The sequence below is a fragment of the Camellia sinensis genome, chromosome 15, assembly GCF_055761805.1.
Source record: "Camellia sinensis isolate YWXY chromosome 15, ASM5576180v1, whole genome shotgun sequence".
Classification (NCBI taxonomy): Eukaryota; Viridiplantae; Streptophyta; class Magnoliopsida; order Ericales; family Theaceae; genus Camellia; species Camellia sinensis.
In genome coordinates, this window is record NC_138975.1 from 61645700 (window position 1) to 61717788 (window position 72089).

Sequence of the window (72089 nt, forward strand, 5' to 3'; positions counted from 1 at the left end):
CGAATAGGTGTTCGAGTGTTCGAACCGTAATGCGCAAGAAATGGTATGTAAACCCCGTATTTACATATCTGCCACTGTGCAGGAGAATCCGTATAGGTGTTCGAGTGTTCGAACCGTAATGCGCAAGAAATGGTACGGAAACCCCGTATTTACATATCTGCCACTGTGCAGGAGAATCCGTATAGGTGTTCGATTGTTCGAACCGTAATGCGCAAGAAATGGTATGTAAACCCCGTATTTACATATCTGCCACTATGCAGGAGAATCCGTATTGGTGTTCGATTGTTCGAACCGTAATGCGCAAGAAATGGTATGTAAACCCCGTATTTACATATCTGCCACTGTGCAGGAGAATCCGTATAGGTGTTCGAGTGTTCGAACCGTAATGCGCAAGAAATGCTATGTAAACCCCATATTTAAATATCCGCCACTATGCAGGAGAATCCGTATAGGTGTTCGAGTGTTCGAACCGTAATGCGCAAGAAATGGTACCGAAACCCCGTATTTACATATCTGCCACTGTGCAGGAGAATCCGAATAGGTGTTCGAGTGTTCGAACCGTAATGCGCAAGAAATGGTACCGAAACCCCGTATTTACATATCTGCCACTTTGTAGGAGAATCCGCATAGGTGTTCGAGTGTTCGAACCGTAATGTGCAACAAATGGTATGGAAACCCCGTATTTACATATCTGCCACTGTGCAGGAGAATCCGTATAGGTGTTCGAGTGTTCGAATCGTAATGCGCAAGAAATGGTACCGAAACCCCGTATTTACATATCTGCCACTGTGCAGGAGAATCCGAATAGGTGTTCGAGTGTTCGAACCGTAATGCGCAAGAAATGGTACGGAAACCCCGTATTTACATATCTGCCACTGTGCAGGAGAATCCGTATAGGTGTTCGAGTGTTCGAACCGTAATGCGCAAGAAATGGTACCGAAACCCCGTATTTACATATCTGCCACTGTGCAGGAGAATCCGAATAGGTGTTCGAGTGTTCGAACCGTAATGCGCAAGAAATGGTACCGAAACCCCGTATTTACATATCTGCCACTTTGTAGGAGAATCCGCATAGGTGTTCGAGGGTTCGAACCGTAATGTGCAAGAAATGGTATGGAAACCCCGTATTTACATATCTGCCACTGTGCAGGAGAATCCGAATAGGTGTTCGAGTGTTCGAACCGTAATGCGCAAGAAATGGTACCGAAACCCCGTATTTACATATCTGCCACTTTGTAGGAGAATCCGCATCGGTGTTCGAGTGTTCGAACCGTAATGTGCAAGAAATGGTATGGAAACCCCGTATTTACATATCTGCCACTGTGCAGGAGAATCCGTATAGGTGTTCGAGTGTTCGAATCGTAATGCGCAAGAAATGGTACCGAAACCCCGTATTTACATATCTGCCACTGTGCAGGAGAATCCGAATAGGTGTTCGAGTGTTCGAACCGTAATGCGCAAGAAATGGTATGTAAACCCCGTATTTACATATCTGCCACTGTGCAGGAGAATCCGTATAGGTGTTCGAGTGTTCGAACCGCAATGCGCAAGAAATGGTACGGAAACCCCGTGTTTACATATCTGCCACTGTGCAGGAGAATCCGTATAGGTGTTCGATTGTTCGAACCGTAATGCGCAAGAAATGGTATGCAAACCCCGTATTTACATATCTGCCACTGTGCAGGAGAATCCGTACAGGTGTTCGAGTGTTCGAACCGTAATGCGCAAGAAATGGTACCGAAACCCCGTATTTACATATCTGCCACTGTGCAGGAGAATCCGAATAGGTGTTCGAGTGTTCGAACCGTAATGCGCAAGAAATGGTACCGAAACCCCGTATTTACATATCTGCCACTTTGTAGGAGAATCCGCATAGGTGTTCGAGTGTTCGAACCGTAATGTGCAAGAAATGGTATGGAAACCCCGTATTTACATATCTGCCACTGTGCAGGAGAATCCGAAAAGGTGTTCGAGTGTTCGAACCGTAATGCGCAAGAAATGGTATGTAAACCCCGTATTTACATATCTGCCACTGTGCAGGAGAATCCGTCTAGGTGTTCGAGTGTTCGAACCGTAATGCGCAAGAAATGGTACCGAAACCCCGTATTTACATATCTGCCACTGTGCAGGAGAATCCGAATAGGTGTTCGAGTGTTCCAACCGTAATGCGCAAGAAATGGTACCGAAACCCCGTATTTACATATCTGCCACTGTGCAGGAGAATCCGTATAGGTGTTCGAGTGTTCGAACCGTAATGCGCAAGAAATGGTACCGAAACCCCGTATTTACATATCTGCCACTGTGCAGGAGAATCCGAATAGGTGTTCGAGTGTTCGAACCGTAATGCGCAAGAAATGGTACCGAAACCCCGTATTTACATATCTGCCACTTTGTAGGAGAATCCGCATAGGTGTTCGAGTGTTCGAACCGTAATGTGCAAGAAATGGTATGGAAACCCCGTATTTACGTATCTGCCACTGTGCAGGAGAATTCGTATAGGTGTTCGAGTGTTCGAATCGTAATGCGCAAGAAATGGTACCGAAACCCCGTATTTACATATCTGCCACTGTGCAGGAGAATCCGAATAGGTGTTCGAGTGTTCGAACCGTAATGCGCAAGAAATGGTATGTAAACCCCGTATTTACATATCTGCCACTGTGCAGGAGAATCCGTATAGGTGTTCGAGTGTTCGAACCGTAATGCGCAAGAAATGGTACGGAAACCCCGTATTTACATATCTGCCACTGTGCAGGAGAATCCGTATAGCTGTTCGATTGTTCGAACCGTAATGCGCAAGAAATGGTATGTAAACCCCGTATTTACATATCTGCCACTATGCAGGAGAATCCGTATTGGTGTTCGATTGTTCGAACCGTAATGCGCAAGAAATGGTATGTAAACCCCGTATTTACATATCTGCCACTGTGCAGGAGAATCCGTATAGGTGTTCGAGTGTTCGAACCGTAATGCGCAAGAAATGCTATGTAAACCCCATATTTAAATATCCGCCACTATGCAGGAGAATCCGTATAGGTGTTCGAGTGTTCGAACCGTAATGCGCAAGAAATGGTACCGAAACCCCGTATTTACATATCTGCCACTGTGCAGGAGAATCCGAATAGGTGTTCGAGTGTTCGAACCGTAATGCGCAAGAAATGGTACCGAAACCCCGTATTTACATATCTGCCACTTTGTAGGAGAATCCGCATAGGTGTTCGAGTGTTCGAACCGTAATGTGCAAGAAATGGTATGGAAACCCCGTATTTACATATCTGCCACTGTGCAGGAGAATCCGTATAGGTGTTCGAGTGTTCGAATCGTAATGCGCAAGAAATGGTATGGAAACCCCGTATTTACATATCTGCCACTGTGCAGGAGAATCCGTATAGGTGTTCGAGTGTTCGAATCGTAATGCGCAAGAAATGGTACCGAAACCCCGTATTTACATATCTGCCACTGTGCAGGAGAATCCGAACAGGTGTTCGAGTGTTCGAACCGTAATGCGCAAGAAATGGTATGTAAACCCCGTATTTACATATCTGCCACTGTGCAGGAGAATCCGTATAGGTGTTCGAGTGTTCGAACCGTAATGCGCAAGAAATGGTACGGAAACCCCGTATTTACATATCTGCCACTGTGCAGGAGAATCCGTATAGGTGTTCGATTGTTCGAACCGTAATGCGCAAGAAATGGTACGGAAACCCCGTATTTACATATCTGCCACTGTGCAGGAGAATCCGTATAGGTGTTCGATTGTTCGAACCGTAATGCGCAAGAAATGGTATGTAAACCCCGTATTTACATATCTGCCACTATGCAGGAGAATCCGTATTGGTGTTCGATTGTTCGAACCGTAATGCGCAAGAAATGGTATGTAAACCCCGTATTTACATATCTGCCACTGTGCAGGAGAATCCGTATAGGTGTTCGAGTGTTCGAACCGTAATGCGCAAGAAATGCTATGTAAACCCCATATTTAAATATCCGCCACTATGCAGGAGAATCCGTATAGGTGTTCGAGTGTTCGAACCGTAATGCGCAAGAAATGGTACCGAAACCCCGTATTTACATATCTGCCACTGTGCAGGAGAATCCGAATAGGTGTTCGAGTGTTCGAACCGTAATGCGCAAGAAATGGTACCGAAACCCCGTATTTACATATCTGCCATTTTGTAGGAGAATCCGCATAGGTGTTCGAGTGTTCGAACCGTAATGTGGAAGAAATGGTATGGAAACCCCGTATTTACATATCTGCCACTGTGCAGGAGAATCCGTATAGGTGTTCGAGTGTTCGAATCGTAATGCGCAAGAAATGGTACCGAAACCCCGTATTTACATATCTGCCACTGTGCAGGAGAATCCGAATAGGTGTTCGAGTGTTCGAACCGTAATGCGCAAGAAATGGTACGGAAACCCCGTATTTACATATCTGCCACTGTGCAGGAGAATCCGTATAGGTGTTCGAGTGTTCGAACCGTAATGCGCAAGAAATGGTACCGAAACCCCGTATTTACATACCTGCCACTGTGCAGGAGAATCCGAATAGGTGTTCGAGTGTTCGAACCGTAATGCGCAAGAAATGGTACCGAAACCCCGTATTTACATATCTGCCACTTTGTAGGAGAATCCGCATCGGTGTTCGAGTGTTCGAACCGTAATGTGCAAGAAATGGTATGGAAACCCCGTATTTACATATCTGCCACTGTGCAGGAGAATCCGTATAGGTGTTCGAGTGTTCGAATCGTAATGCGCAAGAAATGGTACCGAAACCCCGTATTTACATATCTGCCACTGTGCAGGAGAATCCGAATAGGTGTTCGAGTGTTCGAACCGTAATGCGCAAGAAATGGTATGTAAACCCCGTATTTACATATCTGCCACTGTGCAGGAGAATCCGTATAGGTGTTCGAGTGTTCGAACCGCAATGCGCAAGAAATGGTACGGAAACCCCGTGTTTACATATCTGCCACTGTGCAGGAGAATCCGTATAGGTGTTCGATTGTTCGAACCGTAATGCGCAAGAAATGGTATGCAAACCCCGTATTTACATATCTGCCACTGTGCAGGAGAATCCGTACAGGTGTTCGAGTGTTCGAACCGTAATGCGCAAGAAATGGTACCGAAACCCCGTATTTACATATCTGCCACTGTGCAGGAGAATCCGAATAGGTGTTCGAGTGTTCGAACCGTAATGCGCAAGAAATGGTACCGAAACCCCGTATTTACATATCTGCCACTTTGTAGGAGAATCCGCATAGGTGTTCGAGTGTTCGAACCGTAATGTGCAAGAAATGGTATGGAAACCCCGTATTTACATATCTGCCACTGTGCAGGAGAATCCGAAAAGGTGTTCGAGTGTTCGAACCGTAATGCGCAAGAAATGGTATGTAAACCCCGTATTTACATATCTGCCACTGTGCAGGAGAATCCGTCTAGGTGTTCGAGTGTTCGAACCGTAATGCGCAAGAAATGGTACCGAAACCCCGTATTTACATATCTGCCACTGTGCAGGAGAATCCGAATAGGTGTTCGAGTGTTCCAACCGTAATGCGCAAGAAATGGTACCGAAACCCCGTATTTACATATCTGCCACTGTGCAGGAGAATCCGTATAGGTGTTCGTGTGTTCGAACCGTAATGCGCAAGAAATGGTACCGAAACCCCGTATTTACATATCTGCCACTGTGCAGGAGAATCCGAATAGGTGTTCGAGTGTTCGAACCGTAATGCGCAAGAAATGGTACCGAAACCCCGTATTTACATATCTGCCACTTTGTAGGAGAATCCGCATAGGTGTTCGAGTGTTCGAACCGTAATGTGCAAGAAATGGTATGGAAACCCCGTATTTACGTATCTGCCACTGTGCAGGAGAATTCGTATAGGTGTTCGAGTGTTCGAATCGTAATGCGCAAGAAATGGTACCGAAACCCCGTATTTACATATCTGCCACTGTGCAGGAGAATCCGAATAGGTGTTCGAGTGTTCGAACCGTAATGCGCAAGAAATGGTATGTAAACCCCGTATTTACATATCTGCCACTGTGCAGGAGAATCCGTATAGGTGTTCGAGTGTTCGAACCGTAATGCGCAAGAAATGGTACGGAAACCCCGTATTTACATATCTGCCACTGTGCAGGAGAATCCGTATAGCTGTTCGATTGTTCGAACCGTAATGCGCAAGAAATGGTATGTAAACCCCGTATTTACATATCTGCCACTATGCAGGAGAATCCGTATTGGTGTTCGATTGTTCGAACCGTAATGCGCAAGAAATGGTATGTAAACCCCGTATTTACATATCTGCCACTGTGTAGGAGAATCCGTATAGGTGTTCGAGTGTTCGAACCGTAATGCGCAAGAAATGCTATGTAAACCCCATATTTAAATATCCGCCACTATGCAGGAGAATCCGTATAGGTGTTCGAGTGTTCGAACCGTAATGCGCAAGAAATGGTACCGAAACCCCGTATTTACATATCTGCCACTGTGCAGGAGAATCCGAATAGGTGTTCGAGTGTTCGAACCGTAATGCGCAAGAAATGGTACCGAAACCCCGTATTTACATATCTGCCACTTTGTAGGAGAATCCGCATAGGTGTTCGAGTGTTCGAACCGTAATGTGCAAGAAATGGTATGGAAACCCCGTATTTACATATCTGCCACTGTGCAGGAGAATCCGTATAGGTGTTCGAGTGTTCGAATCGTAATGCGCAAGAAATGGTACCGAAACCCCGTATTTACATATCTGCCACTGTGCAGGAGAATCCGAATAGGTGTTCAAGTGTTCGAACCGTAATGCGCAAGAAATGGTACGGAAACCCCGTATTTACATATCTGCCACTGTGCAGGAGAATCCGTATAGGTGTTCGAGTGTTCGAACCGTAATGCGCAAGAAATGGTACCGAAACCCCGTATTTACATATCTGCCACTGTGCAGGAGAATCCGAATAGGTGTTCGAGTGTTCGAACCGTAATGCGCAAGAAATGGTACCGAAACCCCGTATTTACATATCTGCCACTTTGTAGGAGAATCCGCATAGGTGTTCGAGGGTTCGAACCGTAATGTGCAAGAAATGGTATGGAAACCCCGTATTTACATATCTGCCACTGTGCAGGAGAATCCGTATAGGTGTTCGAGTGTTCGAATCGTAATGCGCAAGAAATGGTACCGAAACCCCGTATTTACATATCTGCCACTGTGCAGGAGAATCCGAACAGGTGTTCGAGTGTTCGAACCGTAATGCGCAAGAAATGGTATGTAAACCCCGTATTTACATATCTGCCACTGTGCAGGAGAATCCGTATAGGTGTTCGAGTGTTCGAACCGTAATGCGCAAGAAATGGTACGGAAACCCCGTATTTACATATCTGCCACTGTGCAGGAGAATCCGTATAGGTGTTCGATTGTTCGAACCGTAATGCGCAAGAAATGGTATGTAAACCCCGTATTTACATATCTGCCACTGTGCAGGAGAATCCGTACAGGTGTTCGAGTGTTCGAACCGTAATGCGCAAGAAATGGTACCGAAACCCCGTATTTACATATCTGCCACTGTGCAGGAGAATCCGAATAGGTGTTCGAGTGTTCGAACCGTAATGCGCAAGAAATGGTACCGAAACCCCGTATTTACATATCTGCCACTTTGTAGGAGAATCCGCATAGGTGTTCGAGTGTTCGAACCGTAATGTGCAAGAAATGGTATGGAAACCCCGTATTTACATATCTGCCACTGTGCAGGAGAATCCGAAAAGGTGTTCGAGTGTTCGAACCGTAATGCGCAAGAAATGGTATGTAAACCCCGTATTTACATATCTGCCACTGTGCAGGAGAATCCGTATAGGTGTTCGAGTGTTCGAACCGTAATGCGGAAGAAATGGTACCGAAACCCCGTATTTACATATCTGCCACTGTGCAGGAGAATCCGAATAGGTGTTCGAGTGTTCGAACCGTAATGCGCAAGAAATGGTACCGAAACACCGTATTTACATATCTGCCACTGTGCAGGAGAATCCGTATAGGTGTTCGAGTGTTCGAACCGTAATGCGCAAGAAATGGTACCGAAACCCCGTATTTACATATCTGCCACTTTGTAGGAGAATCCGCATAGGTGTTCGAGTGTTCGAACCGTAATGTGCAAGAAATGGTATGGAAACCCCGTATTTACGTATCTGCCACTGTGCAGGAGAATTCGTATAGGTGTTCGAGTGTTCGAATCGTAATGCGCAAGAAATGGTACCGAAACCCCGTATTTACATATCTGCCACTGTGCAGGAGAATCCGAATAGGTGTTCGAGTGTTCGAACCGTAATGCGCAAGAAATGGTATGTAAACCCCGTATTTACATATCTGCCACTGTGCAGGAGAATCCGTATAGGTGTTCGAGTGTTCGAACCGTAATGCGCAAGAAATGGTACGGAAACCCCGTATTTACATATCTGCCACTGTGCAGGAGAATCCGTATAGGTGTTCGATTGTTCGAACCGTAATGCGCAAGAAATGGTATGTAAACCCCGTATTTACATATCTGCCACTATGCAGGAGAATCCGTATTGGTGTTCGATTGTTCGAACCGTAATGCGCAAGAAATGGTATGTAAACCCCGTATTTACATATCTGCCACTGTGCAGGAGAATCCGTATAGGTGTTCGAGTGTTCGAACCGTAATGCGCAAGAAATGCTATGTAAACCCCATATTTAAATATCCGCCACTGTGCAGGAGAATCCGTATAGGTGTTCGAGTGTTCGAACCGTAATGCGCAAGAAATGGTACCGAAAGCCCGTATTTACATATCTGCCACTGTGCAGGAGAATCCGAATAGGTGTTCGAGTGTTCGAACCGTAATGCGCAAGAAATGGTACCGAAACCCCGTATTTACATATCTGCCACTTTGTAGGAGAATCCGCATAGGTGTTCGAGTGTTCGAACCGTAATGTGCAAGAAATGGTATGGAAACCCCGTATTTACATATCTGCCACTGTGCAGGAGAATCCGTATAGGTGTTCGAGTGTTCGAATCGTAATGCGCAAGAAATGGTACCGAAACCCCGTATTTACATATCTGCCACTGTGTAGGAGAATCCGAATAGGTGTTCGAGTGTTCGAACCGTAATGCGCAAGAAATGGTACGGAAACCCCGTATTTACATATCTGCCACTGTGCAGGATAATCCGTATAGGTGTTCGAGTGTTCGAACCGTAATGCGCAAGAAATGGTACCGAAACCCCGTATTTACATATCTGCCACTGTGCAGGAGAATCCGTATAGGTGTTCGAGTGTTCGAACCGTAATGCGCAAGAAATGGTACCGAAACCCCGTATTTACATATCTGCCACTGTGCAGGAGAATCCGAATAGGTGTTCGAGTGTTCGAACCGTAATGCGCAAGAAATGGTACCGAAACCCCGTATTTACATATCTGCCACTTTGTAGGAGAATTCGCATAGGTGTTCGAGTGTTCGAACCGTAATGTGCAAGAAATGGTATGGAAACCCCGTATTTACATATCTGCCACTGTGCAGGAGAATCCGTATAGGTGTTCGAGTGTTCGAATCGTAATGCGCAAGAAATGGTACCGAAACCCCGTATTTACATATCTGCCACTGTGCAGGAGAATCCGAATAGGTGTTCGAGTGTTCGAACCGTAATGCGCAAGAAATGGTACGGAAACCCCGTATTTACATATCTGCCACTGTGCAGGATAATCCGTATAGGTGTTCGAGTGTTCGAACCGTAATGCGCAAGAAATGGTACCGAAACCCCGTATTTACATATCTGCCACTGTGCAGGAGAATCCGAATAGGTGTTCGAGTGTTCGAACCGTAATGCGCAAGAAATAGTACCGAAACCCCGTATTTACATATCTGCCACTTTGTAGGAGAATCCGCATAGGTGTTCGAGTGTTCGAACCGTAATGTGCAAGAAATGGTATGGAAACCCCGTATTTACATATCTGCCACTGTGCAGGAGAATCCGTATAGGTGTTCGAGTGTTCGAATCGAAATGCGCAAGAAATGGTACCGAAACCCCGTATTTACATATCTGCCACTGTGCAGGAGAATCCGAATAGGTGTTCGAGTGTTCGAACCGTAATGCGCAAGAAATGGTATGTAAACCCCGTATTTACATATCTGCCACTGTGCAGGAGAATCCGTATAGGTGTTCGAGTGTTCGAACCGTAATGCGCAAGAAATGGTACGGAAACCCCGTATTTACATATCTGCCACTGTGCAGGAGAATCCGTATAGGTGTTCGAGTGTTCGAACCGTAATGCGCAAGAAATGGTACCGAAACCCCGTATTTACATATCTGCCACTGTGCAGGAGAATCCGAATAGGTGTTCGAGTGTTCGAACCGTAATGCGCAAGAAATGGTACCGAAACCCCGTATTTACATATCTGCCACTTTGTAGGAGAATCCGCATAGGTGTTCGAGTGTTCGAACTGTAATGTGCAAGAAATGGTATGGAAACCCCGTATTTACATATCTGCCACTGTGCAGGAGAATCCGTATAGGTGTTCGAGTGTTCGAATCGTAATGCGCAAGAAATGGTACCGAAACCCCGTATTTACATATCTGCCACTGTGCAGGAGAATCCGAATAGGTGTTCGAGTGTTCGAACCGTAATGCGCAAGAAATGGTACGGAAACCCCGTATTTACATATCTGCCACTGTGCAGGAGAATCCGTATAGGTGTTCGAGTGTTCGAACCGTAATGCGCAAGAAATGGTACCGAAACCCTGTATTTACATATCTGCCACTGTGCAGGAGAATCCGAATAGGTGTTCGAGTGTTCGAACCGTAATGCGCAAGAAATGGTACCGAAACCCCGTATTTACATATCTGCCACTTTGTAGGAGTATCCGCATAGGTGTTCGAGTGTTCGAACCGTAATGTGCAAGAAATGGTATGGAAACCCCGTATTTACATATCTGCCACTGTGCAGGAGAATCCGTATAGGTGTTCGAGTGTTCGAATCGTAATGCGCAAGAAATGGTACCGAAACCCCGTATTTACATATCTGCCACTGTGCAGGAGAATCCGAATAGGTGTTCGAGTGTTCGAACCGTAATGCGCAGGAAATGGTATGTAAACCCCGTATTTACATATCTGCCACTGTGCAGGAGAATCCGTATAGGTGTTCGAGTGTTCGAACCGTAATGCGCAAGAAATGGTACGGAAACCCCGTATTTACATATCTGCCACTGTGCAGGAGAATCCGTATAGGTGTTCGATTGTTCGAACCGTAATGCGCAAGAAATGGTATGTAAACCCCGTATTTACATATCTGCCACTGTGCAGGAGAATCCGTACAGGTGTTCGAGTGTTCGAACCGTAATGCGCAAGAAATGGTACCGAAACCCCGTATTTACATATCTGCCACTGTGCAGGAGAATCCGAATAGGTGTTCGAGTGTTCGAACCGTAATGCGCAAGAAATGGTACCGAAACCCCGTATTTACATATCTGCCGCTTTGTAGGAGAATCCGCATAGGTGTTCGAGTGTTCGAACCGTAATGTGCAAGAAATGGTATGGAAACCCCGTATTTACATATCTGCCACTGTGCAGGAGAATCCGAATAGGTGTTCGAGTGTTCGAACCGTAATGCGCAAAAAATGGTATGTAAACCCCGTATTTACATATCTGCCACTGTGCAGGAGAATCCGTATAGGTGTTCGAGTGTTCGAACCGTAATGCGCAAGAATTGGAACGGAAACCCCGTATTTACATATCTGCCACTGTGCAGGAGAATCCGTATAGGTGTTCGATTGTTCGAACCGTAATGCGCAAGAAATGGTATGTAAACCCCGTATTTACATATCTGCCACTATGCAGGAGAATCCGTATTGGTGTTCGATTGTTCGAACCGTAATGCGCAAAAAATGGTATGTAAACCCCGTATTTACATATCTGCCACTGTGCAGGAGAATCCGTATAGGTGTTCGAGTGTTCGAACCGTAATGCGCAAGAAATGCTATGTAAACCCCATATTTAAATATCCGCCACTGTGCAGGAGAATCCGTATAGGTGTTCGAGTGTTCGAACCGTAATGCGCAAGAAATGGTACCGAAACCCCGTATTTACATATCTGTCACTGTGCAGGAGAATCCGTATAGGTGTTCGAGTGTTCGAACCGTAATGCGCAAGAAATGGTACGGAAACCCCGTATTTACATATCTGCCACTGTGCAGGAGAATCCGAATAGGTGTTCGAGTGTTCGAACCGTAATGCGCAAGAAATGGTACCGAAACCCCGTATTTACATATCTGCCACTTTGTAGGAGAATCCGCATAGGTGTTCGAGTGTTCGAACCGTAATGTGCAAGAAATGGTATGGAAACCCCGTATTTACATATCTGCCACTATGCAAGAGAATCCGTATAGGTGTTCGAGTGTTCGAATCGTAATGCGCAAGAAATGGTACCGAAACCCCGTATTTACATATCTGCCACTGTGCAGGAGAATCCGTACAGGTGTTCGAGTGTTCGAACCGTAATGCGCAAGAAATGGTACCGAAACCCCGTATTTACATATCTGCCACTGTGCAGGAGAATCCGTATAGGTGTTCGATTGTTCGAACCGTAATGCACAAGAAATGGTATGTAAACCCTGTATTTACATATCTGCCACTGTGCAGGAGAATCCGTATAGGTGTTCGATTGTTCGAACCGTAATGCGCAGGAAATGGTATCTAAACCCCGTATTTACATATCTGCCACTGTGCAGGAGAATCCGTATATGTGTTCGAGTGTTCGAACCGTAATGCGCAAGAAATGCTATGTAAACCCCATATTTAAATATCTGCCACTGTGCAGGAGAATCCGTATAGGTGTTCGAGTGTTCGAACCGTAATGCGCAAGAAATGGTTCCGAAACCCCGTATTTACATATCTGCCACTGTGCAGGAGAATCCGTATAGGTGTTCGAGTGTTCGAACCGTAATGCGCAAGAAATGGTACGGAAACCCCGTATTTACATATCCGCCACTGTGCAGGAGAATCCGAATAGGTGTTCGAGTGTTCGAACCGTAATGCGCAAGAAATGGTACCGAAACCCCGTATTTACATATCTGCCACTTTGTAGAAGAATCCGCATAGGTGTTCGAGTGTTCGAACCGTAATGTGCAAGAAATGGTATGGAAACCCCGTATTTACATATCTGCCACTGTGCAAGAGAATCCGTATAGGTGTTCGAGTGTTCGAATCGTAATGCGCAAGAAATGGTACCGAAACCCCGTATTTACATATCTGCCACTGTGCAGGAGAATCCGAATAGGTGTTCGAGTGTTCGAACCGTAATGCGCAAGAAATGGTATGTAAACCCCGTATTTACATATCTGCCACTGTGCAGGAGAATCCGTATAGGTGTTCGAGTGTTCGAACCTTAATGCGCAAGAAATGGTACGGAAACGCTGTATTTACATATCTGCCACTGTGCAGGAGAATCCGTATAGGTGTTCGAGCGTTCGAACCGTAATGCGCAAGAAATGGTACCGAAACCCCGTATTTACATATCTGCCACTGTACAGGAGAATCCGAATAGGTGTTCGAGTGTTCGAACCGTAATGCGCAAGAAATGGTACCGAAACCCCGTATTTACATATCTGCCACTTTGTAGGAGAATCCGCATAGGTGTTCGAGTGTTCGAACCGTAATGTGCAAGAAATGGTATGGAAACCCCGTATTTACATATCTGCCACTGTGCAGGAGAATCCGTATAGGTGTTCGAGTGTTCGAATCGTAATGCGCAAGAAATGGTACCGAAACCCCGTATTTACATATCTGCCACTGTGCAGGAGAATCCGAATAGGTGTTCGAGTGTTCGAACCGTAATGCGCAAGAAATGGTATGTAAACCCCGTATTTACATATCTGCCACTGTGCAGGAGAATCCGTATAGGTGTTCGAGTGATCGAACCGTAATGCGCAAGAAATCGTACGGAAACCCCGTATTTACATATCTGCCACTGTGCAATAGAATCCATATAGGTGTTCGAGTGTTCGAACCGTAATGCGCAAGAAATGGTACCGAAACCCCGTATTTACATATCTGCCACTGTGCAGGAGAATCCGAATAGGTGTTCGAGTGTTCGAACCGTAATGCGCAAGAAATGGTACCGAAACCCCGTATTTACATATCTGCCACTGTGCAAGAGAATCCGTAGAGGTGTTCGAGTGTTCGAATCGTAATGCGCAAGAAATGGTACCGAAACCCCGTATTTACATATCTGCCACTGTGCAGGAGAATCCGTACAGGTGTTCGAGTGTTCGAACCGTAATGCGCAAGAAATGGTACCGAAACCCCGTATTTACATATCTGCCACTGTACAGGAGAATCCGTATAGGTGTTCGATTGTTCGAACCGTAATGCACAAGAAATGGTATGTAAACCCCGTATTTACATATCTGCCACTGTGCAGGAGAATCCGTATAGGTGTTCGATTGTTCGAACCGTAATGCGCAGGAAATGGTATGTAAACCCCGTATTTACATATCTGCCACTGTGCAGGAGAATCCGTCTAGGTGTTCGAGTGTTCGAACCGTAATGCGCAAGAAATGCTATGTAAACCCCATATTTAAATATCTGCCACTGTGCAGTAGAATCCGTATAGGTGTTCGAGTGTTCGAACCGTAATGTGCAAGAAATGGTACCGAAACGCCGTATTTACATATCTGCCACTGTGCAGGAGAATCCGTATAGGTGTTCGAGTGTTCGAACCGTAATGCGCAAGAAATGGTACGGAAACCCCGTATTTACATATCCGCCACTGTGTAGGAGAATCCGAATAGGTGTTCGACTGTTCGAACCGTAATGCGCAAGAAATATTACCGAAACCCCGTATTCACATATCTGCCACTTTGTAGAAGAATCCGCATAGGTGTTCGCGTGTTCGAACCGTAATGTGCAAGAAATGGTATGGAAACCCCGTATTTACATATCTGCCACTGTGCAAGAGAATCCGTATAGGTGTTCGAGTGTTCGAATCGTAAAGCGCAAGAAATGGTACCGAAACCCCGTATTTACATATCTGCCACTGTGCAGGAGAATCCGAATAGGTGTTCGAGTGTTCGAACCGTAATGCGCAAGAAATGGTATGTAAACCCTGTATTTACATATCTACCACTGTGCAGGAGAATCCGTATAGGTGTTCGAGTGTTCGAACCGTAATGCGGAAGAAATGGTACGGAAACGGTGTATTTACATATCTGCCACTGTGCAGGAGAATCCGTATAGGTGTTCGAGTGTTCGAACCGTAATGCGCAAGAAATGGTACCGAAACCCCGTATTTACATATCTGCCACTGTACAGGAGAATCCGAATAGGTGTTCGAGTGTTCGAACCGTAATGCGCAAGAAATGGTACCGAAACACCGTATTTACATATCTGCCACTTTGTAGGAGAATCCGCATAGGTGTTCGAGTGTTCGAACCGTAATGTGCAAGAAATGGTATGGAAACCCCGTATTTACATATCTGCCACTGTGCAGGAGAATCCGTATAGGTGTTCGAGTGTTCGAATCGTAATGCGCAAGAAATGGTACCGAAACCCCGTATTTACATATCTGCCACTGTGCAGGAGAATCCGAATAGGTGTTCGAGTGTTCGAACCGTAATGCGCAAGAAATGGTATGTAAACCCCGTATTTACATATCTGCCCCTGTGCAGGAGAATCCGTATAGGTGTTCGAGTGATCGAACCGTAATGCGCAAGAAATCGTACGGAAACCCCGTATTTACATATCTGCCACTGTGCAGGAGAATCCGTATAGGTGTTCGAGTGTTCGAACCGTAATGCGCAAGAAATGGTACCGAAACCCCGTATTTACATATCTGCCACTGTGCAGGAGAATCCGAATAGGTGTTCGAGTGTTCGAACCGTAATGCGCAAGAAATGGTACCGAAACCCCGTATTTACATATCTGCCACTTTGTAGGAGAATCCGCATAGGTGTTCGAGTGTTCGAACCGTAATGTGCAAGAAATGGTATGGAAACCCCGTATTTACATATCTGCCACTGTGCAGGAGAATCCGTATAGGTGTTCGAGTGTTCGAATCGTAATGCGCAAGAAATGGTACGGAAACCCCGTATTTACATATCTGCCACTGTGCAGGAGAATCCGAATAGGTGTTCGAGTGTTCGAACCGTAATGCGCAAGAAAGGGTACCGAAACCCCGTATTTACATATCTGCCACTATGTAGGAGAATCCGCATAGGTGTTCGAGTGTTCGAACCGTAATGTGCAAGAAATGGTATGGAAACCCCGTATTTACATATCTGCCACTGTGCAAGAGAATCCGTATAGGTGTTCGAGTGTTCGAATCGTAATGCGCAAGAAATGGTACCGAAACCCCGTATTTACATATCTGCCACTGTGCAGGAGAATCCGAATAGGTGTTCGAGTGTTCGAACCGTAATGCGCAATAAATGGTATGTAAACCCCGTATTTACATATCTGCCACTGTGCAGGAGAATCCGTATAGGTGTTCGAGTGTTCGAACCGTAATGCGCAAGAAATGGTACCGAAACCCCGTATTTACATATCTGCCACTGTGCAGGAGAATCCGAATAGGTGTTCGAGTGTTCGAACTGTAATGCGCAGGAAATGGTACTGAAACCCCGTATTTACATATCTGCCACTTTGTAGGAGAATCCGCATAGGTGTTCGAGTGTTCGAACCGTAATGTGCAAGAAATGGTATGGAAACCCCGTATTTACATATCTGCCACTGTGCACGAGAATCCGTATAGGTGTTCGAGTGTTCGAAGCGTAATGCGCAAGAAATGGTACCGAAACCCCGTATTTACATATCTGCCACTGTACAGGAGAATCCGAATAGGTGTTCGAGTGTTCGAACCGTAATGCGCAAGAAATGGTATGTAAACCCCGTATTTACATATCTGCCACTGTGCAGGAGAATCCGTATAGGTGTTCGAGTGATCGAACCGTAATGCGCAAGAAATGGTACGGAAACCCCGTATTTACATATCTGCCACTGTGCAGGAGAATCCGTATAGGTGTTCGAGTGTTCGAACCGTAATGCGCAAGAAATGGTACCGAAACCCCGTATTTACATATCTGCCACTGTGCAGGAGAATCCGTATAGGTGTTCGATTGTTCGAACCGTAATGCGCAAGAAATGGTACCGAAACACCGTATTTACATATCTGCCACTGTGCAGGAGAATCAGAATAGGTTTTCGAGTGTTCGAACCGTAATGCGCAAGAAATGGTACCGAAACCCCGTATTTACATATCTGCCACTTTGTAGGAGAATCCACATAGGTGTTCGAGTGTTCGAACCGTAATGTGCAAGAAATGGTATGGAAACCCCGTATTTACATATCTGCCACTGTGCAGGAGAATCCGTACAGGTGTTCGAGTGTTCGAATCGTAATGCGCAAGAAATGGTACCGAAACCCCGTATTTACATATCTGCCACTGTGCAGGAGAATCCGAATAGGTGTTCGAGTGTTCGAACCGTAATGCGCAAGAAATGGTACTGAAACCCCGTATTTACATATCTGCCACTGTGCAGGAGAATCCGTATAGGTGTTCGAGTGTTCGAATCGTAATGCGCAAGAAATGGTACCGAAACCCCGTATTTACATATCTTCCACTGTGCAGGAGAATCCGAATAGGTGTTCGAGTGTTCGAACCGTAATGCGCAAGAAATGGTACCGAAACCCCGTATTTACATATCTGCCACTTTGTAAGAGAATCCGCATAGGTGTTCGAGTGTTCGAACCGTAATGTGCAAGAAATGGTATGGAAACCCCGTATTTACATATCTGCCACTGCGCAAGAGAATCCGTGTAGGTGTTCGAGTGTTCGAATCGTAATGCGCAAGAAATGGTACCGAAACCCCGTATTTACATATCTGCCACTGTGCAGGAGAATCCGAATAGGTGTTCGAGTGTTCGAACCGTAATGCGCAAGAAATGGTACGGAAACCCCGTATTTACATATCTGCCACTGTGCAGGAGAATCCGTATAGGTGTTCGAGTGTTCGAATCGTAATGCGCAAGAACTGGTACCGAAACCCCGTATTTACATATCTGCCACTGTGCAGGAGAATCCGAATAGGTGTTCGAGTGTTCGAACCGTAATGCGCAAGAAATGGTATGTAAACCCCGTATTTACATATCTGCCACTGTGCAGGAGAATCCGTATAGGTGTTCGAGTGTTCGAACCGTAATGCGCAAGAAATGGTACAGAAACCCCGTATTTACATATCTGCCACTGTGCAGGAGAATCCGTATAGGTGTTCGATTGTTCGAACCGTAATGCGCAAGAAATGGTATGTAAACCCCGTATTTACATATCTGCCACTGTGCAGGAGAATCCGTATAGGTGTTCGATTGTTCGAACCGTAATGCGCAAGAAATGGTATGTAAACCCCGTATTTACATATCTGCCACTGTGCAGGAGAATCCGTATAGGTGTTCGAGTGTTCGAACCGTAATGTGCAAGAAATGCTATGTAAACCCCATATTTAAATATCCGCCACTGTGCAGGAGAATCCGTATAGGTGTTCGAGTGTTCGAACCGTAATGCGCAAGAAATGGTACCGAAACCCCGTATTTACATATCTGCCACTGTGCAGGAGAATCCGTATAGGTGTTCGAGTGTTCGAACCGTAATGCGCAAGAAATGGTACGGAAACCCCATATTTACATATCTGCCACTGTGCAGGAGAATCCGAATAGGTGTTCGAGTGTTCGAACCGTAATGCGCAAGAAATGGTACTGAAACCCCGTATTTACATATCTGCCACTTTGTACGAGAATCCGCATAGGTGTTCGAGTGTTCGAACCGTAATGTGCAAGAAATGGTATGGAAACCCCGTATTTACATATCTGCCACTGCGCAAGAGAATCCGTGTAGGTGTTCGAGTGTTCGAATCGTAATGCGCAAGAAATGGTACCGAAACCCCGTATTTACATATCTGCCACTGTGCAGGAGAATCCGAATAGGTGTTCGAGTGTTCGAACCGTAATGGGCAAGAAATGGTATGTAAACCCCGTATTTACATATCTGCCACTGTGCAGGAGAATCCGTATAGGTGTTCGAGTGTTCGAACCGTAATGCGCAAGAAATGGTACGGAAACCCCGTATTTACATATCTGCCACTGTGCAGGAGAATCCGTATAGGTGTTCGAGTGTTCGAACCGTAATGCGCAAGAAATGGTACCGAAACCCCGTATTTACATATCTGCCACTGTGCAGGAGAATCCGAATAGGTGTTCGAGTGTTCGAACCGTAATGCGCAAGAAATGGTACCGAAACCCCGTATTTACATATCTGCCACTTTGTAGGAGAATCCGCATAGGTGTTCGAGTGTTCGAACCGTAATGTTCAAGAAATGGTAAGGAAACCCCGTATTTACATATCTGCCACTGTGCAGGAGAATCCGTATAGGTGTTCGAGTGTTCGAACCGTAATGCGCAAGAAATGGTACGGAAACCCCGTATTTACATATCTGCCCCTGTGCAGGAGAATCCGTATAGGTGTTCGATTGTTCGAACAGTAATGCGCAAGAAATGGTATGTAAACCCCGTATTTACATATCTGCCACTGTGCAGGAGAATCCGTATAGGTGTTCGAGTGTTCGAACCGTAATGCGCAAGAAATGGTATGTAAACCCCGTATTTACATATCTGCCACTGTGCAGGAGAATCCGTATAGGTGTTCGAGTGTTCGAACCGTAATGCGCAAGAAATGCTATGTAAACCCCATATTTAAATATCCGCCACTGTGCAGGGGAATCCGTATAGGTGTTCGAGTGTTCGAACCGTGATGCGCAAGAAATGGTACCGAAACCCCGTATTTACATATCTGCCACTGTGTAGGAGAGTCCGTATAGGTGTTCGAGTGTTCGAACCGTAATGCGCAAGAAATGGTGCGGAAACCCCGTATTTACATATCTGCCACTGTGCAGGAGAATCCGAATAGGTGTTCGAGTGTTCGAACCGTAATGCGCAAGAAATGGTACCGAAACCCCGTATTTATATATCTGCCACTTTGTAGGAGAATCCGCATAGGTGTTCGAGTGTTCGAACCGTAATGTGCAAGAAATGGTATGGAAACCCCGTATTTACATATCTGCCACTGTGCAAGAGAATCCGTATAGGTGTTCGAGTGTTCGAATCGTAATGCGCAAGAAATGGTACCGAAATCCCGTATTTACATATCTGCCATTGTGCAGGAGAATCCGAATAGGTGTTCGATTGTTCGAACCGTAATGTGCAAGAAATGGTATGTAAACCCCGTATTTACATATCTGCCACTGTGCAGGAGAATCCGTATAGGTGTTGAGTGTTCGAACCGTAATGCGCAAGAAATGGTACCGAAACCCCGTATTTACATATCTGCCACTGTGCAGGAGAATCCGTATAGGTGTTCGAGTGTTCGAACCGTAATGCGAAGAAATGGTACCGAAACCCCGTATTTACATATCTGCCACTGTGCAGGAGAATCCGAATAGGTGTTCGAGTGTTCGAACCGTAATGCGCAAGAAATGGTACCGAAACCCCGTATTTACATATCTGCCACTTTGTAGGAGAATCCGCATAGGTGTTCGAGTGTTCGAACCGTAATGTGCAAGAAATGGTATGGAAACCCCGTATTTACATATCTGCCACTGTGCAGGAGAATCCGTATAGGTGTTCGAGTGTTCGAATCGTAATGCGCAAGAAATGGTACCGAAACCCCGTATTTACATATCTGCCACTGTGCAGGAGAATCCGAATAGGTGTTCGAGTGTTCGAACCGTAATGCGCAAGAAATGGTACGGAAACCCCGTATTTACATATCTGCCACTGTGCAGGAGAATCCGTATAGGTGTTCGAGTGTTCGAACCGTAATGCGCAAGAAATGGTACCGAAACCCCGTATTTACATATCTTCCACTGTGCAGGAGAATCCGAATAGGTGTTCGAGTGTTCGAACCGTAATGCGCAAGAAACGGTACCGAAACCCCGTATTTACATATCTGCCACTGTGCAGGAGAATCCGTATAGGTGTTCGAGTGTTCGAACCGTAATGCGCAAGAAATGGTACCGAAACCCCGTATTTACATATCTGCCACTGTGCAGGAGAATCCGAATAGGTGTTCGAGTGTTCGAACCGTAATGCGCAAGAAATGGTACCGAAACCCCGTATTTACATATCTGCCACTTTGTAGGAGAATCCGCATAGGTGTTCGAGTGTTCGAACCGTAATGTGCAAGAAATGGTATGGAAACCCCGTATTTACATATCTGCCACTGTGGAGGAGAATCCGTATAGGTGTTCGAGTGTTCGAATCGTAATGCGCAAGAAATGGTACCGAAACCCCGTATTTACATATCTGCCACTGTGCAGGAGAATCCGAATAGGTGTTCGAGTGTTCGAACCGTAATGCGCAAGAAATGGTACGGAAACCCCGTATTTACATATCTGCCACTGTGCAGGAGAATCCGTATAGGTGTTCGAGTGTTCGAACCGTAATGCGCAAGAAATGGTACCGAAACCCCGTATTTACATATCTTCCACTGTGCAGGAGAATCCGAATAGGTGTTCGAGTGTTCGAACCGTAATGCGCAAGAAATGGTACCGAAACCCCGTATTTACATATCTGCCACTTTGTAGGAGAATCCGCATAGGTGTTCGAGTGTTCGAACCGTAATGTGCAAGAAATGGTATGGAAACCCCGTATTTACATATCTGCCACTGTGCAGGAGAATCCGTATAGGTGTTCGAGTGTTCGAATCGTAATGCGCAAGAAATGGTACCGAAACCCCGTATTTACATATCTGCCACTGTGCAGGAGAATCCGAATAGGTGTTCGAGTGTTCGAACCGTAATGCGCAAGAAATGGTATGTAAACCCCGTATTTACATATCTGCCACTGTGCAGGAGAATCCGTATAGGTGTTCGAGTGTTCGAACCGTAATGCGCAAGAAATGGTATGTAAACCCCGTATTTACATATCTGCCACTGTGCAGGAGAATCCGTATAGGTGTTCGAGTGTTCGAACCGTAATGCGCAAGAAATGCTATGTAAACCCCATATTTAAATATCCGCCACTGTGCAGGGGAATCCGTATAGGTGTTCGAGTGTTCGAACCGTGATGCGCAAGAAATGGTACCGAAACCCCGTATTTACATATCTGCCACTGTGCAGGAGAGTCCGTATAGGTGTTCGAGTGTTCGAACCGTAATGCGCAAGAAATGGTGCGGAAACCCCGTATTTACATATCTGCCACTGTGCAGGAGAATCCGAATAGGTGTTCGAGTGTTCGAACCGTAATGCGCAAGAAATGGTACCGAAACCCCGTATTTATATATCTGCCACTTTGTAGGAGAATCCGCATAGGTGTTCGAGTGTTCGAACCGTAATGTGCAAGAAATGGTATGGAAACCCCGTATTTACATATCTGCCACTGTGCAAGAGAATCCGTATAGGTGTTCGAGTGTTCGAATCGTAATGCGCAAGAAATGGTACCGAAATCCCGTATTTACATATCTGCCACTGTGCAGGAGAATCCGAATAGGTGTTCGATTGTTCGAACCGTAATGTGCAAGAAATGGTATGTAAACCCCGTATTTACATATCTGCCACTGTGCAGGAGAATCCGTATAGGTGTTGAATGTTCGAACCGTAATGCGCAAGAAATGGTACCGAAACCCCGTATTTACATATCTGCCACTGTGCAGGAGAATCCGTATAGGTGTTCGAGTGTTCGAACCGTAATGCGAAGAAATGGTACCGAAACCCCGTATTTACATATCTGCCACTGTGCAGGAGAATCCGAATAGGTGTTCGAGTGTTCGAACCGTAATGCGCAAGAAATGGTACCGAAACCCCGTATTTACATATCTGCCACTTTGTAGGAGAATCCGCATAGGTGTTCGAGTGTTCGAACCGTAATGTGCAAGAAATGGTATGGAAACCCCGTATTTACATATCTGCCACTGTGCAGGAGAATCCGTATAGGTGTTCGAGTGTTCGAATCGTAATGCGCAAGAAATGGTACCGAAACCCCGTATTTACATATCTGCCACTGTGCAGGAGAATCCGAATAGGTGTTCGAGTGTTCGAACCGTAATGCGCAAGAAATGGTACGGAAACCCCGTATTTACATATCTGCCACTGTGCAGGAGAATCCGTATAGGTGTTCGAGTGTTCGAACCGTAATGCGCAAGAAATGGTACCGAAACCCCGTATTTACATATCTTCCACTGTGCAGGAGAATACGAATAGGTGTTCGAGTGTTCGAACCGTAATGCGCAAGAAACGGTACCGAAACCCCGTATTTACATATCTGCCACTGTGCAGGAGAATCCGTATAGGTGTTCGAGTGTTCGAACCGTAATGCGCAAGAAATGGTACCGAAACCCCGTATTTACATATCTGCCACTGTGCAGGAGAATCCGAATAGGTGTTCGAGTGTTCGAACCGTAATGCGCAAGAAATGGTACCGAAACCCCGTATTTACATATCTGCCACTTTGTAGGAGAATCCGCATAGGTGTTCGAGTGTTCGAACCGTAATGTGCAAGAAATGGTATGGAAACCCCGTATTTACATATCTGCCACTGTGCAGGAGAATCCGTATAGGTGTTCGAGTGTTCGAATCGTAATGCGCAAGAAATGGTACCGAAACCCCGTATTTACATATCTGCCACTGTGCAGGAGAATCCGAATAGGTGTTCGAGTGTTCGAACCGTAATGCGCAAGAAATGGTACGGAAACCCCGTATTTACATATCTGCCACTGTGCAGGAGAATCCGTATAGGTGTTCGAGTGTTCGAACCGTAATGCGCAAGAAATGGTACCGAAACCCCGTATTTACATATCTTTCACTGTGCAGGAGAATCCGAATAGGTGTTCGAGTGTTCGAACCGTAATGCGCAAGAAATGGTACCGAAACCCCGTATTTACATATCTGCCACTTTGTAGGAGAATCCGCATAGGTGTTCGAGTGTTCGAACCGTAATGTGCAAGAAATGGTATGGAAACCCCGTATTTACATATCTGCCACTGTGCAGGAGAATCCGTATAGGTGTTCGAGTGTTCGAATCGTAATGCGCAAGAAATGGTACCGAAACCCCGTATTTACATATCTGCCACTGTGCAGGAGAATCCGAATAGGTGTTCGAGTGTTCGAACCGTAATGCGCAAGAAATGGTATGTAAACCCCGTATTTACATATCTGCCACTGTGCAGGAGAATCCGTATTGGTGTTCGAGTGTTCGAACCGTAATGCGCAAGAAATGGTACGGAAACCCCGTATTTACATATCTGCCACTGTGCAGGAGAATCCGTATAGGTGTTCGATTGTTCGAACCGTAATGCGCAAGAAATGGTACCGAAACCCCGTATTTACATATCTGCCACTGTGCAGGAGAATCCGTATAGGTGTTCGATTGTTCGAACCGTAATGCGCAAGAAATGGTATGTAAACCCCGTATTTACATATCTGCCACTGTGCAGGAGAATCCGTATAGGTGTTCGAGTGTTCGAACCGTAATGTGCAAGAAATGCTATGTAAACCCCATATTTAAATATCCGCCACTGTGCAGGAGAAGCCGTATAGGTGTTCGAGTGTTCGAACCGTAATGCGCAAGAAATGGTACCGAAACCCCGTATTTACATATCTGCCACTGTGCAGGAGAATCCGTATAGGTGTTCGAGTGTTCGAACCGTAATGCGCAAGAAATGGTACGGAAACCCCATATTTACATATCTGCAACTGTGCAGGAGAATCCGAATAGGTGTTCGAGTGTTCGAACCGTAATGCGCAAGAAATGGTACTGAAACCCCGTATTTACATATCTGCCACTTTGTACGAGAATCCGCATAGGTGTTCGAGTGTTCGAACCGTAATGTGCAAGAAATGGTATGGAAACCCCGTATTTACATATCTGCCACTGCGCAAGAGAATCCGTATAGGTGTTCGAGTGTTCGAATCGTAATGCGCAAGAAATGGTACCGAAACCCCGTATTTACATATCTGCCACTGTGCAGGAGAATCCGAATAGGTGTTCGAGTGTTCGAACCGTAATGGGCAAGAAATGGTATGTAAACCCCGTATTTACATATCTGCCACTGTGCAGGAGAATCCGTATAGGTGTTCGAGTGTTCGAACCGTAATGCGCAAGAAATGGTACGGAAACCCCGTATTTACATATCTGCCACTGTGCAGGAGAATCCGTATAGGTGTTCGAGTGTTCGAACCGTAATGCGCAAGAAATGGTACCGAAACCCCGTATTTACATATCTGCCACTGTGCAGGAGAATCCGAATAGGTGTTCGAGTGTTCGAACCGTAATGCGCAAGAAATGGTACGGATACCCCGTATTTACATATCTGCCACTGTGCAGGAGAATCCGTATAGGTGTTCGAGTGTTCGAACCGTAATGCGCAAGAAATGGTACCGAAACCCCGTATTTACATATCTTCCACTGTGCAGGAGAATCCGAATAGGTGTTCGAGTGTTCGAACCGTAATGCGCAAGAAATGGTACCGAAACCCCGTATTTACATATCTGCCACTTTGTAGGAGAATCCGCATAGGTGTTCGAGTGTTCGAACCGTAATGTTCAAGAAATGGTATGGAAACCCCGTATTTACATATCTGCCACTGTGCAGGAGAATCCGTATAGGTGTTCGAGTGTTCGAACCGTAATGCGCAAGAAATGGTACGGAAACCCCGTATTTACATATCTGCCCCTGTGCAGGAGAATCCGTATAGGTGTTCGATTGTTCGAACAGTAATGCGCAAGAAATGGTATGTAAACCCCGTATTTACATATCTGCCACTGTGCAGGAGAATCCGTATAGGTGTTCGAGTGTTCGAACCGTAATGCGCAAGAAATGGTATGTAAACCCCGTATTTACATATCTGCCACTGTGCAGGAGAATCCGTATAGGTGTTCGAGTGTTCGAACCGTAATGCGCAAGAAATGCTATGTAAACCCCATATTTAAATATCCGCCACTGTGCAGGGGAATCCGTATAGGTGTTCGAGTGTTCGAACCGTAATGCGCAAGAAATGGTACCGAAACCCCGTATTTACATATCTGCCACTGTGCAGGAGAATCCGTATAGGTGTTCGAGTGTTCGAACCGTAATGCGCAAGAAATGGTACGGAAACCCCGTATTTACATATCTGCCACTGTGCAGGAGAATCCGAATAGGTGTTCGAGTGTTCGAACCGTAATGCGCAAGAAATGGTACCGAAACCCCGTATTTACATATCTGCCACTTTGTAGGAGAATCCGCATAGGTGTTCGAGTGTTCGAACCGTAATGTGCAAGAAATGGTATGGAAACCCCGTATTTACATATCTGCCACTGTGCAAGAGAATCCGTATAGGTGTTCGAGTGTTCGAATCGTAATGCGCAAGAAATGGTACCGAAATCCCGTATTTACATATCTGCCACTGTGCAGGAGAATCCGAATAGGTGTTCGATTGTTCGAACCGTAATGTGCAAGAAATGGTATGTAAACCCCGTATTTACATATCTGCCACTGTGCAGGAGAATCCGTATAGGTGTTGAGTGTTCGAACCGTAATGCGCAAGAAATGGTACCGAAACCCCGTATTTACATATCTGCCACTGTGCAGGAGAATCCGTATAGGTGTTCGAGTGTTCGAACCGTAATGCGCAAGAAATGGTACCGAAACCCCGTATTTACATATCTGCCACTGTGCAGGAGAATCCGAATAGGTGTTCGAGTGTTCGAACCGTAATGCGCAAGAAATGGTACCGAAACCCCGTATTTACATATCTGCCACTTTGTAGGAGAATCCGCATAGGTGTTCGAGTGTTTGAACCGTAATGTGCAAGAAATGGTATGTAAACCCCGTATTTACATATCTGCCACTGTGCAGGAGAATCCGTATAGGTGTTCGAGTGTTCGAATCGTAATGCGCAAGAAATGGTACCGAAACCCCGTATTTACATATCTGCCACTGTGCAGGAGAATCCGTATAGGTGTTCGAGTGTTCGAACCGTAATGCGCAAGAAATGGTACCGAAACCCCGTATTTACATATCTGCCACTGTGCAGGAGAATCCGAATAGGTGTTCGAGTGTTCGAACCGTAATGCGCAAGAAATGGTACCGAAACCCCGTATTTACATATCTGCCACTTTGTAGGAGAATCCGCATAGGTGTTCGAGTGTTTGAACCGTAATGTGCAAGAAATGGTATGGAAACCCCGTATTTACATATCTGCCACTGTGCAGGAGAATCCGAATAGGTGTTCGAGTGTTCGAACCGTAATGCGCAAGAAATGGTACCGAAACCCCGTATTTACATATCTGCCACTTTGTAGGAGAATCCGCATAGGTGTTCGAGTGTTCGAACCGTAATGTGCAAGAAATGGTATGGAAACCCCGTATTTACATATCTGCCACTGTGCAGGAGAATCCGTATAGGTGTTCGAGTGTTCGAATCGTAATGCGCAAGAAATGGTACCGAAACCCCGTATTTACATATCTGCCACTGTGCAGGAGAATCCGAATAGGTGTTCGAGTGTTCGAACCGTAATGCGCAAGAAATGGTACGGAAACCCCGTATTTACATATCTGCCACTGTGCAGGAGAATCCGTATAGGTGTTCGAGTGTTCGAACCGTAATGCGCAAGAAATGGTACCGAAACCCCGTATTTACATATCTTTCACTGTGCAGGAGAATCCGAATAGGTGTTCGAGTGTTCGAACCGTAATGCGCAAGAAATGGTACCGAAACCCCGTATTTACATATCTGCCACTTTGTAGGAGAATCCGCATAGGTGTTCGAGTGTTCGAACCGTAATGTGCAAGAAATGGTATGGAAACCCCGTATTTACATATCTGCCACTGTGCAGGAGAATCCGTATAGGTGTTCGAGTGTTCGAATCGTAATGCGCAAGAAATGGTACCGAAACCCCGTATTTACATATCTGCCACTGTGCAGGAGAATCCGAATAGGTGTTCGAGTGTTCGAACCGTAATGCGCAAGAAATGGTATGTAAACCCCGTATTTACATATCTGCCACTGTGCAGGAGAATCCGTATTGGTGTTCGAGTGTTCGAACCGTAATGCGCAAGAAATGGTACGGAAACCCCGTATTTACATATCTGCCACTGTGCAGGAGAATCCGTATAGGTGTTCGATTGTTCGAACCGTAATGCGCAAGAAATGGTACCGAAACCCCGTATTTACATATCTGCCACTGTGCAGGAGAATCCGTATAGGTGTTCGATTGTTCGAACCGTAATGCGCAAGAAATGGTATGTAAACCCCGTATTTACATATCTGCCACTGTGCAGGAGAATCCGTATAGGTGTTCGAGTGTTCGAACCGTAATGTGCAAGAAATGCTATGTAAACCCCATATTTAAATATCCGCCACTGTGCAGGAGAAGCCGTATAGGTGTTCGAGTGTTCGAACCGTAATGCGCAAGAAATGGTACCGAAACCCCGTATTTACATATCTGCCACTGTGCAGGAGAATCCGTATAGGTGTTCGAGTGTTCGAACCGTAATGCGCAAGAAATGGTACGGAAACCCCATATTTACATATCTGCAACTGTGCAGGAGAATCCGAATAGGTGTTCGAGTGTTCGAACCGTAATGCGCAAGAAATGGTACTGAAACCCCGTATTTACATATCTGCCACTTTGTACGAGAATCCGCATAGGTGTTCGAGTGTTCGAACCGTAATGTGCAAGAAATGGTATGGAAACCCCGTATTTACATATCTGCCACTGCGCAAGAGAATCCGTATAGGTGTTCGAGTGTTCGAATCGTAATGCGCAAGAAATGGTACCGAAACCCCGTATTTACATATCTGCCACTGTGCAGGAGAATCCGAATAGGTGTTCGAGTGTTCGAACCGTAATGGGCAAGAAATGGTATGTAAACCCCGTATTTACATATCTGCCACTGTGCAGGAGAATCCGTATAGGTGTTCGAGTGTTCGAACCGTAATGCGCAAGAAATGGTACGGAAACCCCGTATTTACATATCTGCCACTGTGCAGGAGAATCCGTATAGGTGTTCGAGTGTTCGAACCGTAATGCGCAAGAAATGGTACCGAAACCCCGTATTTACATATCTGCCACTGTGCAGGAGAATCCGAATAGGTGTTCGAGTGTTCGAACCGTAATGCGCAAGAAATGGTACGGATACCCCGTATTTACATATCTGCCACTGTGCAGGAGAATCCGTATAGGTGTTCGAGTGTTCGAACCGTAATGCGCAAGAAATGGTACCGAAACCCCGTATTTACATATCTTCCACTGTGCAGGAGAATCCGAATAGGTGTTCGAGTGTTCGAACCGTAATGCGCAAGAAATGGTACCGAAACCCCGTATTTACATATCTGCCACTTTGTAGGAGAATCCGCATAGGTGTTCGAGTGTTCGAACCGTAATGTTCAAGAAATGGTATGGAAACCCCGTATTTACATATCTGCCACTGTGCAGGAGAATCCGTATAGGTGTTCGAGTGTTCGAACCGTAATGCGCAAGAAATGGTACGGAAACCCCGTATTTACATATCTGCCCCTGTGCAGGAGAATCCGTATAGGTGTTCGATTGTTCGAACAGTAATGCGCAAGAAATGGTATGTAAACCCCGTATTTACATATCTGCCACTGTGCAGGAGAATCCGTATAGGTGTTCGAGTGTTCGAACCGTAATGCGCAAGAAATGGTATGTAAACCCCGTATTTACATATCTGCCACTGTGCAGGAGAATCCGTATAGGTGTTCGAGTGTTCGAACCGTAATGCGCAAGAAATGCTATGTAAACCCCATATTTAAATATCCGCCACTGTGCAGGGGAATCCGTATAGGTGTTCGAGTGTTCGAACCGTAATGCGCAAGAAATGGTACCGAAACCCCGTATTTACATATCTGCCACTGTGCAGGAGAATCCGTATAGGTGTTCGAGTGTTCGAACCGTAATGCGCAAGAAATGGTACGGAAACCCCGTATTTACATATCTGCCACTGTGCAGGAGAATCCGAATAGGTGTTCGAGTGTTCGAACCGTAATGCGCAAGAAATGGTACCGAAACCCCGTATTTACATATCTGCCACTTTGTAGGAGAATCCGCATAGGTGTTCGAGTGTTCGAACCGTAATGTGCAAGAAATGGTATGGAAACCCCGTATTTACATATCTGCCACTGTGCAAGAGAATCCGTATAGGTGTTCGAGTGTTCGAATCGTAATGCGCAAGAAATGGTACCGAAATCCCGTATTTACATATCTGCCACTGTGCAGGAGAATCCGAATAGGTGTTCGATTGTTCGAACCGTAATGTGCAAGAAATGGTATGTAAACCCCGTATTTACATATCTGCCACTGTGCAGGAGAATCCGTATAGGTGTTGAGTGTTCGAACCGTAATGCGCAAGAAATGGTACCGAAACCCCGTATTTACATATCTGCCACTGTGCAGGAGAATCCGTATAGGTGTTCGAGTGTTCGAACCGTAATGCGCAAGAAATGGTACCGAAACCCCGTATTTACATATCTGCCACTGTGCAGGAGAATCCGAATAGGTGTTCGAGTGTTCGAACCGTAATGCGCAAGAAATGGTACCGAAACCCCGTATTTACATATCTGCCACTTTGTAGGAGAATCCGCATAGGTGTTCGAGTGTTTGAACCGTAATGTGCAAGAAATGGTATGGAAACCCCGTATTTACATATCTGCCACTGTGCAGGAGAATCCGTATAGGTGTTCGAGTGTTCGAATCGTAATGCGCAAGAAATGGTACCGAAACCCCGTATTTACATATCTGCCACTGTGCAGGAGAATCCGAATAGGTGTTCGAGTGTTCGAACCGTAATGCGCAAGAAATGGTACGGAAACCCCGTATTTACATATCTGCCACTGTGCAGGAGAATCCGTATAGGTGTTCGAGTGTTCGAACCGTAATGCGCAAGAAATGGTACCGAAACCCCGTATTTACATATCTTCCACTGTGCAGGAGAATCCGAATAGGTGTTCGAGTGTTCGAACCGTAATGCGCAAGAAACGGTACCGAAACCCCGTATTTACATATCTGCCACTGTGCAGGAGAATCCGCATAGGTGTTCGAGTGTTCGAACCGTAATGCGCAAGAAATGGTACCGAAACCTCGTATTTACATATCTGCCACTGTGCAGGAGAATCCGAATAGGTGTTCGAGTGTTCGAACCGTAATGCGCAAGAAATGGTACCGAAACCCCGTATTTACATATCTGCCACTTTGTAGGAGAATCCGCATAGGTGTTCGAGTGTTCGAACCGTAATGTTCAAGAAATGGTATGGAAACCCCGTATTTACATATCTGCCACTGTGCAGGAGAATCCGTATAGGTGTTCGAGTGTTCGAACCGTAATGCGCAAGAAATGGTACGGAAACCCCGTATTTACATATCTGCCCCTGTGCAGGAGAATCCGTATAGGTGTTCGATTGTTCGAACAGTAATGCGCAAGAAATGGTATGTAAACCCCGTATTTACATATCTGCCACTGTGCAGGAGAATCCGTATAGGTGTTCGAGTGTTCGAACCGTAATGCGCAAGAAATGGTATGTAAACCCCGTATTTACATATCTGCCACTGTGCAGGAGAATCCGTATAGGTGTTCGAGTGTTCGAACCGTAATGCGCAAGAAATGCTATGTAAACCCCATATTTAAATATCCGCCACTGTGCAGGGGAATCCGTATAGGTGTTCGAGTGTTCGAACCGTAATGCGCAAGAAATGGTACCGAAACCCCGTATTTACATATCTGCCACTGTGCAGGAGAATCCGTATAGGTGTTCGAGTGTTCGAACCGTAATGCGCAAGAAATGGTACGGAAACCCCGTATTTACATATCTGCCACTGTGCAGGAGAATCCGAATAGGTGTTCGAGTGTTCGAACCGTAATGCGCAACAAATGGTACCGAAACCCCGTATTTACATATCTGCCACTTTGTAGGAGAATCCGCATAGGTGTTCGAGTGTTCGAACCGTAATGTGCAAGAAATGGTATGGAAACCCCGTATTTACATATCTGCCACTGTGCAAGAGAATCCGTATAGGTGTTCGAGTGTTCGAATCGTAATGCGCAAGAAATGGTACCGAAATCCCGTATTTACATATCTGCCACTGTGCAGGAGAATCCGAATAGGTGTTCGATTGTTCGAACCGTAATGTGCAAGAAATGGTATGTAAACCCCGTATTTACATATCTGCCACTGTGCAGGAGAATCCATATAGGTGTTGAGTGTTCGAACCGTAATGCGCAAGAAATGGTACCGAAACCCCGTATTTACATATCTGCCACTGTGCAGGAGAATCCGTATAGGTGTTCGAGTGTTCGAACCGTAATGCGCAAGAAATGGTACCGAAACCCCGTATTTACATATCTGCCACTGTGCAGGAGAATCCGAATAGGTGTTCGAGTGTTCGAACCGTAATGCGCAAGAAATGGTACCGAAACCCCGTATTTACATATCTGCCACTTTGTAGGAGAATCCGCATAGGTGTTCGAGTGTTCGAACCGTAATGTGCAAGAAATGGTATGGAAACCCCGTATTTACATATCTGCCACTGTGCAGGAGAATCCGTATAGGTGTTCGAGTGTTCGAATCGTAATGCGCAAGAAATGGTACCGAAACCCCGTATTTACATATCTGCCACTGTGCAGGAGAATCCGAATAGGTGTTCGAGTGTTCGAACCGTAATGCGCAAGAAATGGTACGGAAACCCCGTATTTACATATCTGCCACTGTGCAGGAGAATCCGTATAGGTGTTCGAGTGTTCGAACCGTAATGCGCAAGAAATGGTACCGAAACCCCGTATTTACATATCTTCCACTGTGCAGGAGAATCCGATTAGGTGTTCGAGTGTTCGAACCGTAATGCGCAAGAAACGGTACCGAAACCCCGTATTTACATATCTGCCACTGTGCAGGAGAATCCGTATAGGTGTTCGAGTGTTCGAACCGTAATGCGCAAGAAATGGTACCGAAATCCCGTATTTACATATCTGTCACTGTGCAGGAGAATCCGAATAGGTGTTCGAGTGTTCGAACCGTAATGCGCAAGAAATGGTACCGAAACCCCGTATTTACATATCTGCCACTTTGTAGGAGAATCCGCATAGGTGTTCGAGTGTTCGAACCGTAATGTGCAAGAAATGGTATGGAAACCCCGTATTTACATATCTGCCACTGTGCAGGAGAATCCGTATAGGTGTTCGAGTGTTCGAATCGTAATGCGCAGGAAATGGTACCGAAACCCCGTATTTACATATCTGCCACTGTGCAGGAGAATCCGAATAGTTGTTCGAGTGTTCGAACCGTAATGCGCAAGAAATGGTACGGAAACCCCGTATTTACATATCTGCCACTGTGCAGGAGAATCCGTATAGGTGTTCGAGTGTTCGAACCGTAATGCGCAAGAAATGGTACCGAAACCCCGTATTTACATATCTTCCACTGTGCAGGAGAATCCGAATAGGTGTTCGAGTGTTCGAACCGTAATGCGCAAGAAATGGTACCGAAACCCCGTATTTACATATCTGCCACTTTGTAGGAGAATCCGCATAGGTGTTCGAGTGTTCGAACCGTAATGTGCAAGAAATGGTATGGAAACCCCGTATTTACATATCTGCCACTGTGCAGGAGAATCCGTATAGGTGTTCGAGTGTTCGAATCGTAATGCGCAAGAAATGGTACCGAAACCCCGTATTTACATATCTGCCACTGTGCAGGAGAATCCAAATAGGTGTTCGAGTGTTCGAACCGTAATGCGCAAGAAATGGTATGTAAACCCCGTATTTACATATCTGCCACTGTGCAGGAGAATCCGTATTGGTGTTCGAGTGTTCGAACCGTAATGCGCAAGAAATGGTACGGAAACCCCGTATTTACATATCTGCCACTGTGCAGGAGAATCCGTATAGGTGTTCGATTGTTCGAACCGTAATGCGCAAGAAATGGTATGTAAACCCCGTATTTACATATCTGCCACTGTGCAGGAGAATCCGTATAGGTGTTCGATTGTTCGAACCGTAATGCGCAAGAAATGGTATGTAAACCCCGTATTTACATATCTGCCACTGTGCAGGAGAATCCGTATAGGTGTTCGAGTGTTCGAACCGTAATGCGCAAGAAATGGTATCGAAACCCCGTATTTACATATCTTCCACTGTGCAGGAGAATCCGAATAGGTGTTCGAGTGTTCGAACCGTAATGCGCAAGAAATGGTACCGAAACCCCGTATTTACATATCTGCCACTTTGTAGGAGAATCCGCATAGGTGTTCGAGTGTTCGAACCGTAATGTGCAAGAAATGGTATGGAAACCCCGTATTTACATATCTGCCACTGTGCAGGAGAATCCGTATAGGTGTTCGAGTGTTCGAATCGTAATGCGCAAGAAATGGTACCGAAACCCCGTATTTACATATCTGCCACTGTGCAGGAGAATCCGAATAGGTGTTCGAGTGTTCGAACCGTAATGCGCAAGAAATGGTATGTAAACCCCGTATTTACATATCTGCCACTGTGCAGGAGAATCCGTATAGGTGTTCGAGTGTTCGAACCGTAATGCGCAAGAAATTGTACGGAAACCCCGTATTTACATATCTGCCACTGTGCAGGAGAATCCGTATAGGTGTTCGATTGTTCGAACCGTAATGCGCAAGAAATGGTATGTAAACCCCGTATTTACATATCTGCCACTGTGCAGGAGAATCCGTATAGGTGTTCGATTGTTCGAACCGTAATGCGCAAGAAATGGTATGTAAACCCCGTATTTACATATCTGCCACTGTGCAGGAGAATCCGTATAGGTGTTCGAGTGTTCGAACCGTAATGCGCAAGAAATGCTATGTAAACCCCATATTTAAATATCCGCCACTGTGCAGGAGAATCCGTATAGGTGTTCGAGTGTTCGAACCGTAATGCGCAAGAAATGGTACCGAAACCCCGTATTTACACATCTGCCACTGTGCAGGAGAATCCGTATAGGTGTTCGAGTGTTCGAACCGTAATGCGCAAGAAATGGTACGGAAACCCCATATTTACATATCTGCCACTGTGCAGGAGAATCCGTATAGGTGTTCGAGTGTTCGAATCGTAATGCGCAAGAAATGGTACCGAAACCCCGTATTTACATATCTGCCACTGTGCAGGAGAATCCGAATAGGTGTTCGAGTGTTCGAACCGTAATGCGCAAGAAATGGTATGTAAACCCCGTATTTACATATCTGCCACTGTGCAGGAGAATCCGTATAGGTGTTCGAGTGTTCGAACCGTAATGCGCAAGAAATGGTACGGAAACCCCGTATTTACATATCTGCCACTGTGGAGGAGAATCCGTATAGGTGTTCGATTGTTCGAACCGTAATGCGCAAGAAATGGTATGTAAACCCCGTATTTACATATCTGCCACTGTGCAGGAGAATCCGTATAGGTGTTCGATTGTTCGAACCGTAACGCGCAAGAAATGGTATGTAAACCCCGTATTTACATATCTGCCACTGTGCAGGAGAATCCGTATAGGTGTTCGAGTGTTCGAACCGTAATGCGCAAGAAATGGTACCGAAACCCCGTATTTACATATCTGCCACTGTGCAGGAGAATCCGAATAGGTGTTCGAGTGTTCGAACCGTAATGCGCAAGAAATGGTACCGAAACCCCGTATTTACATATCTGCCACTTTGTAGGAGAATCCGCATAGGTGTTCGAGTGTTCGAACCGTAATGTGCAAGAAATGGTATGGAAACCCCGTATTTACATATCTGCCACTGTGCAGGAGAATTCGTATAGGTGTTCGAGTGTTCGAATCGTAATGCGCAAGAAATGGTACCGAAACCCCGTATTTACATATCTGCCACTGTGCAGGAGAATCCGAATAGGTGTTCGAGTGTTCGAACCGTAATGCGCAAGAAATGGTATGTATACCCCGTATTTACATATCTGCCACTGTGCAGGAGAATCCGTATAGGTGTTCGAGTGTTCGAACCGTAATGCGCAAGAAATGGTACGGAAACCCCGTATTTACATATCTGCCACTGTGCAGGAGAATCCGTATAGGTGTTCGATTGTTCGAACCGTAATGCGCAAGAAATGGTATGTAAACCCCGTATTTACAGATCTGCCACTGTGCAGGAGAATCCGTATAGGTGTTCGATTGTTCGAACCGTAATACGCAAGCAATGGTATGTAAATCCCGTATTTACATATCTGCCACTGTGCAGGAGAATCCGTATAGGTGTTCGAGTGTTCGAACCGTAATGCGCAAGAAATGCTATGTAAACCCCATATTTAAATATCCGCCACTGTGCAGGAGAATCCGTATAGGTGTTCGAGTGTTCGAACCGTAATGCGCAAGAAATGGTACCGAAACCCCGTATTTACATATCTGCCACTGTGCAGGAGAATCCGTATAGGTGTTCGAGTGTTCAAACCGTAATGCGCAAGAAATGGTACGGAAACCCCGTATTTACATATCTGCCACTGTGCAGGAGAATCCGAATAGGTGTTCGAGTGTTCGAACCGTAATGCGCAAGAAATGGTACCGAAACCCCGTATTTACATATCTGCCACTTTGTAGGAGAATCCGCATAGGTGTTCGAGTGTTCGAACCGTAATGTGCAAGAAATGGTATGGAAACCCCGTATTTACATATCTGCCACTGTGCAGGAGAATCCGTATAGGTGTTCGAGTGTTCGAACCGTAATGCGCAAGAAATGGTAGGTAAACCCCGTATTTACATATCTGCCACTTCGCAGAAGAATCCGAATAGGTGTTCGAGTGTTCGAACCGTAATGCGCAAGAAATGGTATGTAAACCCCGTATTTACATATCTGCCACTGTGCAGGAGAATCCGTATAGGTGTTCGAGTGTTCGAACCGTAATGCGCAAGAAATGGTACGGAAACCCCGTATTTACATATCTGCCACTATGCAGGAGAATCCGTATAGGTGTTCGAGTGTTCGAACCGTAATGCGCAAGAAATGGTACCGAAACCCCGTATTTACATATCTGCCACTGTGCAGGAGAATCCGCATAGGTGTTCGAGTGTTCGAACCGTAATGCGCAAGAAATGGTATGTAAACCCCATATTTAAATATCCGCCACTGTGCAGGAGAATCCGTATAGGTGTTCGAGTGTTCGAACCGTAATGCGCAAGAAATGGTACCGAAACCCCGTATTTACACATCTGCCACTGTGCAGGAGAATCCGTATAGGTGTTCGAGTGTTCGAACCGTAATGCACAAGAAATGGTACGGAAACCCCATATTTACATATCTGCCACTGTGCAGGAGAATCCGTATAGGTGTTCGAGTGTTCGAATCGTAATGCGCAAGAAATGGTACCGAAACCCCGTATTTACATATCTGCCACTGTGCAGGAGAATCCGAATAGGTGTTCGAGTGTTCGAACCGTAATGCGCAAGAAATGGTATGTAAACCCCGTATTTACATATCTGCCACTGTGCAGGAGAATCCGTATAGGTGTTCGAGTGTTCGAACCGTAATGCGCAAGAAATGGTACGGAAACCCCGTATTTACATATCTGCCACTGTGGAGGAGAATCCGTATAGGTGTTCGATTGTTCGAACCGTAATGCGCAAGAAATGGTATGTAAACCCCGTATTTACATATTTGCCACTGTGCAGGAGAATCCGTATAGGTGTTCGATTGTTCGAACCGTAACGCGCAAGAAATGGTATGTAAACCCCGTATTTACATATCTGCCACTGTGCAGGAGAATCCGTATAGGTGTTCGAGTGTTCGAACCGTAATGCGCAAGAAATGGTACCGAAACCCCGTATTTACATATCTGCCACTGTGCAGGAGAATCCGAATAGGTGTTCGAGTGTTCGAACCGTAATGCGCAAGAAATGGTACCGAAACCCCGTATTTACATATCTGCCACTTTGTAGGAGAATCCGCATAGGTGTTCGAGTGTTCGAACCGTAATGTGCAAGAAATGGTATGGAAACCCCGTATTTACATATCTGCCACTGTGCAGGAGAATTCGTATAGGTGTTCGAGTGTTCGAATCGTAATGCGCAAGAAATGGTACCGAAACCCCGTATTTACATATCTGCCACTGTGCAGGAGAATCCGAATAGGTGTTCGAGTGTTCGAACCGTAATGCGCAAGAAATGGTATGTATACCCCGTATTTACATATCTGCCACTGTGCAGGAGAATCCGTATAGGTGTTCGAGTGTTCGAACCGTAATGCGCAAGAAATGGTACGGAAACCCCGTATTTACATATCTGCCACTGTGCAGGAGAATCCGTATAGGTGTTCGATTGTTCGAACCGTAATGCGCAAGAAATGGTATGTAAACCCCGTATTTACATATCTGCCACTGTGCAGGAGAATCCGTATAGGTGTTCGATTGTTCGAACCGTAATGCGCAAGCAATGGTATGTAAATCCCGTATTTACATATCTGCCACTGTGCAGGAGAATCCGTATAGGTGTTCGAGTGTTCGAACCGTAATGCGCAAGAAATGCTATGTAAACCCCATATTTAAATATCCGCCACTGTGCAGGAGAATCCGTATAGGTGTTCGAGTGTTCGAACCGTAATGCGCAAGAAATGGTACCGAAACCCCGTATTTACATATCTGCCACTGTGCAGGAGAATCCGTATAGGTGTTCGAGTGTTCGAACCGTAATGCGCAAGAAATGGTACGGAAACCCCGTATTTACATATCTGCCACTGTGCAGGAGAATCCGAATAGGTGTTCGAGTGTTCGAACCGTAATGCGCAAGAAATGGTACCGAAACCCCGTATTTACATATCTGCCACTTTGTAGGAGAATCCGCATAGGTGTTCGAGTGTTCGAACCGTAATGTGCAAGAAATGGTATGGAAACCCCGTATTTACATATCTGCCACTGTGCAGGAGAATCCGTATAGGTGTTCGAGTGTTCGAACCGTAATGCGCAAGAAATGGTAGGTAAACCCCGTATTTACATATCTGCCACTTCGCAGAAGAATCCGAATAGGTGTTCGAGTGTTCGAACCGTAATGCGCAAGAAATGGTATGTAAACCCCGTATTTACATATCTGCCACTGTGCAGGAGAATCCGTATAGGTGTTCGAGTGTTCGAACCGTAATGCGCAAGAAATGGTACGGAAACCCCGTATTTACATATCTGCCACTATGCAGGAGAATCCGTATAGGTGTTCGAGTGTTCGAACCGTAATGCGCAAGAAATGGTACCGAAACCCCGTATTTACATATCTGCCACTGTGCAGGAGAATCCGCATAGGTGTTCGAGTGTTCGAACCGTAATGCGCAAGAAATGGTACCGAAACCCCGTATTTAGATATCTGCCACTGTGCAGGAGAATCCGTATAGGTGTTCGAGTGTTCGAACCGTAATGCGCAAGAAATGGTATGTAAACCCCGTATTTACATATCTGCCACTTTGCAGGAGAATCCGTATAGGTGTTCGAGTGTTCGAACCGTAATGCGCAAGAAATGGTACGGAAACCCCGTATTTACATATCTGCCACTGTGCAGGAGAATCCTTATAGGTGTTCGAGTGTTCGAATCGTAATGCGCAAGAAATGGTACCGAAACCCCGTATTTACATATCTGCCACTGTGCAGGAGAATCCGAATAGGTGTTCGAGTGTTCGAACCGTAATGCGCAAGAAATGGTATGTAAACCCCGTATTTACATATCTGCCACTGTGCAGGAGAATCCGTATAGGTGTTCGAGTGTTCGAACCGTAATGCGCAAGAAATGGTACGGAAACCCCGTATTTACATATCTGCCACTGTGGAGGAGAATCCGTATAGGTGTTCGATTGTTCGAACCGTAATGCGCAAGAAATGGTATGTAAACCCCGTATTTACATATCTGCCACTGTGCAGGAGAATCCGTATAGGTGTTCGATTGTTCGAACCGTAACGCGCAAGAAATGGTATGTAAACCCCGTATTTACATATCTGCCACTGTGCAGGAGAATCCGTATAGGTGTTCGAGTGTTCGAACCGTAATGCGCAAGAAATGGTACCGAAACCCCGTATTTACATATCTGCCACTGTGCAGGAGAATCCGAATAGGTGTTCGAGTGTTCGAACCGTAATGCGCAAGAAATGGTACCGAAACCCCGTATTTACATATCTGCCACTTTGTAGGAGAATCCGCATAGGTGTTCGAGTGTTCGAACCGTAATGTGCAAGAAATGGTATGGAAACCCCGTATTTACATATCTGCCACTGTGCAGGAGAATTCGTATAGGTGTTCGAGTGTTCGAATCGTAATGCGCAAGAAATGGTACCGAAACCCCGTATTTACATATCTGCCACTGTGCAGGAGAATCCGAATAGGTGTTCGAGTGTTCGAACCGTAATGCGCAAGAAATGGTATGTATACCCCGTATTTACATATCTGCCACTGTGCAGGAGAATCCGTATAGGTGTTCGAGTGTTCGAACCGTAATGCGCAAGAAATGGTACGGAAACCCCGTATTTACATATCTGCCACTGTGCAGGAGAATCCGTATAGGTGTTCGATTGTTCGAACCGTAATGCGCAAGAAATGGTATGTAAACCCCGTATTTACATATCTGCCACTGTGCAGGAGAATCCGTATAGGTGTTCGATTGTTCGAACCGTAATGCGCAAGCAATGGTATGTAAATCCCGTATTTACATATCTGCCACTGTGCAGGAGAATCCGTATAGGTGTTCGAGTGTTCGAACCGTAATGCGCAAGAAATGCTATGTAAACCCCATATTTAAATATCCGCCACTGTGCAGGAGAATCCGTATAGGTGTTCGAGTGTTCGAACCGTAATGCGCAAGAAATGGTACCGAAACCCCGTATTTACATATCTGCCACTGTGCAGGAGAATCCGTATAGGTGTTCGAGTGTTCGAACCGTAATGCGCAAGAAATGGTACGGAAACCCCGTATTTACATATCTGCCACTGTGCAGGAGAATCCGAATAGGTGTTCGAGTGTTCGAACCGTAATGCGCAAGAAATGGTACCGAAACCCCGTATTTACATATCTGCCACTTTGTAGGACAATCCGCATAGGTGTTCGAGTGTTCGAACCGTAATGTGCAAGAAATGGTATGGAAACCCCGTATTTACATATCTGCCACTGTGCAGGAGAATCCGTATAGGTGTTCGAGTGTTCGAACCGTAATGCGCAAGAAATGGTAGGTAAACCCCGTATTTACATATCTGCCACTTCGCAGAAGAATCCGAATAGGTGTTCGAGTGTTCGAACCGTAATGCGCAAGAAATGGTATGTAAACCCCGTATTTACATATCTGCCACTGTGCAGGAGAATCCGTATAGGTGTTCGAGTGTTCGAACCGTAATGCGCAAGAAATGGTACGGAAACCCCGTATTTACATATCTGCCACTATGCAGGAGAATCCGTATAGGTGTTCGAGTGTTCGAACCGTAATGCGCAAGAAATGGTACCGAAACCCCGTATTTACATATCTGCCACTGTGCAGGAGAATCCGCATAGGTGTTCGAGTGTTCGAACCGTAATGCGCAAGAAATGGTACCGAAACCCCGTATTTAGATATCTGCCACTGTGCAGGAGAATCCGTATAGGTGTTCGAGTGTTCGAACCGTAATGCGCAAGAAATGGTATGTAAACCCCGTATTTACATATCTGCCACTTTGCAGGAGAATCCGTATAGGTGTTCGAGTGTTCGAACCGTAATGCGCAAGAAATGGTACGGAAACCCCGTATTTACATATCTGCCACTGTGCAGGAGAATCCTTATAGGTGTTCGATTGTTCGAACCGTAATGCGCAAGAAATGGTATGTAAACCCCGTATTTACATATCTGCCACTGTGCAGGAGAATCCGTATAGGTGTTCGATTGTTCGAACCGTAATGCGCAAGAAATGGTATGTAAACCCCGTATTTACATATCTGCCACTGTGCAGGAGAATCCGTATAGGTGTTCGAGTGTTCGAACCGTAATGCGCAAGAAATGCTATGTAAACCCCATATTTAAATATCTGCCACTGTGCAGGATAATCCGTATAGGTGTTCGAGTGTTCGAACCGTAATGCGCAAGAAATGGTACCGAAACCCCGTATTTACATATCTGCCACTGTGCAGGAGAATCCGTATAGGTGTTCGAGTGTTCGAACCGTAATGCGCAAGAAATGGTACCGAAACCCCGTATTTACATATCTGCCACTGTGCAGGAGAATCCGAATAGGTGTTCGAGTGTTCGAACCGTAATGCGCAAGAAATGGTACGGAAACCCCGTATTTACATATCTGCCACTGTGCAGGAGAATCCGTATAGGTGTTCGATTGTTCGAACCGTAATGCGCAAGAAATGGTATGTGAACCCCGTATTTACATATCTAGCACTGTGCAGGAGAATCCGTATAGGTGTTCGATTGTTCGAACCGTAATGCGCAAGAAATGGTAGGTAAACCCCGTATTTACATATCTGCCACTTCGCAGGAGAATCCGAATAGGTGTTCGAGTGTTCGAACCGTAATGCGCAAGAAATGGTATGTAAATCCCGTATTTACATATCTGCCACTGTGCAGGAGAATCCGTATAGGTGTTCGAGTGTTCGAACCGTAATGCGCAAGAAATGGTACGGAAACCCCGTATTTACATATCTGCCACTATGCAGGAGAATCCGTATAGGTGTTCGAGTGTTCGAACCGTAATGCGCAAGAAATGGTACCGAAACCCCGTATTTACATATCTGCCACCGTGCAGGAGAATCCGAATAGGTGTTCGAGTGTTCGAACCGTAATGCACAAGAAATGGTATGTAAACCCCGTATTTACATATCTGCCACTGTGCAGGAGAATCCGTATAGGTGTTCGAGTGTTCGAACCGTAATGCGCAAGAAATGGTACGGAAACCCCGTATTTACATATCTGCCACTGTGCAGGAGAATCCGTATAGGTGTTCGATTGTTCGAACCGTAATGCGCAAGAAATGGTATGTAAACCCCGTATTTACATATCTGCCACTGTGCAGGAGAATCCGTATAGGTGTTCGATTGTTCGAACCGTAATGCGCAAGAAATGGTATGTAAACCCCGTATTTACATATCTGCCACTGTGCAGGAGAATCCGTATAGGTGTTCGAGTGTTCGAACCGTAATGCGCAAGAAATGCTATGTAAACCCCATATTTAAATATCCGCCACTGTGCAGGAGAATCCGTATAGGTGTTCGAGTGTTCGAACCGTAATGCGCAAGAAATGGTACGGAAACCCCGTATTTACATATCTGCCACTGTGCAGGAGAATCCGTATAGGTGTTCGAGTGTTCGAACCGTAATGCGCAAGAAATGGTACGGAAACCCCGTATTTACATATCTGCCACTATGCAGGAGAATCCGAATAGGTGTTCGAGTGTTCGAACCGTAATGCGCAAGAAATGGTATGTAAACCCCGTATTTACATATCTGCCACTGTGCAGGAGAATCCGTATAGGTGTTCGAGTGTTCGAACCGTAATGCGCAAGAAATGGTACCGAAACCCCGTATTTACATATCTTCCACTGTGCAGGAGAATCCGAATAGGTGTTCGAGTGTTCGAACCGTAATGCGCAAGAAATGGTACCGAAACCCCGTATTTACATATCTGCCACTTTGTAGGTGAATCCGCATAGGTGTTCGAGTGTTCGAACCGTAATGTGCAAGAAATGGTATGGAAACCCCGTATTTACATATCTGCCACTGTGCAGGAGAATCCGTATAGGTGTTCGAGTGTTCGAATCGTAATGCGCAAGAAATGGTACCGAAACCCCGTATTTACATATCTGCCACTGTGCAGGAGAATCCGAATAGGTGTTCGAGTGTTCGAACCGTAATGCGCAAGAAATGGTATGTAAACCCCGTATTTACATATCTGCCACTGTGCAGGAGAATCCGTATAGGTGTTCGAGTGTTCGAACCGTAATGCGCAAGAAATTGTACGGAAACCCCGTATTTACATATCTGCCACTGTGCAGGAGAATCCGTATAGGTGTTCGATTGTTCGAACCGTAATGCGCAAGAAATGGTATGTAAACCCCGTATTTACATATCTGCCACTGTGCAGGAGAATCCGTATAGGTGTTCGATTGTTCGAACCGTAATGCGCAAGAAATGGTATGTAAACCCCGTATTTACATATCTGCCACTGTGCAGGAGAATCCGTATAGGTGTTCGAGTGTTCGAACCGTAATGCGCAAGAAATGCTATGTAAACCCCATATTTAAATATCCGCCACTGTGCAGGAGAATCCGTATAGGTGTTCGAGTGTTCGAACCGTAATGCGCAAGAAATGGTACCGAAACCCCGTATTTACACATCTGCCACTGTGCAGGAGAATCCGTATAGGTGTTCGAGTGTTCGAACCGTAATGCGCAAGAAATGGTACGGAAACCCCATATTTACATATCTGCCACTGTGCAGGAGAATCCGTATAGGTGTTCGAGTGTTCGAATCGTAATGCGCAAGAAATGGTACCGAAACCCCGTATTTACATATCTGCCACTGTGCAGGAGAATCCGAATAGGTGTTCGAGTGTTCGAACCGTAATGCGCAAGAAATGGTATGTAAACCCCGTATTTACATATCTGCCACTGTGCAGGAGAATCCGTATAGGTGTTCGAGTGTTCGAACCGTAATGCGCAAGAAATGGTACGGAAACCCCGTATTTACATATCTGCCACTGTGCAGGAGAATCCGTATAGGTGTTCGATTGTTCGAACCGTAATGCGCAAGAAATGGTATGTAAACCCCGTATTTACATATCTGCCACTGTGCAGGAGAATCCGTATAGCTGTTCGATTGTTCGAACCGTAACGCGCAAGAAATGGTATGTAAACCCCGTATGTACATATCTGCCACTGTGCAGGAGAATCCGTATAGGTGTTCGAGTGTTCGAACCGTAATGCGCAAGAAATGGTACGAAACCCCATATTTACATATCTGCCACTGTGCAGGAGAATCCGAATAGGTGTTCGAGTGTTCGAACCGTAATGCGCAAGAAATGGTACCGAAACCCCGTATTTACATATCTGCCACTTTGTAGGAGAATCCGCATAGGTTTTCGAGTGTTCGAACCGTAATGTGCAAGAAATGGTATGGAAACCCCGTATTTACATATCTGCCACTGTGCAAGAGAATCCGTATAGGTGTTCGAGTGTTCGAATCGTAATGCGCAAGAAATGGTACCGAAACCCCGTATTTACATATCTGCCACTGTGCAGGAGAATCCGAATAGGTGTTCGAGTGTTCGAACCGTAATGTGCAAGAAATGGTATGTAAACCCCGTATTTACATATCTGCCACTGTGCAGGAGAATCCGTATAGGTGTTCGAGTGTTCGAACCGTAATGCGCAAGAAATGGTACGGAAACCCCGTATTTACATATCTGCCACTGTGCAGGAGAATCCGTATAGGTGTTCGAGTGTTCGAACCGTAATGCGCAAGAAATGGTACGGAAACCCCGTATTTACATATCTGCCACTGTGCAGGAGAATCCGAATAGGTGTTCGAGTGTTCGAACCGTAATGCGCAAGAAATGGTACCGAAACCCCGTATTTACATATCTGCCACTTTGTAGGAGAATCCGCATAGGTGTTCGAGTGTTCGAACCGTAATGTGCAAGAAATGGTATGGAAACCCCGTATTTACATATCTGCCACTGTGCAGGAGAATTCGTATAGGTGTTCGAGTGTTCGAATCGTAATGCGCAAGAAATGGTACCGAAACCCCGTATTTACATATCTGCCACTGTGCAGGAGAATCCGAATAGGTGTTCGAGTGTTCGAACCGTAATGCGCAAGAAATGGTATGTATACCCCGTATTTACATATCTGCCACTGTGCAGGAGAATCCGTATAGGTGTTCGAGTGTTCGAACCGTAATGCGCAAGAAATGGTACGGAAACCCCGTATTTACATATCTGCCACTGTGCAGGAGAATCCGTATAGGTGTTCGATTGTTCGAACCGTAATGCGCAAGAAATGGTATGTAAACCCCGTATTTACATATCTGCCACTGTGCAGGAGAATCCGTATAGGTGTTCGATTGTTCGAACCGTAATGCGCAAGCAATGGTATGTAAATCCCGTATTTACATATCTGCCACTGTGCAGGAGAATCCGTATAGGTCTTCGAGTGTTCGAACCGTAATGCGCAAGAAATGCTATGTAAACCCCATATTTAAATATCCGCCACTGTGCAGGAGAATCCGTATAGGTGTTCGAGTGTTCGAACCGTAATGCGCAAGAAATGGTACCGAAACCCCGTATTTACATATCTGCCACTGTGCAGGAGAATCCGTATAGGTGTTCGAGTGTTCTAACCGTAATGCGCAAGAAATGGTACGGAAACCCCGTATTTACATATCTGCCACTGTGCAGGAGAATCCGAATAGGTGTTCGAGTGTTCGAACCGTAATGCGCAAGAAATGGTACCGAAACCCCGTATTTACATATCTGCCACTTTGTAGGAGAATCCGCATAGGTGTTCGAGTGTTCGAACCGTAATGTGCAAGAAATGGTATGGAAACCCCGTATTTACATATCTGCCACTGTGCAGGAGAATCCGTATAGGTGTTCGAGTGTTCGAACCGTAATGCGCAAGAAATGGTAGGTAAACCCCGTATTTACATATCTGCCACTTCGCAGAAGAATCCGAATAGGTGTTCGAGTGTTCGAACCGTAATGCGCAAGAAATGGTATGTAAACCCCGTATTTACATATCTGCCACTGTGCAGGAGAATCCGTATAGGTGTTCGAGTGTTCGAACCGTAATGCGCAAGAAATGGTACGGAAACCCCGTATTTACATATCTGCCACTATGCAGGAGAATCCGTATAGGTGTTCGAGTGTTCGAACCGTAATGCGCAAGAAATGGTACCGAAACCCCGTATTTACATATCTGCCACCGTGCAGGAGAATCCGAATAGGTGTTCGAGTGTTCGAACCGTAATGCGCAAGAAATGGTATGTAAACCCCGTATTTACATATCTGCCACTGTGCAGGAGAATCCGCATAGGTGTTCGAGTGTTCGAACCGTAATGCGCAAGAAATGGTACCGAAACCCCGTATTTAGATATCTGCCACTGTGCAGGAGAATCCGTATAGGTGTTCGAGTGTTCGAACCGTAATGCGCAAGAAATGGTATGTAAACCCCGTATTTACATATCTGCCACTTTGTAGGAGAATCCGTATAGGTGTTCGAGTGTTCGAACCGTAATGCGCAAGAAATGGTACGGAAACCCCGTATTTACATATCTGCCACTGTGCAGGAGAATCCTTATAGGTGTTCGATTGTTCGAACCGTAATGCGCAAGAAATGGTATGTAAACCCCGTATTTACATATCTGCCACTGTGCAGGAGAATCCGTATAGGTGTTCGATTGTTCGAACCGTAATGCGCAAGAAATGGTATGTAAACCCCGTATTTACATATCTGCCACTGTGCAGGAGAATCCGTATAGGTGTTCGAGTGTTCGAACCGTAATGCGCAAGAAATGCTATGTAAACCCCATATTTAAATATCTGCCACTGTGCAGGATAATCCGTATAGGTGTTCGAGTGTTCGAACCGTAATGCGCAAGAAATGGTACCGAAACCCCGTATTTACATATCTGCCACTGTGCAGGAGAATCCGTATAGGTGTTCGAGTGTTCGAACCGTAATGCGCAAGAAATGGTACCGAAACCCCGTATTTACATATCTGCCACTGTGCAGGAGAATCCGAATAGGTGTTCGAGTGTTCGAACCGTAATGCGCAAGAAATGGTACGGAAACCCCGTATTTACATATCTGCCACTGTGCAGGAGAATCCGTATAGGTGTTCGATTGTTCGAACCGTAATGCGCAAGAAATGGTATGTGAACCCCGTATTTACATATCTAGCACTGTGCAGGAGAATCCGTATAGGTGTTCGATTGTTCGAACCGTAATGCGCAAGAAATGGTAGGTAAACCCCGTATTTACATATCTGCCACTTCGCAGGAGAATCCGAATAGGTGTTCGAGTGTTCGAACCGTAATGCGCAAGAAATGGTATGTAAATCCCGTATTTACATATCTGCCACTGTGCAGGAGAATCCGTATAGGTGTTCGAGTGTTCGAACCGTAATGCGCAAGAAATGGTACGGAAACCCCGTATTTACATATCTGCCACTATGCAGGAGAATCCGTATAGGTGTTCGAGTGTTCGAACCGTAATGCGCAAGAAATGGTACCGAAACCCCGTATTTACATATCTGCCACCGTGCAGGAGAATCCGAATAGGTGTTCGAGTGTTCGAACCGTAATGCACAAGAAATGGTATGTAAACCCCGTATTTACATATCTGCCACTGTGCAGGAGAATCCGTATAGGTGTTCGAGTGTTCGAACCGTAATGCGCAAGAAATGGTACGGAAACCCCGTATTTACATATCTGCCACTGTGCAGGAGAATCCGTATAGGTGTTCGATTGTTCGAACCGTAATGCGCAAGAAATGGTATGTAAACCCCGTATTTACATATCTGCCACTGTGCAGGAGAATCCGTATAGGTGTTCGATTGTTCGAACCGTAATGCGCAAGAAATGGTATGTAAACCCCGTATTTACATATCTGCCACTGTGCAGGAGAATCCGTATAGGTGTTCGAGTGTTCGAACCGTAATGCGCAAGAAATGCTATGTAAACCCCATATTTAAATATCCGCCACTGTGCAGGAGAATCCGTATAGGTGTTCGAGTGTTCGAACCGTAATGCGCAAGAAATGGTACCGAAACCCCGTATTTACATATCTGCCACTGTGCAGGAGAATCCGTATAGGTGTTCGAGTGTTCGAACCGTAATGCGCAAGAAATGGTACGGAAACCCCGTATTTACATATCTGCCACTGTGCAGGAGAATCCGAATAGGTGTTCGAGTGTTCGAACCGTAATGCGCAAGAAATGGTACCGAAACCCCGTATTTACATATCTGCCACTTTGTAGGAGAATCCGCATAGGTGTTCGAGTGTTCGAACCGTAATGTGCAAGAAATGGTATGGAAACCCCGTATTTACATATCTGCCACTGTGCAGGAGAATTCGTATAGGTGTTCGAGTGTTCGAATCGTAATGCGCAAGAAATGGTACCGAAACCCCGTATTTACATATCTGCCACTGTGCAGGAGAATCCGAATAGGTGTTCGAGTGTTCGAACCGTAATGCGCAAGAAATGGTATGTATACCCCGTATTTACATATCTGCCACTGTGCAGGAGAATCCGTATAGGTGTTCGAGTGTTCGAACCGTAATGCGCAAGAAATGGTACGGAAACCCCGTATTTACATATCTGCCACTGTGCAGGAGAATCCGTATAGGTGTTCGATTGTTCGAACCGTAATGCGCAAGAAATGGTATGTAAACCCCGTATTTACATATCTGCCACTGTGCAGGAGAATCCGTATAGGTGTTCGATTGTTCGAACCGTAATGCGCAAGCAATGGTATGTAAATCCCGTAGTTACATATCTGCCACTGTGCAGGAGAATCCGTATAGGTCTTCGAGTGTTCGAACCGTAATGCGCAAGAAATGCTATGTAAACCCCATATTTAAATATCCGCCACTGTGCAGGAGAATCCGTATAGGTGTTCGAGTGTTCGAACCGTAATGCGCAAGAAATGGTACCGAAACCCCGTATTTACATATCTGCCACTGTGCAGGAGAATCCGTATAGGTGTTCGAGTGTTCGAACCGTAATGCGCAAGAAATGGTACGGAAACCCCGTATTTACATATCTGCCACTGTGCAGGAGAATCCGAATAGGTGTTCGAGTGTTCGAACCGTAATGCGCAAGAAATGGTACCGAAACCCCGTATTTACATATCTGCCACTTTGTAGGAGAATCCGCATAGGTGTTCGAGTGTTCGAACCGTAATGTGCAAGAAATGGTATGGAAACCCCGTATTTACATATCTGCCACTGTGCAGGAGAATCCGTATAGGTGTTCGAGTGTTCGAACCGTAATGCGCAAGAAATGGTAGGTAAACCCCGTATTTACATATCTGCCACTTCGCAGAAGAATCCGAATAGGTGTTCGAGTGTTCGAACCGTAATGCGCAAGAAATGGTATGTAAACCCCGTATTTACATATCTGCCACTGTGCAGGAGAATCCGTATAGGTGTTCGAGTGTTCGAACCGTAATGCGCAAGAAATGGTACGGAAACCCCGTATTTACATATCTGCCACTATGCAGGAGAATCCGTATAGGTGTTCGAGTGTTCGAACCGTAATGCGCAAGAAATGGTACCGAAACCCCGTATTTACATATCTGCCACCGTGCAGGAGAATCCGAATAGGTGTTCGAGTGTTCGAACCGTAATGCGCAAGAAATGGTATGTAAACCCCGTATTTACATATCTGCCACTGTGCAGGAGAATCCGCATAGGTGTTCGAGTGTTCGAACCGTAATGCGCAAGAAATGGTACCGAAACCCCGTATTTAGATATCTGCCACTGTGCAGGAGAATCCGTATAGGTGTTCGAGTGTTCGAACCGTAATGCGCAAGAAATGGTATGTAAACCCCGTATTTACATATCTGCCACTTTGTAGGAGAATCCGTATAGGTGTTCGAGTGTTCGAACCGTAATGCGCAAGAAATGGTACGGAAACCCCGTATTTACATATCTGCCACTGTGCAGGAGAATCCTTATAGGTGTTCGATTGTTCGAACCGTAATGCGCAAGAAATGGTATGTAAACCCCGTATTTACATATCTGCCACTGTGCAGGAGAATCCGTATAGGTGTTCGATTGTTCGAACCGTAATGCGCAAGAAATGGTATGTAAACCCCGTATTTACATATCTGCCACTGTGCAGGAGAATCCGTATAGGTGTTCGAGTGTTCGAACCGTAATGCGCAAGAAATGCTATGTAAACCCCATATTTAAATATCTGCCACTGTGCAGGATAATCCGTATAGGTGTTCGAGTGTTCGAACCGTAATGCGCAAGAAATGGTACCGAAACCCCGTATTTACATATCTGCCACTGTGCAGGAGAATCCGTATAGGTGTTCGAGTGTTCGAACCGTAATGCGCAAGAAATGGTACCGAAACCCCGTATTTACATATCTGCCACTGTGCAGGAGAATCCGAATAGGTGTTCGAGTGTTCGAACCGTAATGCGCAAGAAATGGTACGGAAACCCCGTATTTACATATCTGCCACTGTGCAGGAGAATCCGTATAGGTGTTCGATTGTTCGAACCGTAATGCGCAAGAAATGGTATGTGAACCCCGTATTTACATATCTAGCACTGTGCAGGAGAATCCGTATAGGTGTTCGATTGTTCGAACCGTAATGCGCAAGAAATGGTAGGTAAACCCCGTATTTACATATCTGCCACTTCGCAGGAGAATCCGAATAGGTGTTCGAGTGTTCGAACCGTAATGCGCAAGAAATGGTATGTAAATCCCGTATTTACATATCTGCCACTGTGCAGGAGAATCCGTATAGGTGTTCGAGTGTTCGAACCGTAATGCGCAAGAAATGGTACGGAAACCCCGTATTTACATATCTGCCACTATGCAGGAGAATCCGTATAGGTGTTCGAGTGTTCGAACCGTAATGCGCAAGAAATGGTACCGAAACCCCGTATTTACATATCTGCCACCGTGCAGGAGAATCCGAATAGGTGTTCGAGTGTTCGAACCGTAATGCACAAGAAATGGTATGTAAACCCCGTATTTACATATCTGCCACTGTGCAGGAGAATCCGTATAGGTGTTCGAGTGTTCGAACCGTAATGCGCAAGAAATGGTACGGAAACCCCGTATTTACATATCTGCCACTGTGCAGGAGAATCCGTATAGGTGTTCGATTGTTCGAACCGTAATGCGCAAGAAATGGTATGTAAACCCCGTATTTACATATCTGCCACTGTGCAGGAGAATCCGTATAGGTGTTCGATTGTTCGAACCGTAATGCGCAAGAAATGGTATGTAAACCCCGTATTTACATATCTGCCACTGTGCAGGAGAATCCGTATAGGTGTTCGAGTGTTCGAACCGTAATGCGCAAGAAATGCTATGTAAACCCCATATTTAAATATCCGCCACTGTGCAGGAGAATCCGTATAGGTGTTCGAGTGTTCGAACCGTAATGCGCAAGAAATGGTACCGAAACCCCGTATTTACATATCTGCCACTGTGCAGGAGAATCCGTATAGGTGTTCGAGTGTTCGAACCGTAATGCGCAAGAAATGGTACGGAAACCCCGTATTTACATATCTGCCACTGTGCAGGAGAATCCGAATAGGTGTTCGAGTGTTCGAACCGTAATGCGCAAGAAATGGTACCGAAACCCCGTATTTACATATCTGCCACTTTGTAGGAGAATCCGCATAGGTGTTCGAGTGTTCGAACCGTAATGTGCAAGAAATGGTATGGAAACCCCGTATTTACATATCTGCCACTGTGCAGGAGAATTCGTATAGGTGTTCGAGTGTTCGAATCGTAATGCGCAAGAAATGGTACCGAAACCCCGTATTTACATATCTGCCACTGTGCAGGAGAATCCGAATAGGTGTTCGAGTGTTCGAACCGTAATGCGCAAGAAATGGTATGTATACCCCGTATTTACATATCTGCCACTGTGCAGGAGAATCCGTATAGGTGTTCGAGTGTTCGAACCGTAATGCGCAAGAAATGGTACGGAAACCCCGTATTTACATATCTGCCACTGTGCAGGAGAATCCGTATAGGTGTTCGATTGTTCGAACCGTAATGCGCAAGAAATGGTATGTAAACCCCGTATTTACATATCTGCCACTGTGCAGGAGAATCCGTATAGGTGTTCGATTGTTCGAACCGTAATGCGCAAGCAATGGTATGTAAATCCCGTAGTTACATATCTGCCACTGTGCAGGAGAATCCGTATAGGTGTTCGAGTGTTCGAACCGTAATGCGCAAGAAATGCTATGTAAACCCCATATTTAAATATCCGCCACTGTGCAGGAGAATCCGTATAGGTGTTCGAGTGTTCGAACCGTAATGCGCAAGAAATGGTACCGAAACCCCGTATTTACATATCTGCCACTGTGCAGGAGAATCCGTATAGGTGTTCGAGTGTTCGAACCGTAATGCGCAAAAAATGGTACGGAAACCCCGTATTTACATATCTGCCACTGTGCAGGAGAATCCGAATAGGTGTTCGAGTGTTCGAACCGTAATGCGCAAGAAATGGTACCGAAACCCCGTATTTACATATCTGCCACTTTGTAGGAGAATCCGCATAGGTGTTCGAGTGTTCGAACCGTAATGTGCAAGAAATGGTATGGAAACCCCGTATTTACATATCTGCCACTGTGCAGGAGAATCCGTATAGGTGTTCGAGTGTTCGAACCGTAATGCGCAAGAAATGGTAGGTAAACCCCGTATTTACATATCTGCCACTTCGCAGAAGAATCCGAATAGGTGTTCGAGTGTTCGAACCGTAATGCGCAAGAAATGGTATGTAAACCCCGTATTTACATATCTGCCACTGTGCAGGAGAATCCGTATAGGTGTTCGAGTGTTCGAACCGTAATGCGCAAGAAATGGTACGGAAACCCCGTATTTACATATCTGCCACTATGCAGGAGAATCCGTATAGGTGTTCGAGTGTTCGAACCGTAATGCGCAAGAAATGGTACCGAAACCCCGTATTTACATATCTGCCACCGTGCAGGAGAATCCGAATAGGTGTTCGAGTGTTCGAACCGTAATGCGCAAGAAATGGTATGTAAACCCCGTATTTACATATCTGCCACTGTGCAGGAGAATCCGCATAGGTGTTCGAGTGTTCGAACCGTAATGCGCAAGAAATGGTACCGAAACCCCGTATTTAGATATCTGCCACTGTGCAGGAGAATCCGTATAGGTGTTCGAGTGTTCGAACCGTAATGCGCAAGAAATGGTATGTAAACCCCGTATTTACATATCTGCCACTTTGTAGGAGAATCCGTATAGGTGTTCGAGTGTTCGAACTGTAATGCGCAAGAAATGGTACGGAAACCCCGTATTTACATATCTGCCACTGTGCAGGAGAATCCTTATAGGTGTTCGATTGTTCGAACCGTAATGCGCAAGAAATGGTATGTAAACCCCGTATTTACATATCTGCCACTGTGCAGGAGAATCCGTATAGGTGTTCGATTGTTCGAACCGTAATGCGCAAGAAATGGTATGTAAACCCCGTATTTACATATCTGCCACTGTGCAGGAGAATCCGTATAGGTGTTCGAGTGTTCGAACCGTAATGCGCAAGAAATGCTATGTAAACCCCATATTTAAATATCTGCCACTGTGCAGGATAATCCGTATAGGTGTTCGAGTGTTCGAACCGTAATGCGCAAGAAATGGTACCGAAACCCCGTATTTACATATCTGCCACTGTGCAGGAGAATCCGTATAGGTGTTCGAGTGTTCGAACCGTAATGCGCAAGAAATGGTACCGAAACCCCGTATTTACATATCTGCCACTGTGCAGGAGAATCCGAATAGGTGTTCGAGTGTTCGAACCGTAATGCGCAAGAAATGGTACGGAAACCCCGTATTTACATATCTGCCACTGTGCAGGAGAATCCGTATAGGTGTTCGATTGTTCGAACCGTAATGCGCAAGAAATGGTATGTGAACCCCGTATTTACATATCTAGCACTGTGCAGGAGAATCCGTATAGGTGTTCGATTGTTCGAACCGTAATGCGCAAGAAATGGTAGGTAAACCCCGTATTTACATATCTGCCACTTCGCAGGAGAATCCGAATAGGTGTTCGAGTGTTCGAACCGTAATGCGCAAGAAATGGTATGTAAATCCCGTATTTACATATCTGCCACTGTGCAGGAGAATCCGTATAGGTGTTCGAGTGTTCGAACCGTAATGCGCAAGAAATGGTACGGAAACCCCGTATTTACATATCTGCCACTATGCAGGAGAATCCGTATAGGTGTTCGAGTGTTCGAACCGTAATGCGCAAGAAATGGTACCGAAACCCCGTATTTACATATCTGCCACCGTGCAGGAGAATCCGAATAGGTGTTCGAGTGTTCGAACCGTAATGCACAAGAAATGGTATGTAAACCCCGTATTTACATATCTGCCACTGTGCAGGAGAATCCGTATAGGTGTTCGAGTGTTCGAACCGTAATGCGCAAGAAATGGTACGGAAACCCCGTATTTACATATCTGCCACTGTGCAGGAGAATCCGTATAGGTGTTCGATTGTTCGAACCGTAATGCGCAAGAAATGGTATGTAAACCCCGTATTTACATATCTGCCACTGTGCAGGAGAATCCGTATAGGTGTTCGATTGTTCGAACCGTAATGCGCAAGAAATGGTATGTAAACCCCGTATTTACATATCTGCCACTGTGCAGGAGAATCCGTATAGGTGTTCGAGTGTTCGAACCGTAATGCGCAAGAAATGCTATGTAAACCCCATATTTAAATATCCGCCACTGTGCAGGAGAATCCGTATAGGTGTTCGAGTGTTCGAACCGTAATGCGCAAGAAATGGTACCGAAACCCCGTATTTACATATCTGCCACTGTGCAGGAGAATCCGTATAGGTGTTCGAGTGTTCGAACCGTAATGCGCAAGAAATGGTACGGAAACCCCGTATTTACATATCTGCCACTGTGCAGGAGAATCCGAATAGGTGTTCGAGTGTTCGAACCGTAATGCGCAAGAAATGGTACCGAAACCCCGTATTTACATATCTGCCACTTTGTAGGAGAATCCGCATAGGTGTTTCGAGTGTTCGAACCGTAATGTGCAAGAAATGGTATGGAAACCCCGTATTTACATATCTGCCACTGTGCAAGAGAATCCGTATAGGTGTTCGAGTGTTCGAATCGTAATGCGCAAGAAATGGTACCGAAACCCCGTATTTACATATCTGCCACTGTGCAGGAGAATCCGAATAGGTGTTCGAGTGTTCGAACCGTAATGCGCAAGAAATGGTATGTAAACCCCGTATTTACATATCTGCCACTTTGCAGGAGAATCCGTATAGGTGTTCGAGTGTTCGAACCGTAATGTGCAAGAAATGGAATGGAAACCCCGTATTTACATATCTGCCACTGTGCAGGAGAATCCGTATAGGTGTTCGAGTGTTCGAACCGTAATGCGCAAAAAATGGTACGGAAACCCCGTATTTACATATCTGCCACTGTGCAGGAGAATCCGAATAGGTGTTCGAGTGTTCGAACCGTAATGCGCAAGAAATGGTATGTAAACCCCGTATTTACATATCTGCCACTGTGCAGGAGAATCCGTATAGGTGTTCGAGTGTTCGAACCGTAATGCGCAAGAAATGGTACCGAAACCCCGTATTTACATACTTCCACTGTGCAGGAGAATCCGAATAGGTGTTCGAGTGTTCGAACCGTAATGCGCAAGAAATGGTACCGAAACCCCGTATTTACATATCTGCCACTTTGTAGGAGAATCCGCATAGGTGTTCGAGTGTTCGAACCGTAATGTGCAAGAAATGGTATGGAAACCCCGTATTTACATATCTGCCACTGTGCAGGAGAATCCGTATAGGTGTTCGATTGTTCGAACCGTAATGCGCAAGAAAACGATATGTAAACCCCGTATTTACATATCTGCCACTGTGCAGGAGAATCCGTATAGGTGTTCGAGTGTTCGAACCGTAATGCGCAAGAAATGCTATGTAAACCCCATATTTAAATATCTGCCACTATGCAGGAGAATCCGTATAGGTGTTCGAGTGTTCGAACCGTAATGCGCAAGAAATGGTATGTAAACCCCGTATTTACATATCTGCCACTGTGCAGGAGAATCCGTATAGGTGTTCGAGTGTTCGAACCGTAATGCGCAAGAAATGCTATGTAAACCCCATATTTAAATATCCGCCACTGTGCAGGAGAATCCGTATAGGTGTTCGAGTGTTCGAACCGTAATGCGCAAGAAATGGTACCGAAACCCCGTATTTACATATCTGCCACTGTGCAGGAGAATCCGTATAGGTGTTCGAGTGTTCGAACCGTAATGCGCAAGAAATGGTACGGAAACCCCGTATTTACATATCTGCCACTGTGCAGGAGAATCCGAATAGGTGTTCGAGTGTTCGAACCGTAATGCGCAAGAAATGGTACCGAAACCCCGTATTTACATATCTGCCACTTTGTAGGAGAATCCGCATAGGTGTTTCGAGTGTTCGAACCGTAATGTGCAAGAAATGGTATGGAAACCCCGTATTTACATATCTGCCACTGTGCAAGAGAATCCGTATAGGTGTTCGAGTGTTCGAATCGTAATGCGCAAGAAATGGTACCGAAACCCCGTATTTACATATCTGCCACTGTGCAGGAGAATCCGAATAGGTGTTCGAGTGTTCGAACCGTAATGCGCAAGAAATGGTATGTAAACCCCGTATTTACATATCTGCCACTTTGCAGGAGAATCCGTATAGGTGTTCGAGTGTTCGAACCGTAATGCGCAAGAAATGGTACGGAAACCCCGTATTTACATATCTGCCACTGTGCAGGAGAATCCTTATAGGTGTTCGATTGTTCGAACCGTAATGCGCAAGAAATGGTATGTAAACCCCGTATTTACATATCTGCCACTGTGCAGGAGAATCCGTATAGGTGTTCGATTGTTCGAACCGTAATGCGCAAGAAATGGTATGTAAACCCCGTATTTACATATCTGCCACTGTGCAGGAGAATCCGTATAGGTGTTCGAGTGTTCGAACCGTAATGCGCAAGAAATGCTATGTAAACCCCATATTTAAATATCTGCCACTGTGCAGGAGAATCCGTATAGGTGTTCGAGTGTTCGAACCGTAATGCGCAAGAAATGGTACCGAAACCCCGTATTTACATATCTGCCACTGTGCAGGAGAATCCGTATAGGTGTTCGAGTGTTCGAACCGTAATGCGCAAGAAATGGTACCGAAACCCCGTATTTATATATCTGCCACTGTGCAGGAGAATCCGAATAGGTGTTCGAGTGTTCGAACCGTAATGCGCAAGAAATGGTACGGAAACCCCGTATTTACATATCTGCCACTGTGCAGGAGAATCCGTATAGGTGTTCGATTGTTCGAACCGTAATGCTCAAGAAATGGTATGTAAACCCCGTATTTACATATCTAGCACTGTGCAGGAGAATCCGTATAGGTGTTCGATTGTTCGAACCGTAATGCGCAAGAAATGGTAGGTAAACCCCGTATTTACATATCTGCCACTTCGCAGGAGAATCCGAATAGGTGTTCGAGTGTTCGAACCGTAATGCGCAAGAAATGGTATGTAAACCCCGTATTTACATATCTGCCACTGTGCAGGAGAATCCGTATAGGTGTTCGAGTGTTCGATCCGTAATGCGCAAGAAATGGTACGGAAACCCCGTATTTACATATCTGCCACTATGCAGGAGAATCCGTATAGGTGTTCGAGTGTTCGAACCGTAATGCGCAAGAAATGGCACCGAAACCCCGTATTTACATATCTGCCACTGTGCAGGAGAATCCGAATAGGTGTTCGAGTGTTCGAACCGTAATGCGCAAGAAATGGTACCGAAACCCCGTATTTACATATCTGCCACTTTGTAGGAGAATCCGCATAGGTGTTCGAATGTTCGAACCGTAATGTGCAAGAAATGGTATGGAAACCCCGTATTTACATATCTGCCACTGTGCAGGAGAATCCGTATAGGTGTTCGAGTGTTCGAATCGTAAATCGCAAGAAATGGTACCGAAACCCCGTATTTACATATCTGCCACTATGCAGGAGAATCCGAATAGGTGTTCGAGTGTTCGAACCGTAATGCGCAAGAAATGGTATGTAAACCCCGTATTTACATATCTGCCACTGTGCAGGAGAATCCGTATAGGTGTTCGAGTATTCGAACCGTAATGCGCAAGAAATGGTACGGAAACCCCGTATTTACATATCTGCCACTGTGCAGGAGAATCCGTATAGGTGTTCGATTGTTCGAACTGTAATGCGCAAGAAATGGTATGTAAACCCCGTATTTACATATCTGCCACTGTGCAGGAGAATCCGTATAGGTGTTCGATTGTTCGAACCGTAATGCGCAAGAAAATGGTATGTAAACCCCGTATTTACATATCTGCCACTGTGCAGGAGAATCCGTATAGGTGTTCGAGTGTTCGAACCGTAATGCGCAAGAAATGCTATGTAAACCCCATATTTAAATATCTGCCACTGTGTAGGAGAATCCGTATAGGTGTTCGAGTGTTCGAACCGTAATGCGCAAGAAATGGTACGGAAACCCCGTATTTACATATCTGCCACTGTGCAGGAGAATCCGTATAGGTGTTCGATTGTTCGAACCGTAATGCGCAAGAAATGGTATGTAAACCCCGTATTTACATATCTGCCACTGTGCAGGAGAATCCGTATAGGTGTTCGATTGTTCGAACCGTAATGCGCAAGAAATGGTATGTAAACCCCGTATTTACATATCTGCCACTGTGCAGGAGAATCCGTATAGGTGTTCGAGTGTTCGAACCGTAATGCGCAAGAAATGCTATGTAAACCCCATATTTAAATATCCGCCACTGTGCAGGAGAATCCGTATAGGTGTTCGAGTGTTCGAACCGTAATGTGCAAGAAATGGTACCGAAACCCCGTATTTACATATCTGCCACTGTGCAGGAGAATCCGTATAGGTGTTCGAGTGTTCGAACCGTAATGCGCAAGAAATGGTACGGAAACCCCGTATTTACATATCTGCCACTGTGCAGGAGAATCCGAATAGGTGTTCGAGTGTTCGAACCGTAATGCGCAAGAAATGGTACCGAAACCCCGTATTTACATATCTGCCACTTTGTAGGAGAATCCGCATAGGTGTTTCGAGTGTTCGAACCGTAATGTGCAAGAAATGGTATGGAAACCCCGTATTTACATATCTGCCACTGTGCAAGAGAATCCGTATAGGTGTTCGAGTGTTCGAATCGTAATGCGCAAGAAATGGTACCGAAACCCCGTATTTACATATCTGCCACTGTGCAGGAGAATCCGAATAGGTGTTCGAGTGTTCGAACCGTAATGCGCAAGAAATGGTATGTAAACCCCGTATTTACATATCTGCCACTTTGCAGGAGAATCCGTATAGGTGTTCGAGTGTTCGAACCGTAATGCGCAAGAAATGGTACGGAAACCCCGTATTTACATATCTGCCACTGTGCAGGAGAATCCTTATAGGTGTTCGATTGTTCGAACCGTAATGCGCAAGAAATGGTATGTAAACCCCGTATTTACATATCTGCCACTGTGCAGGAGAATCCGTATAGGTGTTCGATTGTTCGAACCGTAATGCGCAAGAAATGGTATGTAAACCCCGTATTTACATATCTGCCACTGTGCAGGAGAATCCGTATAGGTGTTCGAGTGTTCGAACCGTAATGCGCAAGAAATGCTATGTAAACCCCATATTTAAATATCTGCCACTGTGCAGGAGAATCCGTATAGGTGTTCGAGTGTTCGAACCGTAATGCGCAAGAAATGGTACCGAAACCCCGTATTTACATATCTGCCACTGTGCAGGAGAATCCGTATAGGTGTTCGAGTGTTCGAACCGTAATGCGCAAGAAATGGTACCGAAACCCCGTATTTACATATCTGCCACTGTGCAGGAGAATCCGAATAGGTGTTCGAGTGTTCGAACCGTAATGCGCAAGAAATGGTACGGAAACCCCGTATTTACATATCTGCCACTGTGTAGGAGAATCCGTATAGGTGTTCGATTGTTCGAACCGTAATGCTCAAGAAATGGTATGTAAACCCCGTATTTACATATCTAGCACTGTGCAGGAGAATCCGTATAGGTGTTCGATTGTTCGAACCGTAATGCGCAAGAAATGGTAGGTAAACCCCGTATTTACATATCTGCCACTTCGCAGGAGAATCCGAATAGGTGTTCGAGTGTTCGAACCGTAATGCGCAAGAAATGGTATGTAAACCCCGTTTTTACATATCTGCCACTGTGCAGGAGAATCCGTATAGGTGTTCGAGTGTTCGATCCGTAATGCGCAAGAAATGGTACGGAAACCCCGTATTTACATATCTGCCACTATGCAGGAGAATCCGTATAGGTGTTCGAGTGTTCGAACCGTAATGCGCAAGAAATGGCACCGAAACCCCGTATTTACATATCTGCCACTGTGCAGGAGAATCCGAATAGGTGTTCGAGTGTTCGAACCGTAATGCGCAAGAAATGGTATGTAAACCCCGTATTTACATATCTGCCACTGTGCAGGAGAATCCGTATAGGTGTTCGAGTGTTCGAACCGTAATGCGCAAGAAATGGTACGGAAACCCCGTATTTACATATCTGCCACTGTGCAGGAGAATCCGTATAGGTGTTCGATTGTTCGAACCGTAATGCGCAAGAAATGGTATGTAAACCCCGTATTTACATATCTGCCACTGTGCAGGAGAATCCGTATAGGTGTTCGATTGTTCGAACCGTAATGCGCAAGAAAACGATATGTAAACCCCGTATTTACATATCTGCCACTGTGCAGGAGAATCCGTATAGGTGTTCGAGTGTTCGAACCGTAATGCGCAAGAAATGCTATGTAAACCCCATATTTAAATATCTGCCACTATGCAGGAGAATCCGTATAGGTGTTCGAGTGTTCGAACCGTAATGCGCAAGAAATGGTACGGAAACCCCGTATTTACATATCTGCCACTGTGCAGGAGAATCCGTATAGGTGTTCGATTGTTCGGACCGTAATGCGCAAGAAATGGTATGTAAACCCCGTATTTACATATCTGCCACTGTGCAGGAGAATCCGTATAGGTGTTCGATTGTTCGAACCGTAATGCGCAAGAAATGGTAGGTAAACCCCGTATTTACATATCTGCCACTGTGCAGGAGAATCCGAATAGGTGTTCGAGTGTTCGAACCGTAATGCGCAAGAAATGGTATGTAAACCCCGTATTTACATATCTGCCACTGTGCAGGAGAATCCGTATAGGTGTTCGAGTGTTCGAACCGTAATGCGCAAGAAATGGTACGGAAACCCCGTATTTACATATCTGCCACTGTGCAGGAGAATCCGTATAGGTGTTCGAGTGTTCGAACCGTAATGCGCAAGAAATGGTACCGAAACCCCGTATTTACATATCTGCCACTGTGCAGGAGAATTCGTATAGGTGTTCGATTGTTCGAACCGTAATGCGCAAGAAATGGTATGTAAACCCCGTATTTACATATCTGCCACTGTGCAGGAGAATCCGTATAGGTGTTCGAGTGTTCGAACCGTAATGCGCAAGAAATGGTACCGAAACCCCGTATTTACATATCTGCCACTGTGCAGGAGAATCCGTATAGGTGTTCGAGTGTTCGAACCGTAATGCGCAAGAAATGGTACGGAAACCCCGTATTTACATATCTGCCACTGTGCAGGAGAATCCGAATAGGTGTTCGAGTGTTCGAACCGTAATGCGCAAGAAATGGTACCGAAACCCCGTATTTACATATCTGCCACTTTGTAGGAGAATCCGCATAGGTGTTTCGAGTGTTCGAACCGTAATGTGCAAGAAATGGTATGGAAACCCCGTATTTACATATCTGCCACTGTGCAAGAGAATCCGTATAGGTGTTTGAGTGTTCGAATCGTAATGCGCAAGAAATGGTACCGAAACCCCGTATTTACATATCTGCCACTGTGCAGGAGAATCCGAATAGGTGTTCGAGTGTTCGAACCGTAATGCGCAAGAAATGGTATGTAAACCCCGTATTTACATATCTGCCACTTTGCAGGAGAATCCGTATAGGTGTTCGAGTGTTCGAACCGTAATGCGCAAGAAATGGTACGGAAACCCCGTATTTACATATCTGCCACTGTGCAGGAGAATCCTTATAGGTGTTCGATTGTTCGAACCGTAATGCGCAAGAAATGGTATGTAAACCCCGTATTTACATATCTGCCACTGTGCAGGAGAATCCGTATAGGTGTTCGATTGTTCGAACCGTAATGCGCAAGAAATGGTATGTAAACCCCGTATTTACATATCTGCCACTGTGCAGGAGAATCCGTATAGGTGTTCGAGTGTTCGAACCGTAATGCGCAAGAAATGCTATGTAAACCCCATATTTAAATATCTGCCACTGTGCAGGAGAATCCGTATAGGTGTTCGAGTGTTCGAACCGTAATGCGCAAGAAATGGTACCGAAACCCCGTATTTACATATCTGCCACTGTGCAGGAGAATCCGTATAGGTGTTCGAGTGTTCGAACCGTAATGCGCAAGAAATGGTACCGAAACCCCGTATTTACATATCTGCCACTGTGCAGGAGAATCCGAATAGGTGTTCGAGTGTTCGAACCGTAATGCGCAAGAAATGGTACGGAAACCCCGTATTTACATATCTGCCACTGTGTAGGAGAATCCGTATAGGTGTTCGATTGTTCGAACCGTAATGCTCAAGAAATGGTATGTAAACCCCGTATTTACATATCTAGCACTGTGCAGGAGAATCCGTATAGGTGTTCGATTGTTCGAACCGTAATGCGCAAGAAATGGTAGGTAAACCCCGTATTTACATATCTGCCACTTCGCAGGAGAATCCGAATAGGTGTTCGAGTGTTCGAACCGTAATGCGCAAGAAATGGTATGTAAACCCCGTTTTTACATATCTGCCACTGTGCAGGAGAATCCGTATAGGTGTTCGAGTGTTCGATCCGTAATGCGCAAGAAATGGTACGGAAACCCCGTATTTACATATCTGCCACTATGCAGGAGAATCCGTATAGGTGTTCGAGTGTTCGAACCGTAATGCGCAAGAAATGGCACCGAAACCCCGTATTTACATATCTGCCACTGTGCAGGAGAATCCGAATAGGTGTTCGAGTGTTCGAACCGTAATGCGCAAGAAATGGTATGTAAACCCCGTATTTACATATCTGCCACTGTGCAGGAGAATCCGTATAGGTGTTCGAGTGTTCGAACCGTAATGCGCAAGAAATGGTACGGAAACCCCGTATTTACATATCTGCCACTGTGCAGGAGAATCCGTATAGGTGTTCGATTGTTCGAACCGTAATGCGCAAGAAATGGTATGTAAACCCCGTATTTACATATCTGCCACTGTGCAGGAGAATCCGTATAGGTGTTCGATTGTTCGAACCGTAATGCGCAAGAAAATGATATGTAAACCCCGTATTTACATATCTGCCACTGTGCAGGAGAATCCGTATAGGTGTTCGAGTGTTCGAACCGTAATGCGCAAGAAATGCTATGTAAACCCCATATTTAAATATCTGCCACTATGCAGGAGAATCCGTATAGGTGTTCGAGTGTTCGAACCGTAATGCGCAAGAAATGGTACGGAAACCCCGTATTTACATATCTGCCACTGTGCAGGAGAATCCGTATAGGTGTTCGATTGTTCGGACCGTAATGCGCAAGAAATGGTATGTAAACCCCGTATTTACATATCTGCCACTGTGCAGGAGAATCCGTATAGGTGTTCGATTGTTCGAACCGTAATGCGCAAGAAATGGTAGGTAAACCCCGTATTTACATATCTGCCACTGTGCAGGAGAATCCGAATAGGTGTTCGAGTGTTCGAACCGTAATGCGCAAGAAATGGTATGTAAACCCCGTATTTACATATCTGCCACTGTGCAGGAGAATCCGTATAGGTGTTCGAGTGTTCGAACCGTAATGCGCAAGAAATGGTACGGAAACCCCGTATTTACATATCTGCCACTGTGCAGGAGAATCCGTATAGGTGTTCGAGTGTTCGAACCGTAATGCGCAAGAAATGGTACCGAAACCCCGTATTTACATATCTGCCACTGTGCAGGAGAATTCGTATAGGTGTTCGATTGTTCGAACCGTAATGCGCAAGAAATGGTATGTAAACCCCGTATTTACATATCTGCCACTGTGCAGGAGAATCCGTATAGGTGTTCGAGTGTTCGAACCGTAATGCGCAAGAAATGGTACGGAAACCCCGTATTTACATATCTGCCACTGTGCAGGAGAATCCGTATAGGTGTTCGATTGTTCGAACCGTAATGCGCAAGAAATGGTATGTAAACCCCGTATTTACATATCTGCCACTGTGCAGGAGAATCCGTATAGGTGTTCGATTGTTCGAACCGTAATGCGCAAGAAATGGTATGTAAACCCCGTATTTACATATCTGCCACTGTGCAGGAGAATCCGTATAGGTGTTCGAGTGTTCGAACCGTAATGCGCAAGAAATGCTATGTAAACCCCATATTTAAATATCTGCCACTGTGCAGGAGAATCCGTATAGGTGTTCGAGTGTTCGAACCGTAATGCGCAAGAAATGGTACCGAAACCCCGTATTTACATATCTGCCACTGTGCAGGAGAATCCGTATAGGTGTTCGAGTGTTCGAACCGTAATGCGCAAGAAATGGTACGGAAACCCCGTATTTACATATCTGCCACTGTGCAGGAGAATCCGAATAGGTGTTCGAGTGTTCGAACCGTAATGCGCAAGAAATGGTACCGAAACCCCGTATTTACATATCTGCCACTTTGTAGGAGAATCCGCATAGGTGTTCGAGTGTTCGAACCGTAATGTGCACGAAATGGTATGGAAACCCCGTATTTACATATCTGCCACTGTGCAAGAGAATCCGTATAGGTGTTCGAGTGTTCGAATCGTAATGCGCAAGAAATGGTACCGAAACCCCGTATTTACATATCTGCCACTGTGCAGGAGAATCCGAATAGGTGTTCGAGTGTTCGAACCGTAATGCGCAAGAAATGGTATGTAAACCCCGTATTTACATATCTGCCACTTTGCAGGAGAATCCGTATAGGTGTTCGAGTGTTCGAACCGTAATGCGCAAGAAATGGTACGGAAACCCCGTATTTACATATCTGCCACTGTGCAGGAGAATCCTTATAGGTGTTCGATTGTTCGAACCGTAATGCGCAAGAAATGGTATGTAAACCCCGTATTTACATATCTGCCACTGTGCAGGAGAATCCGTATAGGTGGGCGATTGTTCGAACCGTAATGCGCAAGAAATGGTATGTAAACCCCGTATTTACATATCTGCCACTGTGCAGGAGAATCCGCATAGGTGTTCGAGTGTTCGAACCGTAATGCGCAAGAAATGCTATGTAAACCCCATATTTAAATATCTGCCACTGTGCAGGAGAATCGGTATAGGTGTTCGAGTGTTCGAACCGTAATGCGCAAGAAATGGTACCGAAACCCCGTATTTACATATCTGCCACTGTGCAGGAGATTCCGTATAGGTGTTCGAGTGTTCGAACCGTAATGCGCAAGAAATGGTACCGAAACCCCGTATTTACATATCTGCCACTGTGCAGGAGAATCCGAATAGGTGTTCGAGTGTTCGAACCGTAATGCGCAAGAAATGGTACGGAAACCCCGTATTTACATATCTGCCACTGTGCAGGAGAATCCGTATAGGTGTTCGATTGTTCGAACCGTAATGCGCAAGAAATGGTATGTAAACCCCGTATTTACATATCTAGCACTGTGCAGGAGAATCCGTATAGGTGTTCGATTGTTCGAACCGTAATGCGCAAGAAATGGTAGGTAAACCCCGTATTTACATATCTGCCACTTCGCAGGAGAATCCGAATAGGTGTTCGAGTGTTCGAACCGTAATGCGCAAGAAATGGTATGTAAACCCCGTATTTACATATCTGCCACTGTGCAGGAGAATCCGTATAGGTGTTCGAGTGTTCGATCCGTAATGCGCAAGAAATGGTACGGAAACCCCGTATTTACATATCTGCCACTATGCAGGAGAATCCGTATAGGTGTTCGAGTGCTCGAACCGTAATGCGCAAGAAATGGCACCGAAACCCCGTATTTACATATCTGCCACTGTGCAGGAGAATCCGAACAGGTGTTCGAGTGTTCGAACCGTAATGCGCCAGAAATGGTACCGAAACCCCGTATTTACATATCTGCCACTTTGTAGGAGAATCCGCATAGGTGTTCGAATGTTCGAACCGTAATGTGCAAGAAATGGTATGGAAACCCCGTATTTACATATCTGCCACTGTGCAGGAGAATCCGTATAGGTGTTCGAGTGTTCGAATCGTAAATCGCAAGAAATGGTACCGAAACCCCGTATTTACATATCTGCCACTATGCAGGAGAATCCGAATAGGTGTTCGAGTGTTCGAACCGTAATGCGCAAGAAATGGTATGTAAACCCCGTATTTACATATCTGCCACTGTGCAGGAGAATCCGTATAGGTGTTCGAGTGTTCGAACCGTAATGCGCAAGAAATGGTACGGAAACCCCGTATTTACATATCTGCCACTGTGCAGGAGAATCCGTATAGGTGTTCGATTGTTCGAACCGTAATGCGCAAGAAATGGTATGTAAACCCCGTATTTACATATCTGCCACTGTGCAGGAGAATCCGTATAGGTGTTCGATTGTTCGAACCGTAATGCGCAAGAAAATGGTATGTAAACCCCGTATTTACATATCTGCCACTGTGCAGGAGAATCCGTATAGGTGTTCGAGTGTTCGAACCGTAATGCGCAAGAAATGCTATGTAAACCCCATATTTAAATATCTGCCACTGTACAGGAGAATCCGTATAGGTGTTCGAGTGTTCGAACCGTAATGCGCAAGAAATGGTACGGAAACCCCGTATTTACATATCTGCCACTGTGCAGGAGAATCCGTATAGGTGTTCGATTGTTCGAACCGTAATGCGCAAGAAATGGTATGTAAACCCCGTATTTACATATCTGCCACTGTGCAGGAGAATCCGTATAGGTGTTCGATTGTTCGAACCGTAATGCGCAAGAAATGGTAGGTAAACCCTGTATTTACATATCTGCCACTGTGCAGGAGAATCCGAATAGGTGTTTGAGTGTTCGAACCGTAATGCGCAAGAAATGGTATGTAAACCCCGTATTTACATATCTGCCACTGTGCAGGAGAATCCGTATAGGTGTTCGAGTGTTCGAACCGTAATGCGCAAGAAATGGTACGGAAACCCCGTATTTACATATCTGCCACTGTGCAGGAGAATCCGTATAGGTGTTCGAGTGTTCGAACCGTAATGCGCAAGAAATGGTACCGAAACCCCGTATTTACATATCTGCCACTGTGCAGGAGAATCCGTATAGGTGTTCGATTGTTCGAACCGTAATGCGCAAGAAATGGTATGTAAACCCCGTATTTACATATCTGCCACTGTGCAGGAGAATCCGTATAGGTGTTCGAGTGTTCGAACCGTAATGCGCAAGAAATGGTACGGAAACCCCGTATTTACATATCTGCCACTGTGCAGGAGAATCCGTATAGGTGTTCGATTGTTCGAACCGTAATGCGCAAGAAATGGTATGTAAACCCCGTATTTACATATCTGCCACTGTGCAGGAGAATCCGTATAGGTGTTCGATTGTTCGAACCGTAATGCGCAAGAAATGGTATGTAAACCCCGTATTTACATATCTGCCACTGTGCAGGAGAATCCGTATAGGTGTTCGAGTGTTCGAACCGTAATGCGCAAGAAATGGTACCGAAACCCCGTATTTACATATCTGCCACTGTGCAGGAGAATCCGTATAGGTGTTCGAGTGTTCGAACCGTAATGCGCAAGAAATGGTACGGAAACCCCGTATTTACATATCTGCCACTGTGCAGGAGAATCCGAATAGGTGTTCGAGTGTTCGAACCGTAATGCGCAAGTAATGGTACCGAGACCCCGTATTTACATATCTGCCACTTTGTAGGAGAATCCGCATAGGTGTTCGAGTGTTCGAACCGTAATGTGCAAGAAATGGTATGGAAACCCCGTATTTACATATCTGCCACTGTGCAAGAGAATCCGTATAGGTGTTCGAGTGTTCGAATCGTAATGCGCAAGAAATGGTACCGAAACCCCGTATTTACATATCTGCCACTGTGCAGGAGAATCCGAATAGGTGTTCGAGTGTTCGAACCGTAATGTGCAAGAAATGGTATGGAAACCCCGTATTTACATATCTGCCACTGTGCAAGAGAATCCGTATAGGTGTTCGAGTGTTCGAATCGTAATGCGCAAGAAATGGTACCGAAACCCCGTATTTACATATCTGCCACTGTGCAGGAGAATCCGAATAGGTGTTCGAGTGTTCGAACCGTAATGCGCAAGAAATGGTATGTAAACCCCGTATTTACATATCTGCCACTTTGCAGGAGAATCCGTATAGGTGTTCGAGTGTTCGAACCGTAATGCGCAAGAAATGGTACGGAAACCCCGTATTTACATATCTGCCACTGTGCAGGAGAATCCTTATAGGTGTTCGATTGTTCGAACCGTAATGCGCAAGAAATGGTATGTAAACCCCGTATTTACATATCTGCCACTGTGCAGGAGAATCCGTATAGGTGTTCGATTGTTCGAACCGTAATGCGCAAGAAATGGTATGTAAACCCCGTATTTACATATCTGCCACTGTGCAGGAGAATCCGTATAGGTGTTCGAGTGTTCGAACCGTAATGCGCAAGAAATGCTATGTAAACCCCATATTTAAATATCTGCCACTGTGCAGGAGAATCCGTATAGGTGTTCGAGTGTTCGAACCGTAATGCGCAAGAAATGGTACCGAAACCCCGTATTTACATATCTGCCACTGTGCAGGAGAATCCGTATAGGTGTTCGAGTGTTCGAACCGTAATGCGCAAGAAATGGTACCGAAACCCCGTATTTACATATCTGCCACTGTGCAGGAGAATCCGAATAGGTGTTCGAGTGTTCGAACCGTAATGCGCAAGAAATGGTACGGAAACCCCGTATTTACATATCTGCCACTGTGTAGGAGAATCCGTATAGGTGTTCGATTGTTCGAACCGTAATGCTCAAGAAATGGTATGTAAACCCCGTATTTACATATCTAGCACTGTGCAGGAGAATCCGTATAGGTGTTCGATTGTTCGAACCGTAATGCGCAAGAAATGGTAGGTAAACCCCGTATTTACATATCTGCCACTTCGCAGGAGAATCCGAATAGGTGTTCGAGTGTTCGAACCGTAATGCGCAAGAAATGGTATGTAAACCCCGTTTTTACATATCTGCCACTGTGCGGGAGAATCCGTATAGGTGTTCGAGTGTTCGATCCGTAATGCGCAAGAAATGGTACGGAAACCCCGTATTTACATATCTGCCACTATGCAGGAGAATCCGTATAGGTGTTCGAGTGTTCGAACCGTAATGCGCAAGAAATGGCACCGAAACCCCGTATTTACATATCTGCCACTGTGCAGGAGAATCCGAATAGGTGTTCGAGTGTTCGAACCGTAATGCGCAAGAAATGGTATGTAAACCCCGTATTTACATATCTGCCACTGTGCAGGAGAATCCGTATAGGTGTTCGAGTGTTCGAACCGTAATGCGCAAGAAATGGTACGGAAACCCCGTATTTACATATCTGCCACTGTGCAGGAGAATCCGTATAGGTGTTCGATTGTTCGAACCGTAATGCGCAAGAAATGGTATGTAAACCCCGTATTTACATATCTGCCACTGTGCAGGAGAATCCGTATAGGTGTTCGATTGTTCGAACCGTAATGCGCAAGAAAATGATATGTAAACCCCGTATTTACATATCTGCCACTGTGCAGGAGAATCCGTATAGGTGTTCGAGTGTTCGAACCGTAATGCGCAAGAAATGCTATGTAAACCCCATATTTAAATATCTGCCACTATGCAGGAGAATCCGTATAGGTGTTCGAGTGTTCGAACCGTAATGCGCAAGAAATGGTACGGAAACCCCGTATTTACATATCTGCCACTGTGCAGGAGAATCCGTATAGGTGTTCGATTGTTCGGACCGTAATGCGCAAGAAATGGTATGTAAACCCCGTATTTACATATCTGCCACTGTGCAGGAGAATCCGTATAGGTGTTCGATTGTTCGAACCGTAATGCGCAAGAAATTGTAGGTAAACCCCGTATTTACATATCTGCCACTGTGCAGGAGAATCCGAATAGGTGTTCGAGTGTTCGAACCGTAATGCGCAAGAAATGGTATGTAAACCCCGTATTTACATATCTGCCACTGTGCAGGAGAATCCGTATAGGTGTTCGAGTGTTCGAACCGTAATGCGCAAGAAATGGTACGGAAACCCCGTATTTACATATCTGCCACTGTGCAGGAGAATCCGTATAGGTGTTCGAGTGTTCGAACCGTAATGCGCAAGAAATGGTACCGAAACCCCGTATTTACATATCTGCCACTGTGCAGGAGAATTCGTATAGGTGTTCGATTGTTCGAACCGTAATGCGCAAGAAATGGTATGTAAACCCCGTATTTACATATCTGCCACTGTGCAGGAGAATCCGTATAGGTGTTCGAGTGTTCGAACCGTAATGCGCAAGAAATGGTACGGAAACCCCGTATTTACATATCTGCCACTGTGCAGAAGAATCCGTATAGGTGTTCGATTGTTCGAACCGTAATGCGCAAGAAATGGTATGTAAACCCCGTATTTACATATCTGCCACTGTGCAGGAGAATCCGTATAGGTGTTCGATTGTTCGAACCGTAATGCGCAAGAAATGGTATGTAAACCCCGTATTTACATATCTGCCACTGTGCAGGAGAATCCGTATAGGTGTTCGAGTGTTCGAACCGTAATGCGCAAGAAATGCTATGTAAACCCCATATTTAAATATCTGCCACTGTGCAGGAGAATCCGTATAGGTGTTCGAGTGTTCGAACCGTAATGCGCAAGAAATGGTACCGAAACCCCGTATTTACATATCTGCCACTGTGCAGGAGAATCCGTATAGGTGTTCGAGTGTTCGAACCGTAATGCGCAAGAAATGGTACGGAAACCCCGTATTTACATATCTGCCACTGTGCAGGAGAATCCGAATAGGTGTTCGAGTGTTCGAACCGTAATGCGCAAGAAATGGTACCGAAACCCCGTATTTACATATCTGCCACTTTGTAGGAGAATCCGCATAGGTGTTCGAGTGTTCGAACCGTAATGTGCCAGAAATGGTATGGAAACCCCGTATTTACATATCTGCCACTGTGCAAGAGAATCCGTATAGGTGTTCGAGTGTTCGAATCGTAATGCGCAAGAAATGGTACCGAAACCCCGTATTTACATATCTGCCACTGTGCAGGAGAA